A 72,089-nucleotide genomic window follows, 5' to 3' on the forward strand; every position below is an offset into this window, starting at 1 on the left:
ACTCTACTCAGCAAATTGGATGTAGTCTATCACAGTCTCGTCTGTTTTGTCACCAAAGCCCCATATACTACCCACCACTGCGGCCTGTTTGTTGGCTGGGCCCTTGCTTCATATTGGTCACAAAACCCACTGGCTCCAGGTCATCAATACATCTTTGCTAGGTAAAGCCCCGCCATATCTCAGCTCACTGGTCACCATAGCAACACCCACCCGTAGCAAGCGATCAAGCAGGTATATTTCACTGGTCATCCCCAAAGCCAAGTCCTCATTTGGCCACATGTTCTTCCAGTTCTCTGCTGCCAATGACTGGAACAAATTGCAAAAATCACTGAAGCTGGAGACATATCTCCCTCACTAACTTTAAGCATCAGCTGTCAGAGCAGCTTACCGATCACTGCATCTGTACACAGCCCATCTGTAAATAGCCCACCCAACTACTTCATCCCCATATTGTTATTTATTTTTGCTCTTTTGCACCCCAGTATCTCTACTTGCACATCCATCCCTCTAGTGTTAATACTAAATTGTAAATATTTCACCACTACGGCCTATTTATTTCCTTACCTCCCTAATCTTACTACATTTTCACACACTGCATATATATGTTTCTATTGTGTTATTGACTGTACGTTTGTTTATCCCATGTGTAACTCTGTGTTTGTGTCGCACTGCTTTGCTTTATCTTGGCCAGGTCGCAGTTGTAAATGAGAACTTGTTCTCACCTGGACTATCTGGTTAAATAGAGGTGAAATAAAATTAAACAGTTCTACAGCAACTTTTCCTGCACATTGGGAAGTTGGAATGAAAAACACCAACTTAGTTAGACAGAACCTGCTCTTACCATGAGAAACAGATATTCCAATCTCCTCCTCCTCTTCTTCATCTTTAATGTTGACATTCAGCTCCAGTGTTTGACTGCAGTCTTCCAGCTTCACTGATGCCATCTCTGGATCCTGCAGTGCAAACTGGGCTCCACTGTCACAATATGGACCCAGTGACTGTAGGTTTGGACTCAGTGTGGAAGGAGAGAGGCAGGTTGGGTTTGTCCTCACTGTTGATGTTACCGGCCTCAGACTTAATCTGAGTCGGCCAGTAGTAATAAAGAGAAACGGACACAAAAGTTAGTGCCAGAACTGTCAAGACTTACTTTATTCTCTAAAAATATGGTTTATTTTAGGTGCAGGAGCTACACAATAGTGTTGAGCTAATATTCTATAAGAGGAACATGAGCTCAAACAGTAGAAATTTGAGGTGCTGGTACTCAGCTCCGGTGAGCTCCTGTCCAAGTCTAGCACTGATCTCATTTCAATAGATCTGGAAGCTAAGCATTGACAAAACATTAATTAATTCACATTAGACAATGTATACACTTGAAATTAGGCTACAGAAATTAAATTAACTTAATCTATAGTAGATTTCCTGAATTCACATAAATGACTCAAAAACCATTTAGTACAAGGTTGCAGTATGTTGTAGGCAGCACTTTGTACTATGTACTATTTTCCTGAATAACATTGTCTTCACTGTATTATTCATATCAAAAACCAATAGTATTTCCCGTTCACACCATTTATAGATAGACAGATACAACTGAATATGTCTGAATATTAGCACACATGTAGAAAACTGATAATCATTACATTCAGCTCCAAAACAGTAGTGCAACCGTAAAATGGTCCATCTCTGCTGCACTGAAGTGCGTTGATGCAGACCGAGGGGGAACCGCCATTTTACCATTTCGTGAATTTTACACAAAACCAAAAACGACATGTAAAACGAACCCAGAAATCTCAAATAAATTGATCCTTAATGAAATGACCTTGACAAAATTATATACATCCACTCAGACTAACCCAAAGTCACTATGTGATTTGTAAAAAAAAAAGTGATCACGTTCACTCACGCGTTTTGACATAAAAATAGCACATAAAACGTTTATCAAACGTGATAATAACTTGACGTATTTGTTACCTAGCATGTTATTACATGTTCTTTCGATATTATAACGTGCTATTACATACCAGTAGTAAATCATTTGAAAGCGACACAGAAGTTGTCGTCTCGGCTGCACAATTCTGACGTATCCTTTATTCTGAAGAATGATGTGCGCCTGCGTGGAACATCCTGTTCCCCCACTACCAGTTTCTAAACCCAGAGACGTAACAACGCGAGACTTCAGAGAACGCTTGTGAAGCGGACCAAGCCTGGGTTTGACAAGTCAATGAGAGAAGTGAACAATTCTGATACATTTGCAGCGGCTAATGGAGATCCTAATAAATACCAAAAATATTCAGTCGACACACTTGAAATATGACCATTATTTTATCAATTTCATAACTGCAGTGGTTTATTCGCGTATCTTACAAATTGCAGCATCACATGAGTAGGCAGACACTCTTCACTCTTTCAACGAAACTCCAGATATAACACATTTGATCGGTGCCCTGCTCCGAAAAACAATGCTCTCTCCTACTCTTCTGAGACTCATGATAATCAAAACAAAACCATTACTGGTCACTCTGACTGACTCTACCTTTCCTCATGCCTCCTTTACCATCTTCCTGACCTCAAATGATCACCCCAAAATATATAATTTTTTATGAATCGCGCTCCAAAAGAAACCAATGTTCGTTTCCAACTTTTGGTCTGTTTGCTCCATTTTTCGTTGTCTCCGTCTTCCATTCCTTCTGACCAACTTTACTCAACTGGGAGATATCAGACTTGAACAGCACATCCGCTTCGCCATATTTCCCTCCCCAAAACCAGACACCCCCCGCATTGAATCCTGCATTGAAAAAAGCCCAACACTTCAGGTTAAAGGGGAATTTCACCGTGGCTTTGCCATGGCATCAGTAGCGACGTCCACGGACGGCGAATTTCGGCTCTATCAGGTCCATCCATCATTGACTTTATTTAGCCCAAAATTGTCCGTCTGTTTTGATCCAAATATAGTTGAAGGTCAGGCTGATCAGCTTGTACTCATTGAAATGCATTAGACACACGAATACAACTATACAATATTGCATATAGTATACGTTTGAATATATTTTTTATATACACAATATCATGAAATATATTGATTTAAAATACATTTTAAAAATCGAATATCTTGTTAGATGTTCTGATATAGACAGAATGACTGAAAATGACCTGTCATTTCAAATCATTAGTTTACAATATCACAAGTGAATTGATTACAATTTATAACCGTCATGTCTCAAAACTGGGAGTAGCAGAAAGAAAGAGCAAGTCATTCACCCGACATTTGTTCCTCAAGACGGTAACACAACGACACAATGATAATTGTAAGCATCAACATTTCTGAAAACGTTTCTAATTTGATAAGGTTGTTATATTATATTAATGATCAGTTTCGGTTAATGTCGCAAACTATTATTTTCTCTAGGCTAACATAATAAACTCTGGTTGGATACCTGCATGCTAGCTAGCTAACGTTAACACTAACTTATTTGCTAGCTAGACAGTAATGCGGGAAAGCAGGGTTAACATATTTGATGGTTGTAACGGGTAACATGTCTATGGTGGCAATTTCTAAAAACCTTAATTAACCTATATAAGGACATCTCAATCAATAGTAGCCAATTCGAAACTTTCATAGCCAATATTTAAAGCGGAATCCTGAACCTGGCCTTCTTCCTCACTAGAGTTTGTTCCCCCGCTCCCCATAATCTGTCCTGCCTCAATTCCACTTTCTCCACTTGGTCCAAACTATAATTATGTCCAAGAGCCATAAACTCCCTTGATGGTCTCTTCTGGCTCCATGCCTGTTCCAAACAGTCTGCTCATATACATCCGGGGCCTCTTGCAGCTGCCTGACTGTGTCCATAGTTAGTTCATCTTGCCGTGCTTGGTCTGCCCTGTCTTTACCTCGTCTCACACTGGTGCCCTCTTTACTGTGCCCTTTACATTTCATGATGGCCACATTCCTTGGCAGCTGTATCGCTTCAATTAGTCGTTGCACTTCCTGTTTGTGTTTTATGGGTTCGTTTGAGCTGGTCAGAAAGCCCCTCCTCATCCATTGTGGACCATCTATATGTGCAATGCCATGTGCTTATGCAGAATCTGTGTAGATGTTCACTCTTTTCCCTTTGCTCAGTTCCAGAGCTCTTCTTAGTGCTCGGAGTTCAGCCAGCTGGGCTGAGGCCTCAGATGGGTCCAATCTCTTTGCTTCTACCACCTCGTGTGTTCCTGTCCCTCCTCCTTGCTTCACCACTGCATAGGCTGCTATGTTACCTTCTCCTGGTGTCTGTGACCTGTAACAACAACCGTCCGTAAACAGAGTCTCTGCTGTTCCAGGTCCATCCTGACCTTTACTTGTTTTGCTGCCCTGTCTTCACAAATGTGCGGTTCTCCGTTTCCCATCCCATCCGTCATGTTGGTTACTTCTGTCACATAGGTGATGTGTTTGGCCGTGATCGTTTTTTGTGATGTTCGACTTCCTCTTGCTCGATAGGGTGAACAGTTTGGAGCCAATAAAGGCGGTCACCCCGTGATCTGTGTTGATTTCCAGAGGATGTCTCATAACGATATGAGCTGTTGCCTCCCTATTGCCTTAGACAGGGCAGCAATGTGTCTCGCGCAATCAGTTTGGCCACATTCAATGTTGTCCAGTTGTGCACTGTAGTAATGCAGCTTGTTGCCACGCCCTCTGAGCACATATAAGGGACTGCTATGTACAATAGGTCGTCTCTCGGTCATGTCTTCATACCATGCTTCTTCATATATCTCGTCCTTTTCCTTGGAGTAGTTCATTGGAACATGTGGTGGGTCGTCCGGTGGGTAGTAAGCATTCAGTGTTTGTATCCATGGTTTCCACCTCTGGAAAGTACCACAGACACATGGAGTGTCTGGGTCACAATCCAGGAGCCTGAGCCAGTATGTATACATGTGATTTCTCTTCCGGTTCTTCTGTATCCCCCAAATACAACATTCGGGGAGGGTCAAGCTTTTAGGTCATCAGCATCGGCATTAGTTCAGCTGGAGGAATGTTTAGAGAGTAGGTCCCTTCCCATCAAACCGATGGAACATTCCGGGTTGTATAGGAATTGATGGGTGACTTTCAGGTCATCCCAGTACACATCCAGTGGCGCGGTAAATGGCTCTCATAATATTTCCCGAGACACCTGAGAAAGCTTGCATCTTGGTGGTAAGGGGGTATGATGCTTGCACAGAAGACCACGTGCATCCTGTGTCAATCAACATACTCTGCTATTTACCCCCAATCATGCAATTTTAACTACCGCTTCCTCACTATGCGGAAATGTGTCATTGGTGGTTTTATTTACGTTAACTGGGGTCTCTGGGCAGCTTTATTGATGAGGTCCGGTTTCTTGGCCTAGCCAGGCCATACTTGGGATCAAGCTTGGATTCGGAAGTTGTTGCTCAGCAAGAGTACCGGGACCAGATAGCTGCTGCTGGTAGTATGGCTGTTGAGGCTGGGCCTGGTGACCACCTCCATATCTGCCCCAATTTCCCCGCCCACCCCGCCCACGCGGTGCCCAGTTACTGCGTCCCCGTAGGGGCCCAGAATATCCCCTGCCCCTTGTTAGGCCTTGTTGATATGCGGGGGTCGTCCACAGTTCCTGGCATGGTGGCCATTTCCTCCACATCTGTAACACATCATAATAATTATATAATGTTGTATGAAGTGTCCCCCATTGTCACCTGTTCCTCCTTGCTGCTTTCTCACTTCCTCATTCAGTCTATGTTCCTCTTCCATTCTATCTAGAGTTTGCTTCATGCGCCTGTAGACTCGCTGCACATTTTCCGCAGCTTCTCCAGCATTCCCAACCCAATTTTCTCCTTCAGTTTGGCCTTTTCCATTGCATCTCTTATCTTCCCTTTATTTGGTTCCCCCCCCTGCTTCCATTCGGTGCTTGTCTTATGCACTTTCCGTTTGAGCGAGTCTAGGATGCGCCCCGGCTCGCCCTCTGCAGGAGCCCGGTGGGGGAGATGATATAGCCTTCCTCAATCCATTATTTATACATCGTTTCACCTCGCTGCTTCCATTCCTTGCCTTCTGTACCACCATTCACTTTCAAGGTGGATTTCAATGTTTTCGATACTTTTTCAATAGTTAAGCATTCCATGGTGGGGTGTTGTCGGTTTGTTTTCTGCTATACGTTTATTCGCTTGACTTGGTTAGAACACCCCTCCCGTCTACGTCGACCACACCCGTCGCCTCGTCTCCGTACCTAGTGTATATCTTATCTATTACTCAGTGGCTCAATTCATGTTTAACGTAAGTATGTTCAGATGTTGATTATGTAATTCTACAATATTAGTATAGTTCAAACCTCATAATATAAATCTACACACAGAATTTTACGTTAATAGAGTTTAACACTTTTCCAATAGTCATGCACACCCCCTCAATATTCTATGATATAACTCTGTGCAAAAATATCATCTGCAAGTCCGCGACTTTTTCAACATTCTCACCGGTACCAGCTCCAACTGAAATACCTAATATACCACACTCGCTTTGCAGGCTCAAATTAATACAACTCAGACATCTCATCTGAAGGTCCCCGACCTCATTCGTACCGATATTAGTCCCCGACTGAATATCAAGCGTATTTCATGCACATGATTTGAGTCTCACAACTCGTCATTCACGCCAGTAAGCTTCAACTTACACCATACAAACTTAATACACTTCATTCACTGTTACATCAATTCCCACCCTCAGTCATTCTTTAAAAATAGGGCATCTCGCCCTTTAAACATTCACACTTGGCATCTCACCTAGTACATTACATTCATTCGTTATATCATAGAATATCTGGCCAGTCAACATTGCATTTACCACTGCGTATCGCCAGTGACTTGTTTTTATCAATGTAAATGTGTTATAATTTGGTTACTTACGTCAGACAGGTATTCTCACAAAATACATTTGGATAATGCCAATATGCAGAATTTCAGTAATTACAATAGGTATCTGCTTACCTTTTTAGTAGACCGGTCTTTTTGTGAGAAACACCGTCAGACGACAGTATTGGCCAATCGGCTGGCACACCAATGTCCAGCGGGGTCCTTTTTATTTTTTTAATTTTTTATTTCACCTTTATTTAACCAGGTAGGCTAGTTGAGAACAAGTTCTCATTTGCAACTGCGACCTGGCCAAGATAAAGCATAGCAGTGTGAGCAGACAACACAGAGTTACACATGGAGTAAACAATTAACAAGTCAATAACACAAAAGGAAGAAAAAAAGGGGAGTCTATATACATTGTGTGCAAAAGGCATGAGGTAGGCGAATAATTACAATTTTGCAGATTAACACTGGAGTGATAAATGATCAGATGGTCATGTACAGGTAGAGAGAGATATTTGTGTGCAAAAGAGCAGAAAAGTAAATAAATAAAAACAGTATGGGGATGAGGTAGGTAAAAATGGGTGGGCTATTTGCCGATAGACTATGTACAGCTGCAGCGATCGGTTAGCTGCTCAGATAGCAAATGTTTGAAGTTGGTGAGGGAGATAAAAGTCTCCAACTTCAGCGATTTTTGCAATTCGTTCCAGTCACAGGCAGCAGAGAACTGGAACGAAAGGCGGCCAAATGAGCTGTTGGCTTTAGGGATGATCAGTGAGATACACCTGCTGGAGCGCGTGCTACGGATGGGTGTTGCCATCGTGACCAGTGAACTGAGATAAGGCGGAGCTTTACCTAGCATGGACTTGTAGATGACCTGGAGCCAGTGGGTCTGGCGACGAATATGTAGCGAGGGCCAGCCGACTATAGCGTACAAGTCGCAGTGGTGGGTGGTATAAGGTGCTTTAGTGACAAAACGGATGGCAATGTGATAAACTGCATCCAGTTTGCTGAGTAGAGTGTTGGAAGCAATTTTGTAGATGACATCGCCGAAGTCGAGGATCGGTAGGATAGTCAGTTTTACTAGGGTAAGTTTGGCGGCGTGAGTGAAGGAGGCTTTGTTGCGGAATAGAAAGCCGACTCTTGATTTGATTTTCGATTGGAGATGTTTGATATGAGTCTGGAAGGAGAGTTTACAGTCTAGCCAGACACCTAGGTACTTATAGATGTCCACATATTCAAGGTTGGAACCATCCAGGGTGGTGATGCTGGTCAGGCGTGCGGGTGCAGGCAGCGAACGGTTGAAAAGCATGCATTTGGTTTTACTAGCGTTTAAGAGCAGTTGGAGGCCACGGAAGGAGTGTTGTATGGCATTGAAGCTCGTTTGGAGGTTAGATAGCACAGTGTCCAAGGACGGGCCGGAAGTATATAGAATGGTTTCGTCTGCGTAGAGGTGGATCAGGGAATCGCCCGCAGCAAGAGCAACATCATTGATATATACAGAAAAAAGAGTCGGCCCGAGGATTGAACCCTGTGGCACCTCCATAGAGACTTCCAGAGGACCGGACAGCATGGCCTCCGATTTGACACACTGAACTCTGTCTGCAAAGTAATTGGTGAACCAGGCAAGGCAGTCATCCGAAAAACCGAGGCTGCTGAGTCTGCCGATAAGAATATGGTGATTGACCGAGTCGAAAGCCTTGGCAAGGTCGATGAAGACGGCTGCACAGTACTGTCTTTTATCGATGGCGGTTATGATATCGTTTAGTACCTTGAGCGTGGCTGAGGTGCACCCGTGACCGGCTCGGAAACCAGATTGCACAGCGGAGAAGGTATGGTGGGATTCGAGATGGTCAGTGACCTGTTTGTTGACTTGGCTTTCGAAGACCTTAGATAGGCAGGGCAGGATGGATATAGGTCTGTAACAGTTTGGGTCCAGGGTGTCTCCCCCTTTGAAGAGGGGATGACTGCGGCAGCTTTCCAGTCCTTGGGGATCTCAGACGATATGAAAGAGAGGTTGAACAGGCTGGTAATAGGGGTTGCGACAATGGCGGCGGATAGTTTCAGAAATAGAGGGTCCAGATTGTCAAGCCCAGCTGATTTGTACGGGTCCAGGTTTTGCAGCTCTTTCAGAACATCTGCTATCTGGATTTGGGTAAAGGAGAACCTGGAGAGGCTTGGGCGAGTAGCTGCGGGGGAGGCGGAGCTGTTGGCCGAGATTGGAGTAGCTAGGCGGAAGGCATGGCCAGCCGTTGAGAAATGCTTGTTGAAGTTTTCGATAATCATGGATTTATCGGTGGTGACCGTGTTACCTAGCCTCAGTGCAGTGGGCAGCTGGGAGGAGGTGCTCTTGTTCTCCATGGACTTCACAGTGTCCCAGAACTTTTTGGAGTTGGAGCTACAGGATGCAAACTTCTGCCTGAAGAAGCTGGCCTTAGCTTTCCTGACTGACTGCGTGTATTGGTTCCTGACTTCCCTGAACAGTTGCATATCGCGGGGACTGTTCGATGCTATTGCAGTCTGCCACAGGATGTTTTTGTGCTGGTCGAGGGCAGTCAGGTCTGGAGTGAACCAAGGGCTATATCTGTTCTTAGTTCTGCATTTTTTGAACGGAGCATGCTTATCTAAAATGCTGAGGAAGTTACTTTTAAAGAATGACCAGGCATCCTCAACTGACGGGATGAGGTCAATGTCCTTCCAGGATACCCGGGCCAGGTCGATTAGAAAGGCCTGCTCACAGAAGTGTTTTAGGGAGCGTTTGACAGTGATGAGGGGTGGTCGTTTGACTGCGGCTCCGTAGCGGATACAGGCAATGAGGCAGTGATCGCTGAGATCCTGGTTGAAGACAGCGGAGGTGTATTTGGAGGGCCAGTTGGTCAGGATGACGTCTATGAGGGTGCCCTTGTTTACAGATTTAGGGTTGTACCTGGTGGGTTCCTTGATGATTTGTGTGAGATTGAGGGCATCTAGCTTAGATTGTAGGACTGCCGGGGTGTTAAGCATATCCCAGTTTAGGTCACCTAACAGAACAAACTCTGAAGCCAGATGCGGGGCAATCAATTCACAAATGGTGTCCAGGGCACAGCTGGGTGCTGAGGGGGGTCGGTAGCAGGCGGCAACAGTGAGAGACTTATTTCTGGAGAGAGTAATTTTCAAGATTAGTAGTTCGAACTGTTTGGGTATGGACCTGGAAAGTATGACATTACTTTGCAGGCTATCTCTGTAGTAGACTGCAACTCCTCCCCCTTTGGCAGTTCTATCTTGACGGAAGATGTTATAGTTGGGTATGGAAATCTCAGAATTTTTGGTGGCCTTCCTGAGCCAGGATTCAGACACGGCAAGGACATCAGGGTTAGCAGAGTGTGCTAAAGCAGTGAGTAAAACAAACTTAGGGAGAAGGCTTCTGATGTTGACATGCATGAAACCAAGGCTTTTTCGATCACAGAAGTCAACATATGAGGGTGCCTGGGGACATGCAGGGCCTGGGTTTACCTCCACATCACCCGCAGAACAGAGGAGGAGTAGTATGAGGGTGCGGCTAAAGGCTGTCAAAACTGGTCGCCTAGAGCGTTGGGGACAGAGAATGAAAGGAGCAGATTTCTGGGCATGGTAGAATATATTCAGGGCATAATGCGCAGACAGAGGTATGATGGGGTGCGGGTACAGCGGAGGTAAGCCCAGGCACTGGGTGATGATGAGAGAGGTTGTATCTCTGGACATGCTGGTTGTAATGGGTGAGGTCACCACATGTGTGGGAGGTGGGACAAAGGAGGTATCAGGGGTATGAAGTGTGGTACTAGGGGCTCCATTGTAAACTAAAACAATGATAACTAACCTGAACAACAGTATACAAGGCATATTGACATTTGAGAGAGACATACAGTAATCACAGGTGTTGAATTGGGAGAGCTAGCTAAAACAGTAGCTAAAACAGTAGGTGAGACAACAACAGCTAATCAGCTAGCACAACAACAACAGGTAAAATGGCGTAGGCTAGGCAGGGGGTCGGATTAACTACACACAGAGCCTGAGTGCGGCCGGGGCCGACAGATAAAACATAAACAAGCAGAATGGAGTACCGTGATTAATGGACAGTCTAGCATGCATCAGCTATGTAGCCAAGTGATCAGTGTCCAGGGGGGCAGCGGTGGATGGGGCAGGGAAGCTGGACTGGCGAGTGTTATCCAGGTTAAAAAAACAGTTAGCAGCGGCTAACAATGACTAAATAGCTTGTAGCTAGTTAGCTGGTTAGCTTCTGGAGGTTCTTGAGTGTGTTCTAAAAATTAAAAATTAAAAATAATGGCGATTCCGTATCACATTGGGTGAGGCAGGTTACCGGAAGGTATAAACAAATTAAAAATCGAAAAGAGAAAGTAAATATGGGTCCAGTGAGTGTTTGGGACGCGGCGATTCAGACGGTTAGCAGGCCTGTGCTAACAAGCTAACAGTTAGTAGGCCAGGGCTAAACGAGGTAGCAGTTAGCGGACCGGGGATAAACAAGCTAGCAGTTAGTAGGCCGGATTAGCGAGCAAGGAGATAGCAAGGGCTAGAAAGTTAGCATTTGGGGGACGTCGCGATGGGGTGAGTCTGTTTATTCCTCTTCATGCGGTGACATCGATAGACCGGTCGTGGGTCCGGATATTGTAGCCCAGGAGTATGCTTCGGTGGTAGCACAGGAGCTCTGGCCGGGCTAGCTTCAAGCTAAGTGGGTGGAAAAGCTAGCCAGGAGTAATCATCCGGGGATTGCGGTTAGCTAGATAGCTAGTTGTGAAGAATCCAGCTGAAAATGTTCCGTTTGCGGTGGGAATCCGGGGATAAAATAATAGGTCCGTTATGCTCTGGTTAGAGTCGCGTTGTTCGAACTGGCGAGAGCTTTCCGAGCTAAAGGTTAGCTGATGACCGGATAGCTGAAGACCGCTAGCAATGGTTCGCTGACTGATAGCTGATAGCTAGCTGGTAGTTAGCTGGCTAGCTTCAGTTGAGGGGTTCTGGATCCAAAGTAGATATAAGTACCTTAGAAGAAAATAGCTACATTGGGTGAGGCGGGTTGCAGGAGAGTATTTAGAAGTTGAGGTTTAACAAAATGTTTTAAAAGATATGCGGAAAAAAATATGTAAAAAATATTTTGAAAAAACGATATATACAAGGGACACGACACGACAAGACGTTCGACTGCTACGCCATCATGGAACACCTTTAACCGGATCACGTCGGGGTCACCATGTTAGAGTTGCGTTTTTCGAATCCGGTATCAGGAAGAATAAAAGTCAGAATCTGTCGTTAATTATCTGTAATTAAATTCAAGCAATAAATGGTAAATGCAATTTTCATATAAACGGGCTCTCTGTCCCACCTCGCAGGGCAAACAGAGAACTGACAGGATGTACGTAAACAGTTGTTCTTATACTGTGATAGACATAGTTCCAACCCGTCTGTTGGCCTATCACAGTAGAGGTTGAGCGTGGTTTTAGACTTGCTCAGCCTATCGCAGGCGCTCAGACTAGTCCTAATCTCTTGGCGCTTCTTGGAGTCCAACCTCCGTCGATGTATAGATTCTTACTGTTCTGGTATCACACCCTAGTTATAACAGTTGCTCAGTTCCTGCTATTGTGTTGTTCAGTATTTTTCCATCTCAGTTAAACCTCCTCATGATGACCACCCCTCCCTATACCTGATTAACCACAACTTTGTAAGATACAGCAAGTCACACCATGTGCTCAATATTGTCACATACAAACACAAGGACAAAGCATCTGCCGGGCTGTTATCTACAGTTTTGCAACATGCAGCAGTCTCAGCATGTTGCTCGGTCCTTGACACACACACACACACACACACACAACTGCTGTTCAAACAATTCAATCTTGCGTGATATAGTAGTGGGTTATAGAGCATAGACAGAAATCCTCACAGGGTTCGTACAGTGGCAAGTCAAATTCAAGGACTTAAGTAGTTTTTCAGGCACTAATATTTATTTACTTGAAGCCCCTTGTGAAAACCCTGAATTATAGATAAATATAGAAACAACTGAATGTGTCTGAATATTAGTATACATGTAAAGAACTGATAATCATTACATTCAGCTTCAAAACTGTAGAGCAACTGAAATGTTCTCTCTGATGAGGCACTACCTGCACTGAAGTCAGTTGATGCAGACCTCCTATGGTATCATGGAGGTCCACAAACAAACCTTTAAGGTCCATGTCTGTCTAATTCAGCACTAAGAAAATAAACCAAGAAATCCCTATTAACTTCTACCACACCCTCCCCTTCCCCCCAAAACCTTCCCACAACCCCCAATAAACTATATCGATATATCCCTTTCTGTGTTTGCAAACATTGGGGTCTATATCATGCTGAGACAATCCACCCCCAGGTTATCCAGATTATCAAAAACCATACCGACAGTAACATCTGTTACCCCCAACAACTCTGCTGCAGTTTACAAGATACTTTAAACCTGGTATTTCTGCTTTATACAATCCAAGTTGTTGATAACCTCACCAATGAAAACTATGAAGTACATTTTATTCACTATTAAAGTATCCTTTGTCACAGTGCATTTATGGGCGCAAGATTTCTGAACAGGCCTCGAAGCCATGTCAGGAATAGTAGGACTAGAGTTCTGACAGTAGGTCCTCTTACTACAGGACCAACCATGTAAGCTCCACCAAAACCTTCTAACACCTCAACAGCACTGATAAGCTTTCACTTCTTTAACCCTCTTTCCTACTGATCAACCTTTAGGCTTCAACCACTATGTCTCCCTTCTCACGTTCTTTAACAATATCATCCATGGACATAGATATTGGGACCTCAGAGATTATTACTCCCTTCAATGTAGCATCAGCTCCAGGGTCATGGCTTCTGAGCTCCATCCCATTATGATTTTCCAATTGAAGAATCTTCCCTTGCTGAAACTGACTAGCACAATATATTAACAATCTACCATTTCCAATTTTTTATTTCACCTTTAAACCAGGTAGGCTAGTTGAGAACAAGTTCTCATTTACACGGGTGAAGCCCAGTTTAACTTCACCTCTCTTTTTATGGCCTTGGTTAACCTTACATCAGAGTGTAAATGAGGCCCTGTGGTCTCCTCAAACACCATCCCAACTTTCCACTGTGACATATTATTACTCTAGCTCCCTACCAGGGGCCTCTTTAGAGTTTCTATACCACATGCGCCACTGCTTCCAGTATTATTATTTCTGTTCTTCCTGTCGTTCCACTACAGACCATTCACATACTAGGCCCTCGTTCTCACACTCCATATCAGCTTTGCTGTTAAATTAGAGATGTATAAATAAATGACTGTTGTGCTTTGTAACTACTTTAACATGTGGAACTGTTGCACTAAACATGAAAATATTGATTTGACATATAGTTTAAGATGGTAAACATTGATTTGACATACAATTTAAGATTGTAAACATTGATTTGACGTACAATTTAAGATTGTAAACATTGATTTGACATACAATTTAAGATAGTAAACATTGATTTGACTTACAATTTAAGATTGTAAACATTGATTTGACATACAATTTAAGATGGTAAACATTGATTTGACATACAATTTAAGATAGTAAACATTGATTTGACATACAATTTAAGATGGTAAACATTGTACAACTTTATGTAAACATTATCTAACTTCATATAGAACGAATTGCACTTGAAATTAACATTTATTTAAAGTTATTTTATATGCATATTCTCACTTTTTTTCTGAGACAATCACTGAATGAGTTATTGATTTCCTTATCTTTAAATGCAATACTTGATATTTTATGTATTTCTATCAAATCAAAACTGGAATGTCTACTCAAAGCAAAGGTTGTAAAAGTATACTAGACATTAATAGAATTAATCATACACATTTTGATGTTTCTGTGACAAACTGTGAATTAGTTCTTGATTTAAACAGTTTTAAATGATATTTGATAGATTATATGCTAGACTTTTATAGAATATTTTTGTTTCTGTGACAATTAATGAATTAGTTATTGATTTTTGCCATTTAAATTGATTTTTTTGCTAATTATTGTCTGAATATAAAACCAACTCATGTGATAAAAAAAACTTTATTTAAACTAGGCAAGTCAGTTAAAAAACATCTTATTTACAATGACGGCCTACTAAGGAACAGTGGATTAACTGTCTTGTTCAGGAGCAGAACGACAGATTTTTTATCTTGTCAGCTCGGGGTTTCGATCCAGCAACCCAACGCAATAACCACTAGGCTACCTGTGATGCTAGGATATTTCATATGCAGTGAGAGCTATTGTGAATAAGCCATTGCAGTTATGAAATTGTTAAAAGAATGTGCATGTTTCAAGTGTGTGCCGACTGAATATTTTTGGTATTTATTAGGATCTCCATTAGCCGCTGCAAAAGTATCAGAATTGTTCACTTCTCTCATTGACTTGTCAAACCCAGGCTTGGTCTGCTTCAAAAGCGTTCTCTGAAGTCTCGCGTTGTTACGTCTCTGGGTTTAGAAACTGGTAGTGGGGGAACAGGAAGTTCCGCGCAGACGCACATCATTCTTCACAATAAAGGAAACGTCAGAATTGAGATAACTACGTCAGAATTGAGATAACTCGAGATAACTACTTCTGTGTCCGTTTCAAATATATGATTACTGGTATGTAATAGCACGTTATAATATCGAAAGAACATGTCATAACATGCTAGGTAACAAATACGTCAAGGTATTATCACGTTTGATAAAGGTTTTATGTGTTATTTTTGTGTCAAACCGCGTGAGTTAACGTGATGACGTTTTTACAAGTCACAGTTAGAGACTGGTTTATGAGTGGATGTATATCATTTCGTTCGGGTCATTTAATTAACGATCAATTTGTTGTAGCTTTCTGGGTTCGTTTTACATGTCGTTTTTGGTTTTGTACAAAATTAACGAGCTGGTCGGATCCCACTCGGTCTGCATCAACGCACTTCAGTGCAGGCAGTGAGGTTACAGCAGAGAGAGACCATTTTACGGTTGCGCTAAATTATTAATGTAATCCGTTTTCTACATGTGTACTAATATTCAGAGACATTCTGTTGTTTCTGTCTATCTATACATGTTACTATGGTGTGAAGGAAAATGCTATTGGTTTTTGATTGGAATAATACAGTGGAGACAAGGTTATTCAGGAAAATAGTACATAGTGCTGCCTGAAACATACTACAACCTTGTACTAAATGTTTTTGAGTAATTTATGCATTCATGTGAATTCAGGAAATCTACTATAGATGAAGTGCATTTAGAGTTGTGTAGCCTAATATAAAGTGTATACTTTGTCTAATGTGAACTAATTCATGTTTTGTTGTCAATGCTTAGCAACCAGATCTATTGAAATGAGATCAGTGCTTGACTTGGACAGGAGCTCACCGGAGCTGAGTACCAGCACCTCAAATTTCTACTGTTTGAGCTCATGTTCCTCTTATAGAATATTAGCTCAACGGTATTGAGCTCCCGAACCTAAATATAAACCATATTTTTAGAGAATTAAGAAAGTGCCAGACCTGTCAAGACTAATTTTAGACTAACCTAAGTGTCCTTTTCTCTTTATTACTACAGGCCGACTCAGATTAAGTCTGAGGCCGGTAACATCAACAGTGAGGACAAACCCAGCCTGCCTCTCTCCTTCCACACTGAGTCCAAACCTACAGTCACTGGGTCCTGATTGTGACAGTGGAGCCCAGTTTGCTCTGCAGGATCCAGAGATGGCATCAGTGAAGCTGGAAGACTGCAGTCAAACACTGGAGCTGAATGCCAACATTAAAGATGAAGAAGAGGAGGAGATTGGGGAATCTGTTAGTCATGGTAAGAGCAGGTTCTGTCTATCCAAGTTTGTGTACTGGCATAGAGCAGTGATGTGGAGACACTTGCAGAAGTTGGCCTTTTTATAAACAGATTTCACGCAATTATACATCATTTTAGATGACAGGAGACTTTCGCACAATGTTTTTTAATACGTCACAAATGACAGGCTACTTTGACAAACTTAGAATCTGAGTTCAATAAAAACAACCTTGTCTTGAATCCATCAGTAGTCTAGTCCAGGTGTGAGGAGAAACACATTGTACAATATGAGGAGGAAGTTATAGTCCTAAACAAGCTTTCCAGTTTCACTGACTCACCCAATGATGTGCAGCTCACTCACCGGCCAAAAGCGTATCCCTCTCTTGCTTTACTTTGTAAAACAATGCTGTTTGCTCAATAGGCCTATTTGAAAGATAACTTGGTAACACATACAGAATAGTATTTTCTTTTCAGCAGGGTCCATTTGCTTTACAACCTGTGTTTTCCAGTGATTTGTATTAAAAATATTGTGAAAGGCCTGTTATGAGAGTTGCAGGCTCATGTCTATAACAGCACAGAGAGGGAGAGAGATCATAGAAAGTGAATCTCCTTTTAGTTCTGAGAGATACAGACGTACTTCTCTCTCACCACAGCAATGGCCACACCTTGGTCTAAATAGGCTACAATGTTGCACAAACCATAAACCTGGTTCGGCCCAACATTAATACATTCTTAGAACATCAGGCACGTTTTCACATTACGTTTTTTATGGGGCTGATAATTACAGATGAATCCAAATGTGATTACTCTGATTTGCTTTTATGAGGATTTTTTGCATCGCAAACTGAAAATATTTTTTCGCGCCGCAAGGTAGGCTACCTGATCTTTGCGAATGGGTTCCGGAACAAAAGACTACGAAACTGAGCGGATCCTCCGGAGGATCTGGCTCAAATTAAGCTCCGCCCTTCTCATATAATGAGGTCGGTCTATCCCAAGGATCCCTGAATGCACGGACGATTGCACTTTTTATAACTAAACCAAGACCGACCACAGCTGGTCGTTTCCAATGGGAACAGATGAGTCATACTGGGCAGAGCCAAGCACGAGTCAGCGAGATCCTATTGGTGTGTTCTACAACACATCTGCATATTTCTGTTCAGGAACGCCTCCTCTGTGAAGCGCTTGTGTGTAATAACTCAATTCACCTTTACGTTCCTTATAAATAACTATATACACTGCTCAAAAAAATAAAGGGAACACTAAAATAACACATCCTAGATCTGAATGAATGAAATATTCTTATTAAATACTTTTTTCTTTACATAGTTGAATGTGCTGACAACAAAATCACATAAAAATTATCAATGGAAATCAAATTTATCAACCCATGGAGGTCTGGATTTGGAGTCACACTCAAAATTAAAGTGGAAAACCACACTACAGGCTGATCCAACTTTGATGTAATGTCCTTAAAACAAGTCAAAATTAGGCTCAGTAGTGTGTGTGGCCTCCACATGCCTGTATGACCTCCCTACAATGCCTGGGCATGCTCCTGATGAGGTGGCGGATGGTCTCCTGAGGGATCTCTTCCCAGACCTGGACTAAAGCATCCGCCAACTCCTGGACAGTCTGTGGTGTAACGTGGCGTTGGTGGATGGAGCGAGACATGATGTCCCAGATGTGCTCAATTGGATCCAGGTCTGGGGAATGGGCGGGCCAGTCCATAGCATCAATGCCTTCCTCTTGCAGGCACTGCTGACACACTCCAGCCACATGAGGTCTAGCATTGTCTTGCATTAGGAGGAACCCAGGGCCAACCGCACCAGCATATGGTCTCACAAGGGGTCTGAGGATCTCATCTCGGTACCTAATGGCAGTCAGGCTACCTCTGGCGAGCACATGGAGGGCTGTGCGGCCCCCCAAAGAAATGCCACCCCACACCATGACTGACCCACCGCCAAACCGGTCATGCTGGAGGATGTTGCAGGCAGCAGAACGTTCTCCACGGCGTCTCCAGACTGTCACGTCTGTCACAAGTGCTCAGTGTGAACCTGCTTTCATCTGTGAAGAGCACAGAATTAGCTAATCTTTGTATTCCATGGCAAATGTTAAACGTTCTGCACGGTGTTGGGCTGTAAGCACAACTCCCACCTGTGGACGTCGGGCCCTCATACCACCCTCATGGAGTCTGTTTCTGACCGTTTGAGCAGACACATGCACATTTGTGGCCTGCTGGAGGTAATTTTGCAGGTCTCTCAGTGCTCCTCCTGCTCCTCCTTGCACAAAGGCGGAGGTAGCGGTCCTGCTGCTGGATTGTTGCCCTCCTACGGCCTCCTCCACGTCTCCTGATGTACTGGCCTGTCTCCTGGAAGCGCCTCCATGCTCTGGACACTACACTGACAGACACAGCAAACCTTCTTGCCACAGCTCGCATTGATGTGCCATCCTGGATGAGCTGCACTACCTGAGCCACTTGTGTGGGTTGTAGACTCCATCTCATGCTACCACTAGAGTGAAAGCACCGCCAGCATTCAAAAGTGACCAAAACATCAGCCAGGAAGCATAGGAACTGAGAAGTGGTCTGTGGTCCCCACCTGCAGAACCACTCCTTTATTGGGGGTGTCTTGCTAATTGCCTATAATTTCCACCTGTTGTCTATTCCATTTGCACAACAGAATGTGAAATGTATTGTCAATCAAGTGTTGCTTCCTAAGTGGACAGTTTGATTTCACAGAAGTGTTATTGACTTGGAGTTACATTGTGTTGTTTAAGTGTTCCCTTTATTTTTTTGAGCAGTGTATATTTATTTGCAAAGGGTAAAGTCTACAAAACTTGGTCCACTCTGTTCATAACAGCTGTTTCCTGTAGTTCACGATCATCTCCTTTGTTTTGTTGACTTTGAGTGAGAGGTTGTTTTCCTGACACCACACTCCGAGGGCCTTCATCTCCTCCCTATAGGCCGTCTCATCATTGTTGATAATCAGGCCTACCGCTGTAGTGTCGTCTGCAAACTTGATGATTGAGTTGGAAGCATGCATGGCCACACAGTCATGGGTGAGCAGGGAGTACAGGAGAGGGCTGAGAAGGCACCCTTGTGGGGCCCCAGTGTTGAGGATCAGCGGGGTGGAGATGTTGTTTCCTACCCTACCTTCACCACCTGGGAACGGCCCGTCAGAAAGTCCAGGACCCAGTTGCACAGGGCAGGGTTGAGATCCAGGGTCTCGAGCTTAATAATGAGTTTGGAGGGTACTATGATGTTAAATGCTGAGCTGTGGTCAATGAACAGCATTCTTACCTAGGTATTCCTCTTGTCCAGATGGGTTAGGACAGTCAGTGTGTAGTGTGATGGCGATTGCATCGTCTGTGGACCTATTGGGGCGGTAAGCAAATTGGAGTGGGTCTAGGGTATCAGGTAGGGTGGAGGTGATAGGATCCTTGACTCGTCTCTCAAAGCACTTCATGATGACAGAAGTGAGTGCAATAGTCATTTAGTTCAGTTACCTAGGCTTTCTTGGGAACAGGAGCAATGGTGAACATCTTGAAGCATGTGGGGACAACAGACTGGGATAGGGATTCGTTGAATATGTCCGTAAACACACCAGCCAGCTGGTCTGCGCATGCTCTGATGGATGCCGACTGAACCGGCAGCCTTGCGAGGGTTAACACATTTAAATGTTTTACTCACGTTGGCCACGGAGGAGAGCCCACAGGTTTGGTAACAGGCCGTGTCAGTTGCACTGTATTGTCCTCAAAGCGAACAAAGAGGTTGTTTAGTTTGTCTGGGACGTCCGCGACAGGGCTGGTTTCCTTTTCGTAATCCGTGATTGACTGTAGACCCTGCCACATACGTCTCGTGTTTGAATTGTGGCTCAACTTTTTCTCTATACTGACGCTTTTGTGGTTTTGATTTCCTTGTGGAGGGAATAGCTGCACTGTTTGTATTCGGTCATGTTCCCGGTCGCCTTGCCATGATTAAAAGCGGTGGTTTGCGCTTTCAGTTTTACATCAATGCTGCCATTAATCCACGGTTTCTGGTTTGGGAAGGTTTTAATCGTCACAGCGGGTACGACATCCGATGCACTTGCTAATAAACTCGCTCACTGAGTCAGCGTATACATCAATGTTGTCTGAGGCTATCCGGAACATATCCCAGTCCACATGATAGAAGCAATCTGATTGGCCAGACCAGCGTTGTATTGACCTGAGCACGGACGTTTCCTGTTTTAGTTTCTGTCTATAGGCTGGGAACAACAACATTGATTCATGGTCAGATTTGCCGAAGGCAGGGCTTTGAATGCATTGCGGAAGTTCGAGTAGCAATGATCCCGAATATTCAGAGTAAAGAAAGCGCTAGAAATATGATGTTAAAAAGATAACCTAGTTTAAACGTGCTATCTAATATCAAAAGAACATGTCATACCATGTTAGGTAACATCCATTAAAGGATTTTCACTTTTGGTAAAAAGTTTGTTATTTTTTGTGTCAATCCAAGTGAACGTGATAAACTATTTTAAAAGTCACAGCTAGAATCTTTGGGTTTGTCTGAATGGATGTACATCATTTCTTCAAGGTCATTTTAATAAAAAATCTATTTATTTGACATTTATGAGTTTTTTTGGCATGTTATTGGTTTTGTGTGATTTTCACAAGCTGTTAACATGGCTGGGCCCACTCTGTCTGCGTCAACAGATTTATCTGTTAATGTTACTATGGTGTGAACAGGAAATACAATTGATTTTTGAAGTGAAAACAAGGTTAAAACAAACTAACCTTGTCCTAAATGTTTTTGTCATTTATGCATTTAGGAAATCTACTTTTGATTAAGTTCACTTACGTTGTGTAGCGTAGCTAATTTTAAAGCGTGCACTTTGTCTAATTTGAATGAATACATGTTTTGTTGTCAATACTTATCTACCTCATCTATTGAAATGAGATGGACAGGAGCTGATTACCGGCACCTCAAATTTATACTGCTTGAGCTCATGTTCCTCTTCTAGAATATTAGCTCAACAGTATTGTGGAGCTCCTGCATCTAAATATAAACAGTACCGGAACCTATTTCAGTCCAAGTTAAGCACTGAAATAGATCATTGATCAAGGAGAAATAATAATATAGACAAACCTTTTTTGTCTGTTACTCGTTGTTACTACAGGACGACTAGAATTAAGTCTGAAGCCGGTAACATCCACAGTGAGGACAAACCCAGCCTGCCTCTCTCCTTCCACACTGAGTCCAAACCTACAGTCACTAGGTCCTGATTGTGACAGTGGAGCCCAGTTTGCACTGCAGGGTCCAGAGATGGCAGTGAAGCTGGAAGACTGCAGTCAAACACTGGAACTGAATGTCAACATTAAAGATGAAGAAGAGGAGGAGAAGATTGGGAAATCTGTTTCTCATGGTAAGAGCTGGTTGTAATTTAACTAAGTTTGTGTTATTCATTCCAACTTCCCACTGTGCATGAAAAGTTGCAGTAGAACTGTTTCAATGAAAATGTAGATGTTATTTCATGCTACTGAGATGTGCATGGTTTGACACCAGTATTGCCAGCATTTGTTTTATTAACTGAGCTATCTGGAGTGATCAGAGAGTAGACTAAAGAAGGGAAGTTGACAAGCTGCCAGTGTTTTAAAGTTCTATGAAATGAGTCTGTGTAGTTACTAACCCTTGTGATAGTGAGTGGAGGATGACACACCCCTTTTTAGCTTTCATCTCTTACCCACTTTTAGAATAGTTTAATTCCACTGTATTGTACAGCCTACTGATATGAATACATATGTCACCCAGTACAGCCAGAAGAGGACTGGCCACCCCTTTGGGCCTGTTTCTTCCAAGGTTCCTGCTTTCTAGGGAGTTTTTCCAGACCACTGTGCTTCTATATCTGCATTTTTTGCTCTTTAGGGGTTTTAGTCTGGGTTTCTATAAAGCACTTTGTGACAACTGATGATGTAAAAAGGGATTCATAATATACATTTGATTGACATGTATATCACACCAACTGACTGGTTCTTCTGATGTTGTTCACACAGGAGACCATGTTGAGACATTCTCTACATCCAGAGAGCAACAGCAGGAAGATCACAGAGCTAAGAGGTCTCACCACTGCCCACATTGTGAGGAGACTTTCCCAATTCTATCAAAGCTAAAAATACACCTAAAAATACACACAGGAGATAATCCGTATTCCTGTACTGACTGTGGGAAGAGATTCACAACATCAAGGAATCTGACAGTTCATCAGAGTGTGCACAATGGAGTGAAGCCTTACTCCTGCTCTGACTGTGGGAAGAGTTTTTCTCGAATGAACTTCTTAAAAACACATACACGTAGACATACAGGACTGAAGCCTTACTCCTGCTCTGAATGTGTAAAATTCTTCACAACATCAGCTGAGCTAAAAGTTCATCAGAGAATTCACACAGGAGAGAAGCCTTACTCCTGCTCTGACTGTGGAAAGATTTTCTCTCAACTTGGCCCCTTAAAAAGACATGAACGTATACATACAGGAGTGAAGCCTTACTCCTGCTCTGACTGTTTAAAATGCTTCACAACATCAGCTGAGCTAAAAATTCACCAGAGAACACACACAGGAGAGAAGCCTTACTCTTGCTCTGACTGTGGAAAGACTTTCTCTCAACTTGGCCCCTTAAAAAGACATGAACGTATACACACAGGAGAGAAGCCTTACTCCTGCTCTGACTGTGGAAATTGCTTCACAACATCAGGTCAGCTAGAAGTTCATCAGAGAACACACACAGGAGAGAAACCTTACTCCTGCTCTGACTGTGGAAAGAGTTTCTCTCTATTGTTTAACTTAAAAACACATGAACGTATACATACAGGAGTGAAGCCTTTCTCCTGCTCTGACTGTGTAAAATGCTTCACAACATCAACTGACCTAAAAGTTCACCAGAGAACACACACAGGAGAGAAGCCTTACTCTTGCTCTGACTGTGGAAAGACTTTCTCTCAACTGGGCACTTTAAAACAACATGAACGTATACACACAGGAGAGAAGCCTTACTCTTGCTCTGACTGTGGAAAGAGTTTCTCTCAACTGGGCCCCTTAAAAAGCCATGAACTTATACATACAGGAGTGAAGCCTTTCTCCTGCTCTGACTGTTTAAAATGCTTCACAACATCAGCTGAGCTAAAAGTTCACCAGAGAACACACACAGGAGAGAAGCCTTACTCCTGCTCTGACTGTGGAAAAAGTTTCTCTCAACTGATTCTCTTAAAAAGACATGGACGTATACATACAAGAGTGAAGCCTTACTCCTGCTCTGATTGTATAAAATGCTTCACAACATCAGGTCAGCTAAAAGTTCATCAGAGAACACACACAGGAGAGAAGCCTTTCTCCTGCTCTGACTGTGGAAAGAGTTTCTCTCTACTGTGCAACTTAAAAACACATGAACGTGTACATACAGGAGAGAAGCCTTACTCCTGCTCTGACTGTGGAAAGAGTTTCTCTCTACTGTGCAACTTAAAAACGCATGAACGTATACATACAGGAGTTATTCCTCACCACTGATCTGACTCTAGAAACTGTTTTAAAACAACAGCTGAGCTAAAAGGTCATCAGAGACAGACACGGGAGAGGAACCTGACTTCTGCTCTTAATGTGGCAAGAGTAACTCAAGTAAAAGTGAAAGTCACCAAGTAGAATACCACTTGAGTAAAAGTATTTGGTTTTAAATATACTTAAGTATCAAAACTAAAAGTATGAATCATTTCAAATTCCTTAAATTAACCTCTACGGGATGGGTGTTCCTAAAACAGGACAGTTGCTAATGTGACTATAATGACATTGTATTCAACAGCTAACTTTCTGGGACATAGACATGTCTTTTATATGGGCAAAAAGATTAACAAGAATTTAAGCAAACTTCAGTGTCAAATTAACAGTAGCTATTACAGTGAAAAAATACCATGCTAGTGTTTGAGTAAAGTGTAAAACAACAACTTATCACTGCAACTGGTTTGATACATTCAAACCAGTTGATTTGTCATCCTTAGGGTCCCAGAGATCAAATGTAGCATAGTTTTTTGTTTGATAAAATCCATTTTTATGTTCAAATGTAGCAACTGGTTCTACATTTTGAACCCCTGTTGTCTCTGGCTCCACACCAACCATCTAGCTTAGTGTATAAGCTAATGATCCATCATGACATTCCTGTCCGTGTGTAAACTTAAATGTTTTATTACCATAGCATTTTTATATGTTCTCTATAGTTTTGTACATCAATGTATCAATTGACCAATTCAGGACATTTGGGGAAACTCCTGGCAGACTTGATACAGTGCAGTAATGTAATTCTTCACTGGATCAGTCAAACTTTTCACACACTGCTGCCATCTGGTAGCCAAAATCTGAATTACACCTAGACTCCTTTCTTGCATTTCAAAGATGATAGAAAATAATAAATAATAATGATAAGTAGGGATCAGAGGCAGTAGGGATGACCAGGGATGTTATCTTGATAAGTGTGGGAATTTGACCATTTTCTGTCCTGGTAATCATATAAAATGTAACTAGTATTTTTGGGTGTCTGGGAAAATATATGGAGTAAAAAGTAAAATTTGGGCGGGGGAATTTGGTGAAATAAAAGTAAAAATTGTCAAGTACAGATACACCAAAACTTAAGTAAAAGTGATTTAAAGAACTACTTAAGTACTTTACACCACTGCATGTATCCATTCCGTGTGTCAGCATTGCAGGCTAGTGGTGTGATGGTTGGGGTGTGTTTTCAGGGCACACATTGGGCCCCTTGATAAAAGATGAGCAATGTTTGAATGCCACAGGATATCTAAACATCATGGCCAATCAGGTGCCTCCCTTCATGGCAGTAGTTTATCCCTCCCACAAGGCTTGTCCAGGAATGGTTCCAATAACATTACATAATAGAATAGCTCGTTCCATCTCCTCCCACAGATGCACAATTACAGTGAATTCAGTGTAATGTTATTGGAACCATTCCTGGACAAGCCTTGTGGCATAATCCTGCTGAAGAAAACAACTTGCAGATGGATACACTGCTACGATGAAGGGAGGCACCTGATTGCCAATGATGTTTAGATATCCTGTAGCATTCAAACATTACTCAACTCCCCCCCAATGTGTGCCCTGAAAACACACCCCAACCATCACACCACCACCCTGCAATGCTGACACAAGTCATGGATGCAGGCAGTGTAAAGTATTTAAGTAAAAATTATTTAAATAACTACTTATATTTGACTACATTCCTAAAGAAAATAATGCACTTTTTACTCCCTGACACCCAAACGTACTTGTTACATTTTTTAAATGATTAGCAGGACAGAAAATGGTCCAATTCATGTACTTATCAAGAGAACATCCCTGGTCCTCCCTACTGCCTCTGATCTGGCAGACTCACTAAACACAAATGCTTCGTTTGTAAATGATGTCGGAGTGTTGGAGTCCGTAATATTAAAAAACAAGACAATTGTGTAAGGAATTTGAAATGATTCACTTTTACTTTTGATTCTTAAGTATATTTACAACCAAATACTTTTAGACTTTTACTCAAGTAGTATTTTACTGAGTAACTCACTTTTACTTGTGTCATTTTCTATTAAGGTTTCATTACTTTCACTCAGTCTGACAGTTAGGTACTTTTTCCACCACTGGATGTATGTCCTTGTGGTTTCCTCCCCCAGTCCTCCCATCAGCATGAAACAGCAGGAACAGGGATTCATCAGACCAGGCAACAGTTTTACAATTTTCAGTATCCAGTGTTTTCATTCCTTAGCCCACCTGGGTTCACCTGGTCAGTCTGTCATGGAAAGAGCAGGTGTCCTTAATGTTTTTTTTTTACAATAGAGTGTTCTACGCTTCATTTGATCCAATTCAATGTTGCCAATTACATTTACATTACATTTAAGTCATTTAGCAGACGCTCTTATCCAGAGCGACTTACAAATTGGTGCATTCACCTTATGACATCCAGTGGAACAGTAGCGCATCTAAATCTTTTAAGGGGGGTGAGAGGGATTACTTTATCCTATCCTAGGTATTCCTTAAAGAGGTGGGGTTTCAGGTGTCTCCGGAAGGTGGTGATTGACTCCGCTGTCCTGGCGTCGTGAGGGAGTTTGTTCCACCATTGGGGGGCCAGAGCAGCGAACAGTTTTGACTGGGCTGAGCGGGAACTGTACTTCCTCAGTGGTAGGGAGGCGAGCAGGCCAGAGGTGGATGAACGCAGTGCCCTTGTTTGGGTGTAGGGCCTGATCAGAGCCTGGAGGTACTGAGGTGCCGTTCCCCTCACAGCTCCGTAGGCAAGCACCATGGTCTTGTAGCGGATGCGAGCTTCAACTGGAAGCCAGTGGAGAGAGCGGAGGAGCGGGGTGACGTGAGAGAACTTGGGAAGGTTGAACACCAGACGGGCTGCGGCGTTCTGGATGAGTTGTAGGGGTTTAATGGCACAGGCAGGGAGCCCAGCCAACAGCGAGTTGCAGTAATCCAGACGGGAGATGACGAGTGCCTGGATTAGGACCTGCGCCGCTTCCTGTGTGAGGCAGGGTCGTACTCTGCGGATGTTGTAGAGCATGAACCTACAGGAACGGGCCACCGCCTTGATGTTAGTTGAGAACGACAGGGTGTTGTCCAGGATCACGCCAAGGTTCTTAGCGCTCTGGGAGGACGACACAATGGAGTTGTCAACCGTGATGGCGAGATCATGGAACGGGCAGTCCTTCCCCGGGAGGAAGAGCAGCTCCGTCTTGCCGAGGTTCAGCTTGAGGTGGTGATCCGTCATCCACACTGATATGTCTGCCAGACATGCAGAGATGCGATTCGCCACCTGGTCATCAGAAGGGGGAAAGGAGAAGATTAATTGTGTGTCGTCTGCATAGCAATGATAGGAGAGACCATGTGAGGTTATGACAGAGCCAAGTGACTTGGTGTATAGCGAGAATAGGAGAGGGCCTAGAACAGAGCCCTGGGGGACACCAGTGGTGAGAGCACGTGGTGTGGAGACGGATTCTCGCCACGCCACCTGGTAGGAGCGACCTATCAGGTAGGACGCAATCCAAGCGTGGGCCGCGCCGGAGATGCCCAACTCGGAGAGGGTGGAGAGGAGGATCTGATGGTTCACAGTATCGAAGGCAGCCGATAGGTCTAGAAGGATGAGAGCAGAGGAGAGAGAGTTAGCTTCAGCAGTGCGGAGCGCCTCCGTGATACAGAGAAGAGCAGTCTCAGTTGAATGACTAGTCTTGAAACCTGACTGATTTGGATCAAGAAGGTCATTCTGAGAGAGATAGCGGGAGAGCTGGCCAAGGACGGCACGTTCAAGAGTTTTGGAGAGAAAAGAAAGAAGGGATACTGGTCTGTAGTTGTTGACATCGGAGGGATCGAGTGTAGGTTTTTCAGAAGGGGTGCAACTCTCGCTCTCTTGAAGACGGAAGGGACGTAGCCAGCGGTCAGGATGAGTTGATGAGCGAGGTGAGGTAAGGGAGAAGGTCTCCGGAAATGGTCTGGAGAAGAGAGGAGGGGATAGGGTCAAGCGGGCAGGTTGTTGGGCGGCCGGCCGTCACAAGACGCGAGATTTCATCTGGAGAGAGAGGGGAGAAAGAGGTCAGAGCACAGGGTAGGGCAGTGTGAGCAGAACCAGCGGTGTCGTTTGACTTAGCAAACGAGGATCGGATGTCGTCGACCTTCTTTTCAAAATGGTTGACGAAGTCATCTGCAGAGAGGGAGGAGGGGGGGGGAGGGGGAGGAGGATTCAGGAGGGAGGAGAAGGTTGCAAAGAGCTTCCTAGGGTTAGAGGCAGATGCTTGGAATTTAGAGTGGTAGAAAGTGGCTTTAGCAGCAGAGAGAGAAGAGGAAAATGTAGAGAGGAGGGAGCCTTATAAAGCCTTATTCCTGCTCTGACTGTTGGGCGAGTTTCTCTTAACTGGGCACCTTAAAAAGACATGAACGTATACACACAGGAGAGAAGCCTTACTCCTGCTTTGACTGTGGGGCGAGTTTCTCTCAACTGGGCACCTTAAAAAGACATGAACGTATACATACAGGAGAGAAGCCTTACTCCTGCTCTGACTGTGAAAAATGCTTCAAAAGATCAACTGCTCTAAAAGTTCACCAAAGAAATCACACAGGAGAAAAGCCTTACTCCTGCTCTGACTGTGGAAAGAGTTTCTCTCAACTGGGCGACTTAAAAACACATGAACGTGTACATACAGGAGAGAAGCCTTACTACAGGTCAAAAGTTTCAGAACACATACTCATTCAAGGGTTTTTCTTTATTTGACTATTTTCTACATTGTATAATAGTGAAGACATCAAAACTATGAAATAACACACATGGAATCATGTAGTAAACAAAAAGGTGTTAAACAATTCAAAATACATTATAACTGAGATTCTTCAAATAGCCACCATTTGCCCTGTTGACAGCATTGCACAATATTGGCATTCTCTTACCATGAGAAAGAGATTTCACAATCTTATCTTATTCATCTTTAATGTTGACATTCAGCTCCATTGTTTGACTGCAGTCTTCCAGCTTCACTGATGCCATCTCTGGATTCTGCAGTGCAAACTGGTCTCCAGTGTCACAATCAGGACCCAGTGAATGTAGGTTTGGACTCAGTGTGGAAGGAGAGAAGAGGCCTGCGTTTGTCCTCACTGTGGATGTTACCGGCCTCAGACTTAATTCCAGTTGTCCTGTAGTAACATTGAGAAACAGACACAGAAAGTTGTCTTGACAGTTCTGGCACTTTCTTTATTCTCAATAAAATATATAATATTTCTTCTTGTTAAATGATCTATTTCAGTGCTTGACTTGGACTGAAATAGGTGTCGGTACTCATTTTTAGGTGCAGGAGCTCCAAAATACTGTTAACATTCTGTCCAAGTTAAGCACTGATCTCATTTCAATATATCTGGTAGATAAGCATTTAGAACGAAACATGAATTCATTACAATTAGACAAAATACCTGTTTTAATTAGTCTACACAACGTAAATGTACTTAACCTATAATAGATTTTCCCGAATTCGCATAAATGACTAAAAACCATTTAGTACAAGGTTGCAGTATGTTTCAGGCAGCACTATGTACTATTTTCCTGAATAACCTTGTCTTCACTGTATTATTCCAATCAAAAACCAATAGTATTTCCGTTCACATCATAGTAACATTTATAGATAAATATAGAAACAACTGTATATGTCTGAATATTAGTATACATGTAGAAAACTGATAATCATTACATTCTGCTTCAGAACTGTAGTGTGACCGTGAAATTGTCTCTGTACCTACACTGAAGTCTGTTGAAGCAGACAGAGTGGGTGCCACCATTTTACCAGCTTGTGAATTTTACACAAAACCAATAACATGCTAAACAAACTCAGATATCTAAAATAAATAGATTCTTGAGGAAATTATGTACACTGCTCAAAAAAATAAAGGGAACACATAAACAACACAATGTAACTCCAAGTCAATCACACTTCTGTGAAATCAAACTGTCCACTTAGGAAGCAACACTGATTGACAATACATTTCACATGCTGTTGTGCAAATGGAATAGACAACAGGTGTAAATTATAGGCAATTAGCAAGACACCCCCAATAAAGGAGTGGTTCTGCAGGTGGGGACCACAGACCACTTCTCAGTTCCTATGCTTCCTGGCTGATGTTTTGGTCACTTTTGAATGCTGGCGGTGCTTTCACTCTAGTGGTAGCATGAGACGGAGTCCACAACCCACACAGGTGGCTCAGGTAGTGCAGCTCATCCATGATGGAACATCAATGCGAGCTGTGGCAAGAAGGTTTGCTGTGTCTGTCAGCGTAGTGTCCAGAGCATGGAGGCGCTACCAGGAGACAGGCCAGTACACCAGGAGACGTGGAGGAGGCCGTAGGAGGGCAACAACCCAGCAGCAGGACCGCTACCTCCACCTTTGTGCAAGGAGGAGCAGGAGGAGCACTGCCAGAGCCCTGCAAAATGACCTCCAGCAGGCCACAAATGGGCATGTGTCTACTCAAACGGTCAGAAACAGACTCCATGAGGGTGGTATGAGGGCCCGACGTCCATAGGTGGGGGTTGGGCTTACAGGCCAACACAGTGCAGGACGTTTGGCATTTGCCAGAGAACACCAAGATTGGCAAATTCGCCACTGGCGCCCTGTGCTCTTCACAGATGAAAGCAGGTTCACACTGAGCACGTGACAGACGTGACAGAGTCTGGAGACGCCGTGGAGAACGTTCTGCTGCCTGCAACATCCTCCAGCATGACCAGTTTGGCGGTGGGTCAGTCATGGTGTGGGGTGGCATTTCTTTGGGGGGCCTCACAGCCCTCCATGTGCTCGCCAGAGGTAGCCTGACTGCCATTAGGTACCGAGATGAGATCCTCAGACCCCTTGTGAGACCATATGCTAGTGCGGTTGGCCCTGGGTTCCTCCTAATGCAAGACAATGCTAGACCTCATGTGGCTGGAGTGTGTCAGCAGTTCCTGCAAGAGGAAGCCATTGATGCTATGGACTGGCCCCCCCGTTCCCCAGACCTGAATCCAATTGAGCACATCTGGGACATCATGTCTCGCTCCATCCACCAACGCCACGTTGCACCACAGACTGTCCAGGAGTTGGCGGATGCTTTAGTCCAGGTCTGGGAGGAGATCCCTCAGGAGACCATCCGCCACCTCATCAGGAGCATGCCCAGGCATTGTAGGGAGGTCATACAGGCACATGGAGGCAACACACATTACTGGGCCTAATTTTGACTTGTTTTAAGGACATTACATCAAAGTTGGATCAGCCTGTAGTGTGGTTTTCCACTTTAATTTTGAGTGTGACTCCAAATCCAGACCTCCATGGGTTGATAAATTTGATTTCCATTGATCATTTTTGTGTGATTTTGTTGTCAGCACATTCAACTATGTAAAGAAAAAAGTATTTAATAAGAATATTTCATTCATTCAGATCTAGGATGTGTTATTTTAGTGTTCCCTTTATTTTGTTGAGCAGTGTACATCCATTCAGACAAACCCAAAGTATCTAACGTTAGCTATGTGACTTCTAAAATTGTTTATCACATTCTTCACTCAGTTTGACACAACATAACACATCAAACCTTTACCAAACGTGATAATACCTAAACAGGTTTGTTACCTAGCATGGTATAACATGTTGTTACCTAGCATGGTATAACATGTTGTTACCTAGCATGGTATAACATGTTACCTAGCATGGTATAACATGTTGTTTTGATATTAGGAAGTTTAAACCGGCTATTACATACCTGTCGTAATAAATAGAAACCAACACAAAGGTTCTTGACATCACAGTTCTGGCTCTTTCTTTATTCTGAAGAATGTTGTGTACCCAGAACTTCCTGTTCCCCCACTACCACAGTGCAGCCACAGGTAGAACAATGAGACAGATATTTCACCGGATGTAGGAATGTGAAGCATCTGCTTAGCATTTCCACTCACTATCAAATATGGTAGTGAGAGGAAGCCCACTGGCCGGCAGTGGGAGTAGATGGAACGAGATGGATTTTGGTCGACATTCTGCAAATGTTCTAATCGATGAAACATCTGATCTTAGTAGTTTTCTGTTACCAAAACTAAAAGCAGTTATGAGCAGAGTGGACCCAGTTTTGTAGACTTCACCCTTTGCAAAAGTTATTATTATTATTTTTTTAAAGACGTTGAGAAGGAACGCAAAGTCGAATTGAGTTATTGCACACGAGTGCTTCATAGAGGAGGCGTTCCCGAACAGAAATATGCAGATATGCACTAGAACGCGCCAATAGGATCTCGCTAGCACGTGCTTGGCTCTGCCCACTATGACTTATCTCTTCTCATTGGAAAAGACCGGCTGTTGTCCATCTTGGTTTGGTGGATACTTGGAATGGCCCTACCCTGTTATATGAGAAGGGAAGTGCTTAATTTCAGTTGGATCCTCCAGCACCTGTCACTTTTTTTGTCTTTCGTTCTGGAACCCATTTGCCAGAATCAGGTAGCCTACCTCTTGTGGCATGAAAAATAATTTCCACTGTTAGCAAAGTAAACATCCTAATTAAAGGAATCAGAGTAATTACATTTGGACAAGCTGTCGTACACGTCGAACCAGACCATCCTAAACATGTTCAAAGGGTGACATGTCTGGTGAGTATGCAGGCCATGGAAGAACTGGGACATTTTCAATTGTGTACAGATCCTTGCGACATGGGGCAGTGTATTGTCATGCTGAAACATGAGGTGATGGCGGAGGATGAATGGCAGGACAATGAGCCTCAGGATCTTATCATGGTTTCTCTGTGCATTCAAATTGCCATTGTTAAATTCAATTGTGTTCATTGTCTGTAGCTTATGCCTGCCCATACCAATACCCCGAAATCACCACAGGGCACACTGTTCACAACATTGACATCAGCAAACCGCACGCCCACACAACATACTGGTGGTCTGCAGTCGTGAGGCTGGTTGGGCATACTGCCAAATTCTCTAAAACAACATTGAAGGCGGCATATGGTAGAGAAATTAATATTACGTTCTCTGGCAACAGTAGTCCTTTCGGTCTTGGAGGCCCAAAAATGTCTCAGCTGCAGATATGAGGTCCAGATTCTTGGACTTCTTGTGCAGTACAATTAATAACTCTGGCGATAAATACTAAAAACATCCACCTTCACAGTAAGTGTATCCAGATCACTTGATTGACGTACAACATTTACAACTGGTTGAGGTGCATCCACCACCATATCTGCATCAGAACTGTGGCCTTTTGCCCCTATAACTCTCGTCACCACCTCCACATCTACTCCACCTCCACATAAGAGATTTGCTGTACAGCCCTGATCCTTGACACCTCAACCACTTTCACCCTAACAGGGCACTCTGGGAATTCAAGAATATGACCCCCATCACAGTTGCAAAATGTTACATTCACATACTTTCAATAACATATTCCTAGCCTGATACCACAACACAGGGTATTTGGCTTGTAGCTACTGATGGATTCTGGGTATTAACTCCTGACCTTGGGATAGGGTTAATTATAAGGTATCCTATTGAAATATTGAGAGCTTACACCAGAAGTAAATGGTTATCTGTAGGGAAGGTATATAGTGTGTGCAATTAAGCTTGGAATGTGCTGAGTGCAGGGAAAGCAATCACGTGTCAGGTATTGATAAGGGGAGAGAGCCATGGATTAGTGATGAAGGGGGTTAAAGGTCAGGTCACTTTTTTTCCACCAGGTATAGGCTAGTTGAGAACAAGTTCTCATTTACAACTGCGACCTGTTCAAGATAAAGCAAAGCAGTGTGACATAGACAAGAACACAGAGTTACACATGAAATAAACAAACAAGCCAATTACACAATAAGTCAATGACACAGTAGAAAAAAAGAAAGTCTATATACAGTGTGTGCAAAAGGCATGAGGAGGTTGGCAATAAATAGGCCATAGTAGTGAATAATTACAATTTAGCAGATTAACACTGGAGTGATAAATGAGCAGATGATGCAAGTAGAGATACCGGTGTGCAAAAGAGCAGAAAAGTAAATAAAATAAAAACAGTATGGGGATGAGGTAGGTAGATTGGGTGGGCTATTTACAGATGGACAATGTACAGCTGCAGCGATCGGTTAGCTGCTCAGATAGCTGATGTTTAAAGTTGGTGAGGGAAATATAAGTCTCCAACTTCAGTGATTTTTGCAATTCGTTCCAGTCACTGGCAGCAGAGAACTGGAAGGAAAGGCGGCCAAAGGAGGTGTTGGCTTTGGGGATGATCAGTGAGATATACCTGCTGGAACGTGTGCTACGGGTGGGTGTTGTTATCGTGACCAGTGAGCTGAGATAAGGCGGAGCTTTACCTAGCATAGACTTATAGATGACCTGGAGCCAGTGGGTCTGGCAACGAATATGTAGCGAGGGCCAGCTGACTAGAGCATACAGGTTGCAGTGGTGGGTGGTATAAGGTGATTTGGTAACAAAACGGATGGCACTGTGATAGACTGCATCCAGTTTGCTGAGTAGAGTATTGGAAGCTATTTTGTAGATGACATCGTCAAAGTCGAGGATCGGTAGGATTAGTCAGTTTTACTAGGGTAAGTTTGGAGGCGTGAGTGAAGGAGGCTTTGTTGCGAAATAGAAAGCCGACTCTAGATTTGATTTTAGATTGGTGATGTTTAATATGAGTCTGGAAGGAGAGTTTACGGTCTAGCCAGACACCTAGGTATTTATAGTTGTCCACATATTCTAGGTCAGAAGTGTGGCTAAAAGGGCAGCGAACGGTTGGAGAGCATGAATTTGGTTTTACTAGTGTTTAAGAGCAGTTGGAGGCCACGGAAGGAGTGTTATATGGCATTGAAGCTCGTTTGGAGGTTAGTTAGCACAGTGTCCAAGGAAGGGCCAGAAGTATACAGAATGGTGTCGTCTGCGTAGAGGTGGATCAGGAAATCTCCCGCAGCAAGAGCGAAATCATTGATATATACAGAGAAAAGAGTCGGCCCGAGAATTGAACCCTGTGGTACCTCCATAGAGACTGCCAGAAGTCCGGACAACAGGCCCTCCGATTTGACACACTGAACTATATCTGAGAAGTAGTTGGTGAACCAGGCGAGGCAGTCATTAGAGAAACCAAGGCTATTGAGTCTGCCGATAAGAATACGTTAAGGGAGAAAGACACGTTTATGGCTGTATCACTTTGTATCTTAACTGCTAGGCAGAAAACTGTTTGTTCAGATGTGTAGGAGGAGACTCAGCCTAGGAGAAAGGGTTAAATATCAGTGCTTGTGTGAGCAATGTCTTTCTCAAATGCAGCTATTATTGATCCTCTGAGAAGAATAAACATGGTTTGAGCTTTCATAGTGTCCGTTGAGTTTTTACTCTGAGAATTAGAACCTAACACCACTAAGTAACAAAATGGTCCATACATATATAGTGTTAACGTAGTGTATATATATATATATATATATATCATGATACCTTAATAAACCAAGAAAGTATCAAAGATCAGAAATGAACAGCCTGTGGAGAAAAAGCGATACCATTGAATAATGTGCTACGTTACCCAGAGGCCCTTTGCACATGATGTTAAGCTTGCATGTGAGTGACAATCATTTTAGTCCAAGGATATGATCGAAAGGCCTCAATCATCTTAAAATGGAAGAAGTTTGGAACCACCAATAATCTTTCTAGAGCTGGCCCTCCGGCCAAACTGAGATCGGTGGAGAAGGGCCTTGGTCAGGGATGTGACTAATCAGGATCGAGTGGAAAGATGAAAGGAGCAAAATACAAAGAGATCCTTGATGAAAACCTGCTCCAGGGTGCTCAGGAACTCTGACTGTGGCGAAGGTTCACCTTCCAACAGGACAACAACCTGAAATACACAGCCAAAACAACGCAGAAGTGGCTTCGGGACAAGTCTCAATGTCCTTGAGAGGCTCAGCCAGAGCCCAGACTTGAACATCTCTGGAGAGACCAGAAAATAGCTGTGCGGCAACACTCCCCGTCTAACCTGACAGAGCTTGAGAGGATCTGCAGAGAATAATGGGAGAAACTCCCAAAATACAGGTGTGCCAAGCTTGTAGCGTCATACACAAGAAGACTCGAGTCTGTAATCACTGCCAAAAGGTGATCAACAAAGTACTGAGTAAAGGGTCTGAATACTTATGTAAATGTATTATAACATTGAGAAAAAAAGTTTTATAATTTTGTTAAAATTTCTAAAAACCTGTGTTTGCTTTGTCATTATGGAGTCATTTGTCATTTGCTTTGTCATTATGGGGTGTGTAGATTGATGAGGGGAAAACCAATTTTATAATAAGGCTGTAACATAACAAAATGTGGAAAAAGTCATGGGGTCTGAATAATATTCCAAAATACTGTATGCTGAATCCTTTCAACAAGGTTGCTTCCCCTCTCTAAGGAGTGTTTTACTCTCATTCTGAAGCTGGATAATCCCCAACAAAATGTGAAAGTTAGACCGATTTCTCTTCTGAAATCTGACTCAAGAATTAGTGCTAAAGCCTTAGCCAGGAGATTGGACAGAGTTCTCCCATATCTAATACACAAATACCAAAATGGCTTTGTGAAAAACCATCAAGGTTTTCACAATGTGAGGAGAGTACTAAACATAGGGGACCCGTCACATGTGCACTGATACTGCCATACTCTCACTTGATGCAGAGAAGGCATTCCATAGAGTTGAGTGGTCTTATTTCAAGTGCTTAAGAGATTTGGGAACTACTTCGGTAAATGGATTAAGATATGATACACAGACCCCACTGCAGAAGTTGCAACTAACAACTTTTTTCACAATTTTTCAGATTTTTAGGGGGATGAGACAAGGATGTCCGGCCAGTCCAGGGCTCTTTCTTTTAGCTATAGAATCCTTTGCCATTGCAGTAAGGGCCCAAACGTCAATTAGAGGAATTAAAACATCAGATTTCGAACATTGAGTGGACCTGTATGCTGATGATATCCTCTTATTCTTAACAGATCTAAAGAACTCTTCCTTCTCCAATTGTTTTATTTAACCAGGAAAAGCCTATTGAGACCCAGGGTCTCTTTTTCAAGGGAGACCTGGGCAAGAAGGCAGCAACAATCAATACATTACATCATTAAAAACATACAACATGATCCAGCACCCCCAAAAAACATCCCATCAATATTTTAAATTTATTCAGTGGCACTAACATATCTAGTTGAAGCATGGATTGTAGACTATTCCATGCCTCTCGTGCACAAGAAGAGAAGGCAGTCTTGCCTAATACTGTGAATGTCCTGGGGACTTTGAGTAGCAACCACCTAGCAGACCGGGTATGGTCACTGCTGGTGGTGAAGGAGACCAGAATACAGAGGTAAAGAGGGAGTTTACCCAAAAGGGCTTTGTAGATGAACACATACAAATGTATCTTTCTGTGCATATAAAGGGAGGTCCAATCTACCATTTGGTACAAGGTGTAATGGTGGGTGAGTGACTTGGCATTTGTAGTAAAGCGCAAGGCTGCATGATAAACAGAGTCCAGTCTCTGTAAGACAGAGGAGGCTGCATGATAAACAGAGTCCAGTCTCTGTAAGACAGAGGAGGCTGCATGATAAACAGAGTCCAGTCTCTGTAAGACAGAGGAGGCTGCATGATAAACAGAGTCCAGTCTCTGTAAGACAGAGGAGGCTGCATGATAAACAGAGTCCAGTCTCTGTAAGACAGAGGAGGCTGCATGATAAACAGAGTCCAGTCTCTGTAAGACAGAGGAGGCTGCATGCATATACAGAGTCCAGTCTCTGTAAAACAGAGGAGGCTGCATGCATATACAGAGTCCAGTCTCTGTAAAACAGAGGAGGCTGCATGCATATACAGAGTCCAGTCTCTGTAAAACAGAGGCTGCATGCATATACATAGTCCAGTCTCTGTAAAACAGAGGAGGCTGCATGCATATACAAGTCACCATAATCAACAACAGAGAGAAAATTTAAGCAGCTTTGTCACAAGATTATCCACATGAACTTTGAAGGACAACTTGTCATCCAACCAAATACCTAGGTATTTGTAGGATGACACGTTTTCAATGGATAAGCCACCAGATGTGACAATGCTAACCTTCTCTGGCAGAGTTCTAGCTCTGGGAAAGGTAATGAATGTATTTTTTTGTACATTCAAGACCAGTTTGAGACCATAAAAGGGAGGCCTGCAGTGACTGGAGCTCTTCAGCAGCCTGAACCATAGAAGGAGCACATGAATATATGACTGTATCATCTGCAAATAGATGTAACTTTGCTGGTTGCATCCCATTTCCCAAATCATTAATAAAAATTGAGAACACTGGAGCTAAAATTGAACCCTGGGACACCTATATTCATTTCAAGAAAGCGAGACTTGTGATTGTCAGTATATACACATTGTGTTCTGTCAGAAAGATAATTCCTAAACCAATTTACTGCCCCTTCACAGAGACCAATGTTTCTGAGTCTAGCTAGCAACAATTCATGGTCAACTGAATCAAAGGCCTTTGATAAATACACAAACAGAAAAGGCAGACTGAACCCTGCTCAGTATGTTCTTTTCAATGAAGGAGCTTTTTAACTGAGTTCACTAGGGATTCATAGACTTTGGCCAGGATAGGGAGTTTAGAGATAGGACCATAGTTATTAACATCTGAGGGATCTCCACCCTTTAGCAGTGGGAGGACATAAGCTGATATCCAAATGCTGGGTATGGAATTGGTCAAGAGACTCCAATTGAAAATGTGAGCCACAGGTTCAGTAATAATACCGGCTGCTATATTTAAGGACGTCGGAGTCCAGGTTGTCTGGACCTGCAGACTTTTTAGTGTCTATGGCCTTTAGTGCTTTATAGACATCAGTATAAGAAACAGGCTCAAAGTTAAAATGGTTCACATGAGAGCCTATATCATAGTTGACTGTAACAGAGCTGACATTAGAGTCCTGGGTCCCACCATTATCAACAAACTGAACCAGCATATATGAAGTGCTTGTTAAAACCCCTACAATATGGGCTTCATCTTTCACATCATTAGAATCCATCATTAAATGGTCAGGAAGGTCAGAGGATACATTAGAACCTGACACTGATTTGATTCGCTTCCAGAACTTGGTAGGGGTGTTTAGGTTCTCTGTGACGACATTTAAATAGTCATCTGATTTGGACTTCCTGATCAACCCTGTGCATGTGTTTCTTAGCGCTCTGAAGGAGTTCCAGTTAACAGGAGCATTTGTATGTCTAGTTTGAGCCCAAGATATATTTCTCTTTCTAACTTCACAACTTGAATTGTGACAAGTTATCTGAAAGTTATCTGAAAACCAGGGAGTGTCCCTTCCACTGATTCTACATTTCTTCACAGGGCTTATCACAAATGGACACAAATTTCATATAAAAATAGTCCCAGGCAGTGTCAACATCGGGAATCAGAGTCACTCTGTCAATATTGTTTTTTTAAAATTATATATTATGGTACAGATCATGTAAGAACGCTTGCTCATCAAACTGTCTAAAATGTATTTTCTAAATATAACGGGGTTTGGCTTTGGTCATTTTTGTATTTCTAACACAAGCAATTGCACAGTGATCACTGACATCATTACAGAATATCCCAGTTGATGTGTGTTTGTGAGAGGTATTCGTTAGAATAATGTCCAAAAGAGTTGATTTGTTAGGTGCTCTGGGATTCCGTCTGGTTGGGAACATTAATTAATTGAGCGAGATCCAGAGTGTCACACAGTTCTTTAAAACAGTCTGATACAGATGTAAGAATGTTCCAGTTCAAATCTCCCACAATAATGAATTCAGAGTCCTTTAACTTGAGCAGGACATCAGAAAGAGAGTTTAGTGCGTCTCCCAAAGCCAAGGGGTCTGTAGCAGCCGACTACAGTGATGTGGGAGTCCTTACATACTTTCACTTTAACCGCAAGCAATTCAAAATGTTTGGCTTGGTAATCGAGAGAATTTCAGAGGTGTTAAACTCAGATTTAACATAAATTGCAACCCCTCCTCCTTTACTCATCCGATCAGCTCTAGAAACCATGTACCCATCAATAGAAATCCAGTTATTTGACACAGATTTCTTCAGCCAAGTTTCTGATGAAACCATTATTTCTGCATTTGTTGTTTTGGCCCATATTCTAATCATGTCTATTAATACCATTAACATGCAAGAGGACAAAACCTTCTGTTTTTAAATCATAGGGAGTTGGTAGAGATTGCATGGTATCTACCCACCCAGGGTTTGGTCGCACATTACCAGAGATCAACAATAAAAGCATAACAATATATCTCAGTTGACCAATGCGTGAGGACTTGGCAGAGCCAACACCATTGTCAATAAAACAAACAGTCTTTTGACACAGGAAAAAAAAGTAAATCAATAGTTTGAGATCTTGGAAGTATGCCATCAAGTGTAGGTCCAGTTGCGTTTGAGTGGTACAAATGCAGAGACCAAGTTCCTGGTGGTATTGACATGATGGTCTCGTCTGAGTGTTTACAAATTGTAGGACATAAGGCGAAGATAATTCACTGACCCATTGATCATCCAGCCTATTTAATCCAGGATGGCATTGAGTAAAGAGCAGGCACAGTAACAGATACATAATGCCGGATTTTAGAGCTATTTCAGCACAGGTGTGCAACGACCAGTAGACTGTTATGCAGAACGTAGATGTTCCCACGGCCCAAGGTGCATCAGGTTTTCCAATCCGATGACCGCTTCTCCGCTCCTAACCTTCAGTGTGCACCAGCGCTGGCGTAGCAGGCCTTGCACGCAGACAGACGCTCCTAACCTTCAGTGTGACCAGCGCTGGCATAGCAGGCCTTGCGCGCAGACAGACGCTCCTGACTCGGCAAGTTCCAACTCCAGAAAGGTGTCGGAAAATAAAGGTTAATTAAAATAAAAACAACTCTGCTCCCTTTAAGAAACTAAAGAAGAATACCATTAATCCATTTGTTAAAAACACCAATTATATGGCACAAAGAACAGCAATATCTGGGTGAATCCCCTGTATTATCCAGTTTTACACCAATTTGGTGTAATGACAATTTCACACCTGGTAAAATTGACTAGGGGTTTAAATAATGGTCAAGAAAGGGTATTGTTAAAGTAATGGACTGGTTTAAAGAATTGACAACGACAGGTATTGTTGGGGCGGCAGGTAGCCTAGTGGTTAGAGCGTTGGACTAGTAACCGAAAGGTTGCAAGATCGAATCCCCAAGCTGACAAATGAAAAACATATCTGTTGTTCTGCCCCTGAACAAGGCAGTTAATCCACTATTACTAGGCCATCGTTGAAAATAAGAATTTGTTCTTAAAACGGACTTGCCTAGTTAAATAAAAGTTTTTTTTTAATGATAATAATTTTAAAAAAGTTATGGACTGGTTTAAAGAACAATAAAAAAAAAAGAGGGTCTCATGTCGTTTGAAGAACTAAAGGGAAGATTTAACGTGAAGCTTTTCCAGTCTAAAACAATCAACCCTACAACTTCCTTTGACCACATTAGAAACGCTCTCTGTTAAATGTGTGTTATGGGAGAGGTCACATGACGTCATTACATGGGAAAATATCACCCTTGTTAAGCTCCACAAATTTGACCCTAATACCCCAGACCTGTGTGTTAAATGTAACACGCATTTACACACCTTGTATCATTGCCTGGAGGAATGTGCTGAGATTTAAACATTTGACCTCAGTACTAAGCTACATCTCTGAGATGACCTCTACCCCAATACCATTAATCCATAAACTATGCCTCCTAAATCTTTACCCAGAGAATATCTCTTTACATAGGAGGGAAAAATTTAAAAATGTTTGACATCTGTCTATAACAAGCTAGACGTTCAATTGCTCTCCACTGGAAGTATGTCAGTTCCCCCTCACTTGGTCATTGGTTAAAATAATTAACATCAAGCCTGGTTTTTGAAAAATGTACTTATATAGTGAAAAAGAAAGCCCCAGAGTTTCATAATATTTGGGATCTGTTTTATGAGTTTTGCAAGCCAGTGATACTGTAGAAGTGATGCTGTAGAAGCCAGTGATGCTGTAGAAGCCAGTGATGCTGTAGAAGCCAGTGATGCTGTAGAAGCCCAGAAGCCAGTGATATTGTAGAAGCCAGTGATATTGATACTGTAGAAGCCAGTGATACTGTAGAAGCCAGTGATGCTGTAGAAGCCAGTGATACTGTTGAAGCCACTGATACTGCAGAAGCCAGTGATACTGTAGAAGCCAGTGATACTGTAGAAGCCAGTGATATTGTAGAAGCCAGTGATATTGTAGAAGCCAGTGATATTGTAGAAGCCAGTGATATTGTAGAAGCCAGTGATACTGCAGAAGCCACTGATACTGCAGAAGCCAGTGATACTGCAGAAGCCAGTGATATTGTAGAAGCCAGTGATATTGTAGAAGCCAGTGATATTGTAGAAGCCAGTGATATTGTAGAAGCCAGTGATATTGTAGAAGCCAGTGATATTGTAGAAGCCAGTGATATTGTAGAAGCCAGTGATATTGTAGAAGCCAGTGATACTGTAGAAGCCAGTGATACTGTAGAAGCCAGTGATATTGGCTTGACGTACAGTACCATTGGAACTGTAAAACTGTATATTCTCTATTTTTTTATGTGAATTTTGGCTCTAGTTGAAATGCAATCTGCATTATCTGCAACTGCACATTATACTTTTTAGTTATTTTTATTATTGGAAATGTTCTGGTTCCCTTCCCCAGATCTGTTCCTCAACATAATCCTTTCATGGAGCTCTATGGACAATTCCTTCAACCTCGTGGCTTGGTTTTTGCTCTGACATGCACTGTCAACTGTGGGACCTTATATACACAGGTGTGTTCCTTTCTAAATCTTGTCCAATCAATGTAATTCACCACAGGTGGAATCTGAATCAAGTTGTAGAAACATCTCAAGGATGATCAATGGAAACAGGATGTACCCGAGTTTAAGGTTGAGTCTCATAGCAATGGGTCTGAATACTTATGTAAATAAGGCATTTCTGTTTTTAATTTTGAATAAATGAGCAAACATTTCTCAAAAAAAAACTGTTTGCTTTGTCATTATGGGGTATTGTGTGCAGATTGATGAGGAACTTATTTAATACATTTTAGAATAAGGCTGTAACGTAACAAAATGTGGAAAAAGTAAAGGGGTCTGAATACTTTCCGAACGTACTGTATGCATTCATATAAGTAGGCTGTGCAATACAAAGGGGGAATAAAACTATTCTAAAAGTGGGTCAGAGTTGAAAGCTAAAAGGGGGGTCATGAAAATTATGAGCCATATCATCCTCCACTCACTATCACAGGGGTTAGAAACGACACACTCATTTCATAATAGAACCCTAAAACTGGCAGTTGGTCTACTTCACCTGTTAGTCTCCTCTCTGAGCACTCCAGATAGCCCAGTGAATAAAACAAATGCTGACAATACTGGTGTCAAACCATGAAAGTGTCAGTAGCATGAAATAATATTTACCTTCTCATTGAAACAGTTCATCATGAAACAGTTCTACTGCAACTTTTCATGCACAGCGGGAAGTTGGAATGAACACAGACTTAATTAGAAAAAACCTGTGCTTACTAAGAGAAACCGATTTCTCCTCCTCTTCATCTTTAATGTTGGCATTCATATCCAGTGTTTGACTGCAGTCTTCCAGCTTCACTGATGCCATCTCTGGATCCTGCAGTGCAAACTGGGCTCCACTGTCACAATCAGGACTCAGTGTGGAAGGAGAGAGGCAGGCTGGGTTTGTCGTCACTGTTGATGTTACCGGCCTCAGACTTAATCTGATTTGGCCTGTAGTAATAAAGAGAAACGAACACAAGTTATTGGTTTGACAGTTCTGTCACTTTCTTTATTCTAGTCAATTATGTAATTACAATAGATCAGGTAGCTAAGCATTGACAACAAAACATTCATTCACATTAGACAAAGTACATACTTTAAATTACACAACACAAGTGCACGTAACCATAACATGCCATTTATAAAAAAGAAAACGTCTCCTTTAAGCAGTACTTCAAAGTATTTTTACTTAGTTACTTTACACCACTGCTAATTGTATTTCCCGTTCACACCATAGTAACAATTATAGATAAAGATTGAAACAACTGAATGTGTCTGAATATTAGTACACATGTAGAAACTGATAATCATTACATTCAGCTTCAAAATAGTGCGACCGTGAAATTGTCTATCACTCATGCACCTGCACTGCTACCCCATTCAGAGACGCTAACTGCTTTAGTACACCAGCACTGCTACCCCATTCAGAGATGCTAACTGCTTAAGTACACCAGCACTGCTACCCCATTCAGAGACGCTGACTGCTTTAGTACACCTGCACTGCTACCCCATTCAGAGACGCTAACTGCTTTAGTACACCTGCACTGCTACACCATTCATAGATGCTAACTGCTTTAGTACACCTGCACTGCTACCCCATTCAGAGATGCTAACTGCTTTAGTACACCTGCACTGCTATCCCATTCAGAGATGCTGACTGCTTTAGTACACCTGCACTGCTACCCCATTCAGAGACGCTAACTGCTTTAGTACACCTGCACTGCTACCCCATTCAGAGACGCTAACTGCTTTAGTACACCTGCACTGCTACCCCATTCAGAGATGCTAACTGCTTTAGTACACCTGCACTGCTACCCCATTCAGAGACGCTAACTGCTTTAGTACACCTGCACTGCTACCCCATTCAGAGACGCTAACTGCTTTAGTACACCTGCACTGCTACCCCATTCAGAGACGCTAACTGCTTTAGTACACCTGCACTGCTACCCCATTCAGAGACACTAACTGCTTTAGTACATCTGCACTGCTACCCCATTCAGAGACGCACTCACAAACTTCTACAGATGCACAATCGAGAGCATCCTGGCGGGCTGTATCACCGCCTGGTACGGCAACTGCTCCGCCCTCAACCGTAAGGCTCTCCAGAGGGTAGTGAGGTCTGCACAACGCATCACCGGGGGCAAACTACCTGCCCTCCAGGACAACTACACCACCCGATGTTACAGGAAGGCCATAAAGATCATCAAGGACATCAACCACCCGAGCCACTGCCTGTTCACCCCGCTATCATCCAGAAGGCGAGGTCAGTACAGGTGCATCAAAGCTGGGACCGAGAGACTGAAAAACAGCTTCTATCTCAAGGTCATCAGACTGTTAAACAGCCACCACTAACATTGAGTGGCTGCTGCCAACACACTGACACTGACACTGACTCAACTCCAGCCACTTTAATAATGGGAATTGATGGGAAATGATGTAAATATATCACTAGCCACTTTAAACAATGCTACCTTATATAATGTTACTTACCCTACATTATTCATCTCATATGCATACGTATATACTGTACTCTATATCATCGACTGCATCCTTATGTAATACATGTATCACTAGCCACTTTAACTATGCCACTTTGTTTACATACTCATCTCATATGTATATACTGTACTCGATACCATCTACTGTATCTTGCCTATGCTGCTCTGTACCATCACTCATTCATATATCCTTATGTACATATTCTTTATCCCCTTACACTGTGTATAAGACAGTAGTTTTGGAATTGTTAGATGACTTGTTGGTTATTACTGCATTGTCGGAACTAGAAGCACAAGCATTTCGCTACACTCGCATTAACATCTGCTAACCATGTGTATGTGACAAATAAAATTTGATTTGATTTAGTACACCTGCACTGCTACCCCATTCAGAGACGCTAACTGCTTTAGTACACCTGCACTGCTACCCCATTCAGAGATGCTAACTGCTTTAGTACACCTGCACTGCTACCCCATTCAGAGATGCTAACTGCTTTAGTACACCTGCACTGCTACCCCATTCAGAGATGCTAACTGCTTTAGTACACCTGCACTGCTACCCCATTCAGAGATGCTAACTGCTTTAGTACACCTGCACTGCTACCCCATTCAGAGATGCTAACTGCTTTAGTACACCTGCACTGCTACCCCATTCAGAGATGCTAACTGCTTTAGTACACCTGCACTGCTACCCCATTCAGAGATGCTGACTGCTTTAGCATCTCTGAATGGGGTAGCAGTGCAGGTGTACTAACTGCTTTAGTACTTATTGACGATAGTATCTTCTGACCAGGGGAGTTTTCTAAGATCCATGACACTAGTCTTTTTCCACATTTTGTTAATTGACAGCCTTATTCTAAAAATGATTAAATTGTTTTTCCCCCTCATCAATCTACACACAATAACCCATAATCAAAGCCTAAACAGGTTCAGAAATGTTTGCAGATTTATTACAAATAAAAATATATATAGAATCACCCACCCCTCTTGTTGGCGGAGAGACCATTTAGCAGTTTTAAAGCTAATTTCAGGCTAACGTTCTGTACCCAAAATCCCTAATTTGTTTAGGAAAAACATTCCCTATCCCTCAACCCTTGCTCTCTTTACGTGACACATGTATGCATGGCTAGAGAACCTTCTGTTATTATTACTCCAGAATGTCTGTTATTCCAGAGGATGAGTCGGATGGGATTCTTTCCCCCCCAAACGGACCCCTGTAATTCTTTATTTTTCCCCCAAACGGCCCCCTGTAATTCTTTATTTTTCCCCCAAACGGCCCCCTGTAATTCTTTATTTTCCCCCCAAACGGCCCCCTGTAATTCTTTATTTTTCCCCAAACGGCCCCCTGTAATTCTTTATTTTCCCCCAAACGGCCCCCTGTAATTCTTTTTTTTTCCCCCAAACGGCCCCCTGTAATTCTTTATTTTCCCCCAAACGGCCCCCTGTAATTCTTTATTTTTCCCCCAAACGGCCCCCTGTAATTCTTTATTTTTCCCCAAACGGCCCCCTGTAATTCTTTATTTTTCCCCCAAACGGCCCCCTGTAATTCTTTATTTTTCCACAATTGGCAGTTATGATGCAAGCCTGGAGGATTTTATTCTAGGAGTGAAGATACAGTATTTCAACATGTCCAGGTGATTGGGCCACACTGGTAACTCCAGCTTGGTTTCTAAACCAATCTATCCTATAGTGTCACCCTAATATTTGAATTGAGAAAGTGTGATCATAATCATTGGCATATTTTAGCGATCTGCAGTACATCCTAAATGCCCCTCAGCCTTCAGATGTGAGCTAAACAGTTCAATTTCACCCCAGATGCATTTTAAGCCTATGGATGAGAACGTTAATCATTTACAAACCTTTAGGTCAGTTGTATGCTGCTGCTTTGCGATCTATTAACAGCAAAGGTTGCATTAAATTGACTCAATATTTTTTACTGATGCATTTGGTAATATTCAATTCATAAACACAAAACATATAAACAAAAGCATTCACTGTGAAAGTTGAGAGGCTGCATGTAGCCCATTCATTATGCGCAGTACTTAACTGATTCGATATATTGAACTATTGTTTTCTTGTGTAAACCGAGAGCAACACCTGTCAAACGCAGACATTTCTCTCAAAACACAGGGATGTCGATTTGCACCGGACTAGTATTATCAGAGGACTTTGGATTTTGCCCCAAAACAGTAGGTTATTCTGGTTGGAATTGTTACTCTCCTGCCATGTAAATCTTACTGCCATGGCAGATTCGAACGGGACAAAAATGCAAGATGTTTTATGCTCGTGCACATAATTACATAACCCGACCTCCCCCAGTAAAACGACTCCTGTCCGAATAGGGCACAATAGGGCCTGACCTATAGCCAGGGCCGCTATTTGCCATTCTGCTCCAAAAGTTCCACCCCCAGCAAAACTAGAACAGTCCCAGTTAGTAAAATGAAGTTGAAAAGACAACTAAAATATGTATTTTCCAGACATTGAATGCAAGGGAAGCCAGCAATCGTTTGTCCTCCCTTAAAAAATAATAATAATAGCCAATCAGCATTGACCTAAACTGACTGGGCTCAGCTGTGATTGGTCCTGGCCCACCAAAAACAAGTGTCAAGAGAAGCCAGTTTGGATTTGCCTTCAGACCAATCACATCACATCAGAAGCCAAACATAACTGACATCTCAATGTGTTGTTGTCCTCTGGTGGATAGTTGGCTAACTTAGAAAAGGGACGATTTTAGCCATGGATGGAGATATAGGGATTTAGACTTACGGCCTTACTTAATTCTCCACTGGCCAATGATTATAACAGTGATTCTGATCCAACCATACATTGCGCCCCGTGACCTGAGAGGATGGAAGTTCAACATGTAGCTAGATGTAATATGCTAATATTACCTAACTGGCCTGGCGCATCGTTTCCCATGAAAGTAAGTTAGACTAATGAGCAAAACGTTTTGCCAGGTAGCCGAGGACAACATAAACTAAACGCATTTACTCTACGACAGTCATAGACCTTTTAGGCAAAATGAACGAGGAGGATGGCATTGGTGTTTCTCTACAAGTAGTCAGAAAATGTTGGAAACATTACCTTGCTTGACCATGCTGTAGGTAATGTAATTGTTTGTTACACACAATATGTTTAATAGACTTCACCCAACAGATGTTGCTCTCCGGTTTTGTAATGAAAACGAGTGTGTGGTTGAATTTATTCTGCCAGTGTCTTCTTATTGTCTCTGGCCTTAGTCCTATATATCACGGTGGCAAGACATATGAACTAACAGCTTAATGTGGACACACATAGGTTGTCATATGTTTTTGTTTGTTTTTTGGGGCTTGGCTTCTGCAGTGACTTCCCATGCACCATCTGATTTCAGATTATCAATCCTTACAAAATAGTTTTTCTATATCATCATTTGAAAGTTGTGTAAAAGGCAGTTGTTTTGGAGAATATCATTGATTTTCGTATAAGATACACATTTGCACGTGTTTTTTCTTGACTGATTACAATTTGATTGATGTGGTTCTATTGTACGTCATCATTAAACGCAGAGAGTGCGCACCGCCATTTTACCAACTCGTAAGACTTTATTTTTACACAAAGCCAATAAAATCTGAAATACATTGATTATATATAAATTTACATTTTGATACACTTTCAAAAAGAAAAATCTAGCTACGTGACTTGCAAAATCGTTTCACGTTTTTCACTCACTCGGTTTGACACATAAATAACACACAAAACCTTTACCAAACGTGGTAATACCTTGACGGATGTGTTACCTAGCATGTTATGACGTGGTCTTTCGACATTGGAAAGTTTAAACTAGTTATTACATACCTGTAATAATGGGCACAAAGGATACCGTGTTCACAGCACAGTTCTAGCGCTTCCTTTATCTGAAGAATGGTGCCCGCTTCCCCGGAACTACTTCTCCCTCTGCTTTGGAGTTTAACGGCGGTTGGAATCGAATATGTAGCAGTACCGCCCCCAACTGGACTATAATATAAACACATTGCACTTTAAAATACAAAATGGGAAAACGGGAAAAGCAAAAACGTATTTTTTTTTTTTTTAAGAACTCTACAATCATTAAAAACCCACTACCCCATTCCACTACTTTGACCCGATCTGCTCCTCCACCATGCCAACGGCCTGGGAGGACGAGACACCACCACCCAACACACCCTGTAACTCTTCTGAAGTTAAATACCCAGATACTTCTCTGCAGCTGCCTCAATTATTTTCTGTGACTTACGTTCCACCTCTGAGGTACAGATGAAGCCAACCTTCTACGAAGCCAACCTTAATGAAGCATACAGTATATCACTCAAATCAAATTGTTCTTGTCACATGCGCCGAATACAACAGGTGTAAACCTTACCGTGAAAGGCATACTTAAAGACCCTTAACCAACAATGCAGTTCAAGAAATAGAGTTAAGAAAATATTTGCTAAAATATATATATATATATTAAGTAACACAATAAGATTACATAACTTCTAATGACTACTGAAAAGTCCAAAATTATATATATCTTACAAGGAGGGTTTGAATTTGAACTTTTCAGTAGTCATTAGAAGTTATGTAATCTTATTGTGTTACATTTTATGTCCATTAAAATAACATAAAATTGATAGAAATACAGTGTAGACATTGTTAATGTTGTAACTAACTATTGTAGCTGGAAACGGCAGATTTTTTTATGGAAGTCCGTGCTCCCAAATAGTAGAAATCGTGTGATTCATAAGGTTACATGATTCATTAGCCCCACATAGCTATAAAAATAAATGATGCAATTTTATGGCCATTAAATAACACACAACATCATGCCGTATTTAGATAGTGGAATAGGTCTAGTCTAAATTATATTTACTTTCTGTTTTGCAGCTCAGGCGGTTTTTCTAGACAATGCTCTTCTGTGTCTCTATTGTATAATTCTCACACAAGTCATTTGCTGAAGGCTCAAGCCTATATTACGCTATCTACTGGTACAATGCAGTTCTAAAACAAGATCTAGACTTTTATTTTGAAAATGAAACGGGAAGCTGCAATTATTGACTAGCTACATTCGGTTTTTCAGATTCCACATTCCAGACAAAAATGTGTATATATAAAAAAGATCTGTAACCGAGTAAAGGGAGACGTAAAGGAAACACTTAAGTGTAAATGTTCATTCATGGTCGTAACATAGTACGTTTACAGATTATTATTTTTTTACGGTTACGTTACATGTTTCACGCACGGTTTTTCTTACGACTCAATGTCCCGGAGGAGGAGGAGTCGGTGGCACCAACCCCCTTCTCATGTAATGGGGTAGGGCTATTCCAAGGATCCCGGAACGTACGGACGGTTGCACTGTGGTAGTGGGGAACAGGAAGTTCCGGACAGGCGCGCAACATTCTTCAGAATAAAGAAAGCGTGCAGTCTAGAAGATAATCATTGTGTCCGTCTCTATTTATTACTACAGGTATGTAATAGAATATTTACATTTCTAATATCGAAAGAACATGCTATGCTAGGTGACAAATATTTTAAGTTATTAACACGTTTGGTTAAGGTTTGATGTGATATTTTTGTGTCAAACAGAATGAAGAACGTGATAACTACTTGACAAGTTCCATAACTAGAGACTTGGTTCGTCTGAGTGGATGTACATACTTTTCTCAAAGTAAATTCTGCGTAAACGGGCTTCGGGCAGTGCGGGTGCAGCAGAGAGAGACAATTTGACGGTTGCAGTACTGTTTTGAAGCTGAAAGTAATTATCCGTTTTCGACATGTGTAGTAATATTCAGACATATTCAGTTGTTTCAATCTTTTTATAAATGTTAGTATGGTGTGAACGGAAATGCTATTGGTTTTGTATTGTAACAATATATCGAAGGCAAGGTTATTCAGGAAAATAGTACAAACAAGCTGCGACCTTGTAATACATGGTTTTTGTCATTTATGCATGTACATTCTGTATCTACTATAGATTAAGTGCTTTTAAGTTGCATAGCCTAATTTAAAGCATGTACTTTGTGTCTAATGTGAATTGATTAATGTTTTGTTGTCAATGCTTATCTACCTGATCCATTGAAATGAGATCAGTGCTTGACTTGGACAGGAGCTCACTGGAGCTGAGTACCAGCACCTCAAATGTCTACTGCTTGAGCTCATGTTCCTCTTATAGAATATTAACTCAAAAGTGTTGTGGAGATCCTGCACCTAAATATAAACAGTACTGGTCCCTATTTCAAGTCAAAACAAGTCAAACACTGACTTGGATAATTGAACAAGAAATATAATATATTTTTAGAAAATGTCAGAACATTCAAGACTAACTTTTGTCTGTTTCTCTTTATTACTACTGGCCGACTTGAATAAAGTCTGAGGCCGGTAACATCAAGTGAGGACAAACCCAGCCTGATCTCTCCTTCCACACTGAGTCCAAACCTACAGTCACTGGGTCCTGATTGTTACAGAGGAGCATAGTTTGCACTGCAGGATCCAGGGATGGCATCAGTGAAGCTGGAAGACTGCAGTCAAACATTGGAGCTGAATGTCAACATTAAAGATGAAGAAGAGGAGGAGAAGATGGGGACATCTGTTTCTCATGGTAAGAACAGGTTCTATCTAAGTTTGTTGTTCGTTCCAACTTCCAACTGTGAATGAAAAGTTGCTGTAGAACTGTTTCAATGAGAAAGTAATGTTATTTCATGCTACTGAGACTTGCATGGTTTGACACCAGTATTGTTCTATGAAATGAGTCTGTCATTATTAACCCTTGTGATAGTGAGTGGATGATGTACAGGGCATTCAGAAAGTATTCAGATCCCTTGACTTTTTCCATATAATGTTACGTTACAGCCTTATTCTAAAATGAATAAAAAATATATAAATAATCCTCATGACTAAGCGAAAACATTTGCTTCCTGTTTCCATTGATCATCCTTGAGATGTTTCTATAACTTGGAGTTCACCTGTGGTAAATTCAATGAATTGGACATGATTTGGAAAGGCAAACACCTGTCTATGTAAGGTCCCACAGTGCATGTCAGTGCAAAAACCAAGCCATGAGGTCGAAGGAATTGTCTGTAGAGCTCTGTGACAGGATTGTGTCGAGGCACAGATCTGGGGAATGGTACCAATACATTTCTTCAGCTTTGAAGGTCCCCAAGAACACAGTGTCCTCTCCATCATTCCCTAATGATAGAAGTTTGGAACTACCAAGACTCTTCCAATAATTGTCTGGCCGGCCTGCCAAACCGAACAAGCTGGGGAGAAGGGCCTTAGTCAGGGAGGTGAGCAAGAACCTGATGGTCACTCTGACAGAGCTCCAGAGTTCCTCTGCGGAGATGGGTGAACCTTCCAGAAGGACAATCATCTCTGCATTACTCCACCAATTAGGCCTTTATGGTAGAGTGGGCAGACGGAACCCACACCTGAGTAAAAGGCACGTGAAAGCCCACTTGGAGTTTGCCAAAGGGCACCTAAAGGACTCTGACCATGAGAAACAAGATTCTCTGGTTGGATGAAATCAAGATTGAACTCTTTGGCCTGAATGCCAAGCGTGATGTCTGGGGGAAACCTGGCACTATTCCTACGGGGAAGTATGTTGGTGACACTATCATGCTGTGGGGATGTTTTTCAGCGGCAGGGCCTTGAAGACTTGTCAGGATCGAGGGGAAAGATGAACAGAGAAAAGTACAGAGATCCTCGATGAAAACCTGCTCGAGTGCTCAGGATCTCATACTGGGGCGACGGTTCACGTTCCAACAGGACAATGACCCTAAGCACACAGCTAAGACAACACAGGAGTGGCTTCAGGACAATTCTGAATGTCCTTGAGTGGCCCAACCAGAGACCGGACTTGAACCCATTCAAACTTCTCTGGAGAGACCTGAAAATAGCTGTGCAGCGACGCTCCCATCCAACCTGACAGAGTTTGAGAGGATCTGTGTGCCAAGCTTGTAGCGTCATACCCAAGAAGACTCAAGGCTGTACTCGCTGCCAAAGGTGCTTCAAAAAAGTACTGAGTAAATGAGTCTGAATACTTATGTAAATGTGATATTTCAGTTATTTATTTTTTAAATTTGCAAACATGAAAAAAAAACTTTTACTTTGTAATTGTGGGGTATTGTTTAATTAGTGTTTAATTGCTATATTGTAATTACTTTGCAACCATGGCCTATTTATTTCCTTAACTCACCTCATTTGCACTCACTGTATATAGACTTTTTGTTTTCTTTTGTTCTACTGTATTATTGACTATGTTTTGTTTATTCCATGTGTAACTCTGTGTTGTATGTGTCAAATTGCTTTGCTTTACCTTGGCCAGGTCGCAGTTGCAAATGAGAACTTGTTCTCAACTAGCCTACCTGGTTAAATAAAGGTGAAATAAAAATAAAATGTGTGTAGATTGATGAGGGGGAATAAACATTTGAATCATTTTAGAAAAACGTAATGCAACAAAAAAAAGTCAAGGGGTCTGAATACTTTCCGAATACACTGTTTCCCGGTGTAGACCAGTAGACGACTTAGATAATTGAACATTAAGAAATATAATGTTTAGAGAATAAAGTGCCAGAACTGTCAAGACAATAACTTTGTGTCTGTTTCTCTTTATTACTACATCAACAGTGAGGACAAACCCAGCCCTCCTCTTTCCTTCCACACTGAGTCCAAACCTACAGTCACTGGGTCCTGATTGTGACAGTGGAGCCCAGTTTGCACTGCAGGATCCAGAGATGGCATCAGTGAAGCTGGAAGACTGCAGTCAAACACTGGAGCTGAACGTCAACATTAAAGATGAAGAAGAGGGGGAGAAGATTGGGACATCTGTTTCTCATGGTAAGCACAAGTTTTAAGTTTGTTGTTCGTCCCAACTTCTCCACTGTGCATGAAAAGTTGCTATAGAAGGAGTCTGTGTAGTGACTAACCCTTGTGATGGCGGTGAAGGATGAAATGGCTCATCATTTTCACTCCTTTTGTACCTTTTTAGCTTTTGACTCTTACCCCCTTTTAGAATAATTGTAATTCTCTTTTTGTGTTGTACAGCCTACTGATATGGATACATGTCACCAATTACAGTAGGAAGAGAACTGGCCACCCCTTGAGCCTGGTTACTCTACGTTTCTTCCTACATTTCTTCTTCAGAGTTTTTCCTAGCCACTGTGCTTCTACATCTGCATTGCTTACTCTTTGGTGTTTTAGTCTGGGTTTCTGAAAAGCACTTTGACAACTACTGATGTAAAAAGGGCTTCATAAAATACATTTGATTGACATGTATATCGCACCAACTGAGTGGTTCTTCTGATGTTGTTCACACAGGAGACCATGTTGAGACATTCTCTACATCCGGAGAGCAGCTGGAAGATCGCAGAGCTTCGAGATTTCACCATTGCCCACATTGTGAGAAGATTGTGCCATTTCTATCAAAGCTAAAAATACACCTAAAAATACACACAGGAAATAATCTGTATTCCTGCACTGACTGTGGGAAGAGCTTCACCACATCAACTAAGCTAAAAGTTCATCAGAGAACACACACGAGAGAGAAGCCTTATTCCTGCTCTGACTGTGGGAAGAGTTTCTCCCGATTGGATAATTTAAACACACATGAACATATACATACAGGAGAGAAGCCTTATGTCTGCTCTGACTGTGGAAAATGCTTTAAAACAACAGCTGAGCTAAAAGTTCATCAGAGAACACACACAGGCGAGAAGCCTTACTTATGCTCTGACTGTGGGAAGAGTTTCTCTCGACTGGGCCACTTAAAAATACATGAACGTATGCATACAGGAGACAAACCTTACCCCTGCTCCAATTGTATAAAATGCTTCACAACATCAACTGAGCTAAATGTTCATCAGAGAACACACACAGGAGAGAAGCCTTACTTCTGCCCTGACTGTGGGAAGAGTTTCTCTCGTCTGGGCAACTTGAAACTACATAAACGTGTACATACAGGAGAGAAGCCTTACACCTGCTCTAATTGTATAAAATGCTTCACAACATCAACTGATCTAAAAGTTCATCAGAGAATACACACGGGAGAGAAGCCTTACTTATGCTATGACTGTGGGGCGAGTTTCTCTCGACTGGACCACATAAAACTACATGAACGTGTACATACAGGAGAGAAGCCTTACATCTGCTCTGACTGTGGAAAATGTTTTAAAACAACAGCTGAGCTAAAAGGTCACCAGAGAACGCACACAGGAGAGAAACCTTACTCCTGCTCTGACTGTGGGAAGAGTTTCTCTCAACTGGGCCAGTTAAAAGTACATGAACGTAAACATACAGGACAGAAGCCTTACTCCTGCTTTTATTGTGTAAAATGCTTCACAACATCATCTGAGCTAAAAGTTCACCAGAGAACACACACAGGAGAGAAGCCTTACTCCTGCTCTGACTGTAGGAAGAGTTTCTCTCAACCGAGCCACTTAAAAAGACACCAAGGTATACATAAAGGAGAGAAGCCTTCCTACTGCTCTGACGACGGAAAATATTTGAAATCATCAGCGGAGCTAAAAGGTCATCAGAGATCACACACAAGAGAGAAACCTTACTTCTGCTCTTACTGTGGCAAGAGTTTCTCCCGATTGGGAAATGTGAAAATACACCAACGGATACACACTGGAGACAAGCCTTATCACTGCACTGACTGTGAGAAGAGATTCTCTCAACAGAGCAATTTAAAAAGACACCAAAGTATACATAAAGGAGAGAAGCCTCATCAGTTCTCTCAGACCAGCGAAGATTAGATTCTCCACTTAATTATCATGTCATTAAATAATTGGCAATGTTGAATTGGATCAAATGAAGAAAGCGTAGAGCACTTGAAATCCTATTTTCTCACTGTGAGAGAACTGTGCAGAGGAAAGGGAGTGATTTATAGGATGTTAGCCTCTCTTTACTTTAGTGATCAGTGTGCACCTTGTCAGTTTTGGTGTGTTTTGTTAGCTTCTTCTGTAAAGATATTGAGATTACCTTGAATTTGCTTTTAGGGTTGAATATCCTCTGTGAGGCGTCTCACAATGGAGTCTGATGGTTGACTGGATGGTACTGCTTCCCTCTGCAGTTTTCTGTGGAATTGAGCTGGTAGACAACATGCACTGAGTGTACAAAACATTAAGGACACCTGCTCTTTTCATGACAGACTGACCAGGTGAACCCAGGCGAAAACTATCATCCTTAATGCTGTTTATTTATTATGGATCCCCATTAGCTTTCAGCAGAAAACATGAAACTGCAGTTGGAGTGGGCTAAGAATTGAAAAGACTGGACACTGGAGGATTTGAAAATCTTTGCCTGGTCTGATGAATCCCTGTTCCTGCTGTTTCATGCTGATGGTAGGACTAGGGTATGGAAAAAAAACATCATTACATGCATTCATGCTGTGTGTCAGCATTGCAGGCTGGTGGTGGTTGTGTGATGGTTTGTTTTCATGGCACACATTGGGCCTGTCTTGCCAAATAATGTCCCCCTCTACGTCACAATGGGATTCGATAATCTTACCGTCCGTTGCTAAACGAATGTTGTGATGACCTAATGATTATAATTTTGGAGATCATTACAGCCTAAATTATGTTCTTTTCATCATCGCTATGCAAACAAAGCTGATTTTCCCCAACAATTTAGCTGTTTAAAAGTTTTGTTTAGCTAATCAAATACAAACATGAATTCGTACTACATTTTGGTACCTTGTTAACATTACAACATGAAATCCAGGTCTTACATGTTGCTACATTTCGGAAATGGCAATGAACGCGTGTAATCTGCTTGACACATTAAAGTGACTTACCTTACAGATCACAGTCAGCTCATTTCCATTTGATTGTCTGGCTGTCCTGTTTTATTTTAACTGTTATTTTAACCAAGCCCTTGTAGTTGAATATGATATATATATATATATATATATATACAGTGCCTTGCAAAAGTATTCGGCCCCCTTGAACTTTGCGACCTTTTGCCACATTTCAGGCTTCAAACATAAAGATATAAAACTGTATTTTTTTGTGAAGAATCAACAACAAGTGGGACACAATCATGAAGTGGAACGACATTTATTGGATATTTCAAACTATTTTAACAAATCAAAAACTGAAAAATTGGGCGTGCAAAATTATTCAGCCCCCTTAAGTTAATACTTTGTAGCGCCACCTTTTGCTGCGATTACAGCTGTAAGTCGCTTGGGGTATGTCTCTATCAGTTTTGCACATCGAGAGACTGACATTTTTTCCCATTCCTCCTTGCAAAACAGCTCGAGCTCAGTGAGGTTGGATGGAGAGCATTTGTGAACAGCAGTTTTCAGTTCTTTCCACAGATTCTCGATTGGATTCAGGTCTGGACTTTGACTTGACCATTCTAACACCTAGATATGTTTATTTTTGAACCATTCCATTGTAGATTTTGCTTTATGTTTTGGATCATTGTCTTGTTGGAAGACAAATCTCCGTCCCAGTCTCAGGTCTTTTGCAGACTCCATCAGGTTTTCTTCCAGAATGGTCCTGTATTTGGCTCCATCCATCTTCCCATCAATTTTAACCATCTTCCCTGTCCCTGCTGAAGAAAAGCAGGCCCAAACCATGATGCTGCCACCACAATGTTTGACAGTGGGGATGGTGTGTTCAGGGTGATGAGCTGTGTTGCTTTTACGCCAAACATAACGTTTTGCATTTTTGCCAAAAAGTTCAATTTTGGTTTCATCTGACCAGAGCACCTTCTTCCACATGTTTGGTGTGTCTCCCAGGTGGCTTGTGGCAAACTTTAAACAACACTTTTTATGGATATCTTTAAGAAATGGCTTTCTTCTTGCCACTCTTCCATAAAGGCCAGATTTGTGCAATATACGACTGATTGTTGTCCTATGGACTGAGTCTCCCACCTCAGCTGTAGATCTCTGCAGTTCATCCAGAGTGATCATGGGCCTCTTGGCTGCATCTCTGATCAGTCTTCTCCTTGTATGAGCTGAAAGTTTAGAGGGACGGCCAGGTCTTGGTAGATTTGCAGTGGTCTGATACTCCTTCCATTTCAATATTATCGCTTGCACAGTGCTCCTTGGGATTTTTAAAGCTTGGGAAATCTTTTTGTATCCAAATCCGGCTTTAAACTTCTTCACAACAGTATCTCGGACCTGCCTGGTGTGTTCCTTGTTCTTCATGATGCTCTCTGCGCTTTTAACGGACCTCTGAGACTATCACAGTGCAGGTACATTTATACGGAGACTTGATTACACACAGGTGTATTGTATTTATCATCATTAGTCATTTAGGTCAACATTGGATCATTCAGAGATCCTCACTGAACTTCTGGAGAGAGTTTGCTGCACTGAAAGTAAAGGGGCTGAATAATTTTGCACGCCCATTTTTTTCAGTTTTTGATTTGTTAAAAAAGTTTGAAATATCCAATAAATTTCGTTCCACTTCATGATTGTGTCCCACTTGTTGTTGATTCTTCACAAAAAATACAGCTTTATATCTTTATGTTTGAAGCCTGAAATGTGGCAAAAGGTCGCAAAGTTCAAGGGGGCCGAATACTTTCGCAAGGCACTGTATATGTGTGTATCTATTGTAGGTCCTAGCATACAACAATGAATAGTGTGGAACAAATAAATACCATCAAAGGATGCCTGGCAATATTTAAGATTGTAATACATAAACTCTGATCGTTTTTATTTTCACAGATGACACATTGGAAAGAATTAACAAAAAAACAGAGCAAACTAGAATGTTATTTGGCCCTACACAGAGAGTACACAGCGGCAGAATACCTGACCACTGTGACTAACCCAAAATTAAGGAAAGCTTTGACTATGTACAGACTCAGTGAGCATAGCCTTGCTATTGAGAAAGGCCGCCGTAGGCAGACATGGCTCTCAAGAGAAGACAGGCTATGTGCTCACTGCCCACAAAATGAGGTGGAAACTGAGCTGCACTTCCTAACCTCCTGCCCAATGTATGACCATATTAGAGAGACATATTTCCCCCAGATTACACAGATCCACAAAGAATTCGAAAACAAATCCAATTTTGAAAAACTCTCATATCTACTGGGCGAAATTCCACAGTGTGCCATCACAGCAGCAAGATTTGTGACCTGTTGCCACGAGAAAAGGGCAACCAGTGAAGAACAAACACCATTGTAAATACAACCCATATTTATGCTTATTTATTTTATCTTGTGTCCTTTAACTATTTGTATATTGTATATATATATATATATAATATGACATTTGTAATGTCTTTACTGTTTTGAAACTTCTGTATGTGTAATGTTTACTGTTAATTTTTGTTGTTTTTCACTTTATATATTCACTTTGTATCTTGTCTACCTCACTTGCTTTGGCAATGTTAACACATGTTTCCCATGCCAATAAAGCCCTTGAATTGAATTTAATTGAATTTATTTTTTGTACACACATGGCAGACATACTTAACTCTGGTGTGTGGAATAAATAGGTGGGTGCTGTGTGGTTGGGAGGTTCTGCCTGTCACTTGTTCTCAATAGGCAGTCTCGGAAGGGGGACTGCGAAGTCCAGGCACTGCAGTGCTAGTAGTTTTTTAGTTCATCTGTGTATCTCACATATTATGTGCCCAGTATTATATGGTGTGTAAACTTTATTAGCAGATAATGACAACATGACAATAACAGTAGCTTTAAATGATGTAATGAGATGGATGGGATGAGTGGGCAGATTGTTGGGAAATCAGAAGTCACTAGATGCAGAATTTCATCTGGAGGGAGAGGTGAGAAAGAGTTAAAAGATGAGGAAGGAGGCAGAATCAAGAGATGCTTGATCAGGTGCTGTGGCTAATTCTTCCTGTCACTTGTCCTCGACAGGCAGCCAGTCTTAAAGAACAATCATGTTAAATCAATTGTTGTTTTGTGATATCATTGAAGACGTTAGAACGGAAACATTGTAACTTTAAGAGCTTTTACAATGTATATGTCAGAGTTACATCTAAATGTTGTAAAACATATGATTAAATTAAACTATTTGTGAAAAGATTAAATGTGATTTTAGCCTTCTAAATGAGATCATGTTTTTTCATATAGACTTTTGCCAAGTCAGTAACCACGCCCACGTGAGCACAGACATTGTGACAAAGTGACGGAACCGCCTTCCAAGTTGAGTGCTTAAAAATATTTGCTTTATAATTAACATGTTAGACCAGTACATTGACAGGTTGCTACTGACGTGTAAAATGGTTTAAAACGACCAGATCAGACAGCGTGGAGGGGTGACTACACGGCTGACAAATGGTTTAAAACTACATCAGACCAAGTAGGTGGACGGTAAGCCGGACGTCACGAATGGTTAGACTCTACCAGATCAGAATACGTACAGCGTGAGCTGAATACGTTACAAATGGTAAGACCTTCAAACTCTCGAGTTAAAAAGAAAGACTGCATCAGAACATTCAGTCCGCAGCTGTTTAAAGACTTAAGTCAAGTAAATTCGACCGAGAACCAACTTGTGTACCTTTTGAAGGATCCAGTCTAACGAAGACGAGAGGGGAAGAACATTTCCCTCTCACCACTGTGTGGTACTCGGATGTATCCATTCTAACGAACACTTTCAGAACAAAGAAGCCTACTACAACTACTAAGGACATGGTGACCTCAGAGACTTTCTGTCTAACTATTTGTCACAGACGGATCGGGTGATTTCAACAGAGAGAGACGACAAAGACATACAAACGTAAATGACCGTCTTATTCAACTGTATGTACGATAGCTGAATTCCTTTGCATCTTCTTCTCTTGCCCCCCCCCCCACCCTCTTTCATTGTGTAACAAGCCGTCATATCGGATTAGTCCTCTAGGGACTTTTCATTGCATCATGTTAGTAATCAATGTGTAATCGATCCTGTGTGTTTGTGTTTCTGTGTGATTATTTAGTTAGTTAGTAAATAAATAATTAAGCCCATTTGTGTATCACTGATTCATCATCTAGACTAGGGTTCGCGCATATATCCAAGAATTTTGCAACGTTCAGAATGTGACTGATATGAAGTAAAAATACATGAATAAGTGACTTATCTAAACTGAGCAAAAAAAGAAACATCCCTTTTTCAAGACCCTGTCTTTCAAAGATAATTTGTAAAAATCCAAATAACTTCACAGATCTTCATTGTTAAGGGTTTAAACACTGTTTCCCATGCCTGTTCAATGAACCATAAACAATTATGAAGGTACATTCCTTCATGGCAGCAGTGTATCCATCTGCAAATAGATTTCTTCAGCAGGATTACGCCACAAGGCTTGTCCAGGATTGGTTCCAAGAACATGACAGTGAATTCAGTTTACTGCAGTGGCCTGACGAGTCACCAGATCTCAATCCAATTGTTCATTTTGGTGGATAATTTTATATTACTATATAACTTTTGTTAAATGATAAACAGGCTATGAATCAAATACTTGTATTTATTAAATTGTATTTTAATACTAGATTCATTATTTTAGTCATTGATGATGAATGTATTTGAATAACTGTATTGAATATAATTGATCTGGTGGCAGGTAGCCAGCGGTTAAGAGTGTTGGGCCAGTAACTGAAAGGTTGCTGGTTTGAATCCCGAGCCGACTAGGTGAAAAATATGTAATTGGGCCCTTGAGCAAGGCAATTAACCCTTATTTGTCCTGTAAGTCACTCTTATCCAGAGATCTGCTAAATGACACAAATGTAATGAAACATTTTTGTACATGATTTTATGCTGGGCAACCTCTTCTTCTCTTGTGTATAATTAAATGTGTATAATAAAGTGAAATACTGTATATACAATACACAACATTACTGCTTTGTTGACCCTGTCCCTCTGGCCAGGGTCAGAGTAAGCACATTTTTCACCCCCTCTCCTACAATTAAAAAAAAAAAGAGAGGCTGCCTGGATCTTTAATTTAAAGACCCTTGCTCCCTTTGGTCTCAATGTATACTTTGATCTGAAGCCTTTCTTGTGATTGTGCTATTCATTGTAAATGTTTGTAGGCCTATGTAGCAAAATTGTATCTGTCATCGTATGCTCTCATTCATGTTTTTGATAGGTTAGCCAGCACCTCGCCTAAACAGGAGTGTGCTTCTTTCACCCCCAGGTCTCTGTAAGTCATAGATATAATATGTCTCTCTGTGAGTCATAGATATAATATGTCTCTGTGAGTCATAGATATAATATGTCTCTGTGAGTTATAGATATAATATGTCTCTGTGAGTCATAGATATATGTCTCTCTGTGAGTCATGGATATAATATGTCTCTCTGTGAGTCATAGATATGTCTCTGTAAGTCATAGATATAATGTCTCTGTAAGTCATAGATATAATGTCTCTGTAAGTCATAGATATAATGTCTCTGTAAGTCATAGATATAATGTCTCTGTAAGTCATAGATATAATATGTCTCTCTGTGAGTCATAGATATAATATGTCTCTCTGTGAGTCATGGATATAATACTGTATGTCTCTCTTTGTAAGTCAAGATATATGTCTCTCTTTGTTTGTAAGTCGAGATATAGTATGTCTCTCTGTTTATAAGTCATGGACACAGTATGTCTCTCTCTGCAACAACAATTCTTCTCCATCCCCTCTCTTAAGTGGCTTTCCAACATCTAAGCCCTGGAACCTCAGTTGACTAGCATCATGTCCAAACACATTAGTTTCTGGCTACAGGGGATTTCTCGTCACCAGTTCTGATGTTGCTCTTGTTCTCTGTAATATGAACTTTCAATTCTATTTTAAACTTTCCAACATCATAATAGCCACATGGGCACATCAGGAAATATACCACACATGTTGTTTTACAGGAAATATACCACACATGTTGTTTTACAGGAAATATACCACACATTTGGAGGAAATTCTACCCGTGACATATTTTCTTTCCCGTATGAGGATGAAGAAAGAAATCCTCCTTGATCATTACATTCCAGTTGTCACAATGATCTGAAGGGAGGGTGGATAGGAAATGCTGAGGGGGAAAATATTCATCTGCTCCTACCAGTCTGTCCCTCAGGTTTCTACTATGTTTATCTGTTCCTCCCAGACTGTCCCTCAGGTTTCTACTATGTTTATCTGTTCCTACCAGACTGTCCCTCAGGTTTCTACTATGTTTATCTGTTCCTACCAGACTGTCCCTCAGGTTTATACTATGTTTATCTGCTCCTACTAGACTGTCCCTCAGGTTTCTACTATGTTTACCTGTTCCTACCAGACTGTCCCTCAGGTTTCTACTATGTTTATCTGCTCCTACCAGACTGTCCCTCAGGTTTCTACTATGTTTATCTGCTCCTACTAGACTGTCCCTCAGGTTTCTACTATGTTTATCTGTTCCTACTAGACTGTCCCTCAGGTTTCTACTATGTTTATCTGTTCCTACTAGACTGTCCCTCAGGTTTCTACTGTGTTTATCTGTTCCTACTAGACTGTCCCTCAGGTTTCTACTGTGTTTATCTGCTCCTACTAGACTGTCCATCAGGTTTCTAGCATGTTTTAAAAGAGAATCGAGAGATATTCTGAAAAGCCTGGCCCACAGAGGGATCCCAGTCCTAAGTAGAAGTCTGAGATCAACCTGCTGGTTCTCCCCTGTGGAAGCCACACCCCCTCCCATTGTACTGTATGTATGAATGCTGTGGTGCTGACGAACACAATAGGAAATGTTGTGGTGGATGTGGACAATCACAGGAGAGTTCACAGCTCTTTCACTCTGAACATTCATATCGGTGAAAGCACCAATTTGTAAGTCGCTCTGGATAAGAGCGTCTGCTAAATGACTTAAATGTAAATGTAAATATCAATGACTCACCCTGAAATGAACCATCAATGCCAGAGTTCTACAAGATTATTTACATAATAATCTGGACATGTCAACAGCGTGACCCTCATTATAGTCCTGGGTATATATTGTTACTCTGGCTACTGTTTAAAAACAACAACTTTGTAGCATTTATGTCACAAATCCATGTGTATAGAGTCGCAGTGAAAGTCTACACACACCTTTACATTTTGCCTGCTTAAATCTTAATAGGGGTGAAATCTTTTTTTGTCCTACCGACCTACAGTAACTACAATACATTTTCAAAGTGTAAGTAATTTGTAAAAAAACAGATTTAATCTATTTCCCCACCCCATGAAACAGTTCTACAGCAACTTGACATGTGTGTTGTGGCTTGTAACTAGCTAGCTAGCGGGTTAAGAGATGGTTTGAATCCTAATCAACCCATCCAATGTGAGTACATGTTGACTGAAGTACAGTAGATGAATAAAGTTACAGTATTGTAGCCGGTGACAAAGCTGCATATATTGAAAAAGCTTGTTAGTGCATAAGGTCAAATGTATCTTTGTGATGCTCATTTCAGGTCTTTTTCTGCTTCAGACTGTTGTGGGAATTCATACACAGGACAATGTCAATATTTTAACAAATCACTCTTTGTCAGCAAGCTGGAGAGGTCACAGTCAAACGTAGATGCATAAGTACCGGTCTGAAGTGAGCTGTCTTCCTTACATAGAGTCTTATCTACTGCTATTTAAACCCACATCAATGTGATTCATTGGATCGGTTGACACATGTGACTGGCTCCCTCTATCTTAACTTAAAGAACATATTCTGGGCGTTCTGCTAGATGTTCCTCCGGAGGGGGGGCCCTACCCCTCCGCTCTTGACCAGACACAGGCAGGAACCAAGGATTGTTTATTACACCATATTCTGGGCGTTCTGCTAGATGTTCCTCCGGAGGGGCCCTACCCCTCCTCTCTTGACCAGACACAGGCAGGAACCAAGGATGGTTTATTACAACATATTCTGGGCGTTCTGCTAGATGTTCCTCCGGAGGGGCCCTACCCCTCCTCTCTTGACCAGACACAGGCAGGAACCAAGGATTGTTTATTACACCATATTCTGGGCGTTCTGCTAGATGTTCCTCCGGAGGGGCCCTACCCCTCCGCTCTTGACCAGACACAGGCAGGAACCAAGGATTGTTTATTACACCAAAGATAAGATGCACAAAGTCCATTTCATTCATTACATTCCATCCTTTTATCACTTGTGTGATAACAATAATTAGATGTTAAAGTAAGCATTTAGATTTGAGCTATCAAAAGGAGGTTCTATCAAATTATATCATAATAAATTATAAATCTACAATCAGAAAGTTATAACCAACTGGAGTGAGTATATATAAAAAAGAATACAGAGATACATACACAAGGGATCTGTAGATTCAGAGGTGAATAAATCTCTCAATGTTATCCATTGTTTCCATACCTCTTAGCAAAGTGACTTTATTCAGCAGGATCAGTCACATTAGAAGAGTGATCTGGGACAAAGGTACCACATTCATCACCAATGTCTGCACAAGTACCCCCTTGACCTGCCAAAATATAGTCTGTTTTGCAGAGCTAACTTACGCAATTCTTTCATTTCCCCATTTAATTCTTCCAGGGCATTTCGAGTAGCATCTAACGCACACGCAACTTCATACCCAGGAAAAAACACTGCAAAGAACCTGAAGGCCGGCACCTGAGTGTGAGTGACGCCAGATAGAGATCTCTTATCTCTCCTCATTCCAGGAGGTCTGTAGTCTCTGAACGAAGCCTTCATCTGAAGACTTCACCTCTCAGTATTCTGAACGGTTCTTACAGCTGTCACCACAAACCCTACAGTACATGTCCCTCCCCAGTTCCATGGAATGTTGTAGTAAGCCATTTTCCACACAACCAATAGGTTCCATTCGGAGCTCCTCTGAAAGGGATAATAACATTAGACTGAAATACCATAAGTAACATTATCAGGATCCCCAGTGTCAGCCTCTGTGGTTGTACAATGCAGAGAATGTCATGGGGTCAGGGTTAAGTGGCATTGCCACTAAGAATGGTAAGGCCATTTGCATAGACAGATTTACCCCTATGGGAACTCCCACCAGCGATAAACCTGCTCCTATCTTAACTTCCCTAAACCACAAACCCAACACTCTTTTGTCCAGATGTAGGATTACATTACTCTTTCCACAATGACCATCTGCTTCTGGGCCACTGCTCTGGACCAGCATCGGTCACTTTCGCTCAGGGCTCCTTCTACCCTCTGTCAGGTTCCCACAAGGGGACAACCTACTGTTCTCATTAGCACTCCTGTTCAATAACGCCCATACCTGCTTTCCGTCAGATTATAATGATGACAAGACCCTTGCTGTTCCTGCACTTAGCTAAATGCATTATTTTGTTTGTGTATTATCTAGGATCAGCAGACTATGTGTCTCCTCAGTTTCTAGCGTGTCCAGCTATACTAAAAATACTATACATTCCTCTATTTTACAGCCCTATGCTTTGGCTCTGCACTTAGCTCAATATGTTACTATTTATGTGTGTCTTTATCTCAGAGCAACAGACTATGTGTCTTCTCTGTCATTCCTTCTGCATCTCTACGTCCTAAAAATATGCGAACTATGTCTATTGGTCATCAGTTAGTCATTTGACTGACCCCCTCCTTTGTATATCCCTCTGGCCTTGGTATGTCCAGCTATCCTAGCACCTGTGTCACCTTCCCTTCATGTAGTCTGTTTTTAGTGTTCAGCTATTCTATACATCTTATGCATTTGTCTATGTGTTATATTTGCTCCCACACTCCCAAAGTTTTAGTATTTATTTTCCATAATACCAATTACCCCACATTCTTTAAAAAGTATACTGTCATAACACTGTATATGGACAAATAAAATAAAAAAAAGGAAAGTTTCACATCTTCCTAAATCTGAGGGTGGTTTTAACCTTCCAGATTTGGAATTGTATAAACTCACTACTCAAGGCTTTACCTTGCGACATGTAGTTAAATGCACTAAAGAGGAACAATGGGTGTTTGGTTCATATTGAAAACGTGCGTGTTCATCCCCAGAATATTTTACGTGTTTATATTCAAAAGAAAAAGCTAAGAACATGAACAACAGAGTTAAGAACACAATAACAATATGGAAGAAGATGAAACCTATTCTACGTTGATTATGTAAATAGTCTTGTAGAACTCTGGTATTGATGGTCCATTTCAGGGTGAGTCATTGATATGAATGTTCAGAGTGGAAGAGCTGTGAACTCACCTATGATGGCCCACGTCTACCACAACCTTTCCTATTGTGTTAGTAAGCACCACAGCATTTTAGGAAGCAATTGTTCAAAATGTGTTCATACACACAGTAACAACGGGAGGGGGTGTGGCATGCACGGGGGAGGACCAGGAGGTTGATCTCAGATTCTATTCAGAGTTGACAGATTGACAGTGGAGACAAATCCAGCCTGCCTCTCTCTTTCCACACTGTAAATCTACAGTCACTGGGTCCTGATTGTGACAGTGGAGTCTAGTTTGCACTGCAGGATCCAGAGATGACATCAGTAGGCAGGTTTCCATTGACCCAGGTTAATTAGACAAAATATCCCACAGAAAAAAAATCGGGAAACATTAAAGAACCACAGTGACAGGCGTAAGAATGGCGCTGCTAAGATCAGAGATTCATCTCCTGAGTACATACTGTACCTCGTCCCCTGAATACCAACCAAGTAATCTGACTTCTAATTATTGTTTATATTTTTTGTTTTTCCCCAAGTTTTTTCCCTTGGACGTGGTTCGTCAGGACCTCCACCAGCCGAAGCTAAGTAGTAACATTAACATGATGCCTTCTAATTGCAGTCGCTGTACTCATAATATACAGGAGTACGAGGATAGCTGTGTTGCAAGCCCAGCTTCAGACGCAATCGTTAGGCAAGGGTCATTTCAGTGTAGGAAAGGATGAAACAGCATCTGTGCCACCAGTATGTACAGATTGTAGTATAAATCCCCTCGCACGTTCCCCGCAGCCGGACAATTTTCTCGTGGCTTCTAGAGGGAAATGATGTAGGAATGCTCAACCGGTGTCGCTCATTCAGCCAACAGAAACTTTCAACCGGTTCTCCCCATTAAGCAGCAAGTCGGAGCCAGAGGTCGAGCATTCTCTGGTCTCTACTCCTCCCGTTACGGGGTCTGAGACGCCGAAGCCTCCCACCATTAGCTCTGACAAATTGAAAAACCTAGTCATTGGCGACTCCATTAGCCGCAGTATTAGACTTAAAATCATTCAGCAATCATACACTGTTTACCAGAGGGCAGGGCTACCGACGTTAAGGCTAATCTGAAGATGGTGCTGGCTAAAGCTAAAACTAGCGAGTGTAGAGAGTATAGGGATATTGTTATCCACGTCGGCACCAACGATGTTAGGATGAAACAGTCAGAGGTCACCAAGCGCAACATAGCTTCAGCGTGTAAATCAGCTAGAAAGATGTGTCGGCATCGAGTAAATGTCTCTGGCCCCCTCCCAGTTAGAGGGAGTGATGAGCTCTACAGCAGTCTCACAACTCAATCGCTGGTTGAAAACTGTTTTCTGCCCCTCCCAAAAGATAGAATTTGTAGATAATTGGCCCTCTTTCTGGGACTCACCCACAAACAGGACCAAGCATGCCCTGTTGAGGAGTGACGGACTCCATCCTAGCTGGAGGGGTGCTCTCATCTTATCTACAAACATAGACAGAACTCTAACTCCCCTAGCTCCACAATGAAATAGGGTGCAGGCCAGGTAGCAGGCTGCCAGCTTAGTGGAGTCTGCCACTAGCACAGTCAGTGTAGTCAGCTCAGCTATCCCCATTGAGACCGTGTCTGTGCCTCGACCTAGGTTGGGCAAAACTAAACATGGCGGTGTTTGCCTTAGCAATCTCCCTGGAATAAAGACCTCCTCCATTCCTTCATTATTGAAAGAGATTGTGATACCACACATCTCAAAATAGGGCTACTTAATGTTAGATCCCTCACTTCCAAGGCAGTTATAGTCAATTAACTAATCACTGATCATAATCTTGATGTGATTGGCCTGACTGAAACATGGCTTAAGCCTGATTAATTTACTATGGTAAATGAGGCCTCACCTCCTGGTTACACTAGTGACCATATCCCCTGCGCATCCCGCAAAGGCGGAGGTGTTGCTAACATCTACGATAGCAAATTTCAATTTACAAAAACAACGTTTTCGTCTTTTGAGCTTCTAGTCATGAAATCTATGCAGCCTACTCAATCACTTTTTATAGCTACTGTTTACAGGCCTCCTGGGCCATATACAGCGTTCCTCACGGAGCTCCCTGAAGTCCTATCGGACCTTGTAGTCATAGCAGATAATATTCAAATTTTTGGTGACTTTAATATTCACATGGAAAAGTCCACAGACCCACTCCAAAAGGCTTTCGGAGCCATCATCGACTCAGTGGGTTTTGTCCAACATGTCTCCGGACCTACTCACTGCCACAGTGATACTCTGGACCTAGTTTTGTCCCATGATATAAATGTTGTGGATCTTAATTTATGTTTTTCCTCATAATCCTGGACTATTGGACCACCATTTTATTACGTTTGCAATCAGAACAAATAATCTGCTCAGACTCCAACCAAGAATCATCAAAAGTCGTGCTATAAATTCTCAGACAACCCAAAGATTCCTTGATGCCCGTTCAGACTCCCTCTGTCTACCCAAGGACGTCAGAGGAAAGAAATCAGTTAACCACCTAACTGAGGATCTCAATTTAACCTTGCGCAATATCCTAGATGCAGTCGCACCCCTAAAAACTACAATTTATTTGTCACAAGAAACTAGCTCCCTGGTATACAGAAAATACCCAAACTCTGAAGCAAGCTTCCAGAAAATTGTAACGGAAATGGCGCCATACCAAACTGGAAGTCTTCCGACTAGCTTGGAAAGACAGTACCGTGCAGTATCGAAGAGCCCTCACTGCTGCTCGATCATCCTATTTTTCCAACTTAATTGAGGAAAATAAGAACAATCCAACATTTATTTTTGATACTGTCGCAAAGCTAACTAAAAAACAACATTCCCCAAGAGATGATTGCTTTCACTTCAGCAGTAATAAATTCATGAACTTCTTTGAGGAAAAGATCATGATCATTAGAAAGCAAATTACAGACTCCTCTTTAAATCTACGTATTCCTCCAAAGCTCAGTTGTCCCGAGTCTGCACAGCTCTGCCAGGACCTAGGATCAAGAGAGACACTCAAGTGTTTTAGTACTATATCTCTTGACACAATGATGAAAATAAGCATGGCCTGTAAACCTTCAAGCTTCATACTGGACCCTATTCCAACTAAACTACTGGAAGATCTGCTTCCTGTGCTTGGCCCTGCTATGTTGAACATAGTAAACGGCTCTTTATCCACGGGATGTGTACCAAACTCACTAAAAGTGGCAGTAATAAATCCTCTCTTGAAAAAGCCAAACCTTGACCCAGAAAATATAAAAACTATCGGCCTATATCGGATCTCCCATTCCTCTCAAAGAAAATAGAAAAAGCTGCTGCGCAGCAACTCACTGCCTTCCTGAAGACAAACAATGTATACGAAATGCTTCAGTCTGATTTTAGACCCCATCATAGCACTGAGACTGCACTTGTAAAGGTGGTAAATTACATTTTAATGGCGTCAGACCGAGGCTCTGCATCTGTCCTCGTGCTCCTAGACCTTAGTGCTTGCTGCCTTTGATACCATCGATCACCACATTATTTTGGAGAGATTGGAAACCCAAATTGGTCTACACGGACAAGTTCTGGCCTGGTTTAGATCTTATCTGACGGAAAGATATCAGTTTGTCTCTGTGGATGGTTTGTCCTCTGACAAATCAACAGTACATTTTGGTGTTCCTCAAGGTTCCGTTTTAGGACTACTATTGTTTTCACTATATATTCTACCTCTTGGGGATGTCATTCGAAAACATAATGTTAACTTTCACTGCTATGCGGATGACACACGGCTGTACATTTTGATGACACATGGTGAAGCCCCAAAATGTCCCTCGCTGGAAGCCTGTGTTTCAGACATAAGGAAGTGGATGGCTGCAAACTTTTTACTTTTAAACTCAGATCTTCTGTTGAATCTGACAATGAATGTTGATGGTTGTACAGTCGTCTAAAATAAAACTGTGAAGGACCTCGGCGTTACTCTGGACCCTGATCTCTCTTTTGACGAACATATCAAGACTGTTTCAAACACAGCTTTTTTCCTTCTACGTAACATTGCAAAAATCAGAAATGTTCTGACCAAAAATGATGCAGAAAAATGTATCCATGCTTTTGCCACTTCTAGGTTAGACTACTGCAATCCTCTACTTTCCGGCTACCCGGATAAAGCACTAAATAAACTTCAGTTAGTGCTAAATAGGACTGCTAGAGTCCTGACTGGAACTAAAGGATTTGATCATATTACTCCAGTGCTAGCCTCCCTACACTGGCTTCCTGTTATTAAGGCAAGGGCTGATTTCAAGGTTTTACTGCTAACCTACAAAGCATTACATGGGCTTGCTCCTACCTACCTTTCCAACTTGGTCCTGCCGTACATACCTACACATACAATACGGTCACAAGACGCAGGCCTCCTAATTGTCCCTAGAATTTCTAAGCAAACAGCTGGAGGCAGGGCTTTCTCCTATAGAGCTCCATTTTTATGGAATGGTCTGCCTACCCATGTGAGAGATGCAGACTCGGTCTCAACCTTTAAACCTTTAAGTCTTTATTGAAGACTCATCTCCTCAGTAGGTCTTATGATTGAGTGTAGTCTGGCCCAGGAGTGTGAGG

The 72,089-nt window shown here is 41.9% G+C and overlaps 3 protein-coding genes and 1 long non-coding RNA gene across 6 annotated transcripts in view; 2 read left to right on the plus strand and 2 right to left on the minus strand.

The window, feature by feature from the left end:
- The window catches only part of LOC115117886 (zinc finger protein OZF-like), an 11,612-nt gene extending 9,373 nt beyond the window's left edge, over nt 1-2,239 (minus strand). The window contains exons 1-2 of one of the 3 annotated variants that reach the window (XM_065022466.1): nt 2,022-2,232; nt 842-1,080 (exon numbers count right to left, since the gene is read on the minus strand). In XM_065022466.1, the coding sequence (XP_064878538.1) occupies nt 842-944 (103 nt within the window). In that variant the 5' untranslated portion in view covers nt 945-1,080; nt 2,022-2,232. Of the gene's footprint in view, nt 1-841; nt 1,081-2,021 lie in introns of all 3 variants that reach the window. The other 2 variants (XM_065022467.1, XM_065022468.1) reach the window with 2 other exon arrangements.
- A 19,557-nt stretch (nt 2,240-21,796) lies between these two features.
- On the plus strand, nt 21,797-25,755 carry LOC135573369 (zinc finger protein 271-like). Its single transcript, XM_065022470.1, has 2 exons — nt 21,797-22,047; nt 22,676-25,755. Exons 1-2 carry the CDS (start codon nt 21,948-21,950, stop codon nt 24,178-24,180), a joined length of 1,605 nt encoding a protein of 534 aa, XP_064878542.1. The 5' UTR covers nt 21,797-21,947; the 3' UTR covers nt 24,181-25,755.
- Nucleotides 25,756-28,561: 2,806 nt separating this feature from the next.
- Nucleotides 28,562-56,217, plus strand: LOC135572502 (zinc finger protein 271-like; the record flags this gene model as incomplete). The annotated part of the gene is made up of 3 exons (XM_065020539.1): nt 28,562-28,860; nt 54,927-55,918; nt 56,087-56,217. Coding segments are annotated over 3 exons (1,422 nt in total), but the record flags the coding sequence as incomplete, so codon positions are not given.
- LOC135573382 (uncharacterized) lies at nt 28,893-49,380 on the minus strand. Its single transcript, XR_010464704.1, has 3 exons — nt 49,304-49,380; nt 43,707-43,922; nt 28,893-29,334 (listed from the first exon to the last, which is right to left on the minus strand). It is a non-coding gene; the product is annotated as an uncharacterized LOC135573382 (long non-coding RNA).
- Nucleotides 56,218-72,089: the final 15,872 nt, after the last annotated feature.

This window comes from Oncorhynchus nerka, linkage group LG2 (genome assembly GCF_034236695.1).
Source record: "Oncorhynchus nerka isolate Pitt River linkage group LG2, Oner_Uvic_2.0, whole genome shotgun sequence".
Lineage (NCBI taxonomy): Eukaryota > Metazoa > Chordata > Actinopteri > Salmoniformes > Salmonidae > Oncorhynchus > Oncorhynchus nerka.

Coding starts and splice junctions, on each gene's coding strand:
- LOC135573369 (XM_065022470.1), top strand. CDS start 21,948: ATGGCAGTGAAGCTGGAAGACTGCAGTCAAACACTGGAACTGAATGTC. Junction 22,048..22,675: donor TGGGAAATCTGTTTCTCATG/GTAAGAGCTGGT, acceptor TTGTTCACACAG/GAGACCATGTTGAGACATTC.